Source organism: Aotus nancymaae, unplaced genomic scaffold (assembly GCF_030222135.1).
Source record: "Aotus nancymaae isolate 86718 unplaced genomic scaffold, 86718_ANA_hifiasm-v0.15.2.pri h1tg000018l, whole genome shotgun sequence".
Classification (NCBI taxonomy): domain Eukaryota; kingdom Metazoa; phylum Chordata; class Mammalia; order Primates; family Aotidae; genus Aotus; species Aotus nancymaae.
Window position 1 is genome coordinate 15,805,812 of NW_026988430.1, and position 69,564 is coordinate 15,875,375.

Sequence of the window (69,564 nt, forward strand, 5' to 3'; positions counted from 1 at the left end):
TTAGAGTTTGACAGCATAACCTATGATCCCTACAGGAGGCAAGCGCAATGCCAAGTATAAAGTCAGACACAAACAAATTTTATTTGTGAGATATAGCTCAAATTTTTCCTTAAGATTTTCAAGAAGGTATTATTTGTAAGTTTCAGATATATTCAGTATTTTATATTTTCCTTAATGCTATACATATCATATTTATTATATTTATATTACATAAAGGAATGTTAAAAAAAATTAAAAATGTTCTCCCCAAGCCCTTTACAGACACAGACAAATCCCTTCCACATTACTCTACGACACTAATACTGTCATTTTTTTCTCAGCATACTGTGACACAAAAAAATGTTGAAAAGTACTCTCTGATAATGCCTTTGCTACTAAAAAATATTCAGCCTTTTTTTACTGCAGGCAAGTGAAATGGGCAGGGGGACAGGCAATGGTGTGCTGGGTAAAGGGAACAACTTTGGCAAAAGCAAATAGGTGGGAGAGCAAGGAAATTCCTAAAACTACAGGAATGTTGGCACGAAAGAGAGGACTTCCTATCGCTTTAAGTTGTTGAAAGCACATTGCTTAATTTTGCAGGGCTGCAGAGAAAGAATCAACAGGTAAAAACTCTCACAAAATGAAAATACATATTTGTATTTTATTTATATGATTTAACATGTGAAATATGCGAAAGTGATGCAAGGCAAGCCTGAATGGTATGCCCAGCAAAGCCAAAAAGAAGTTCCGAGGGAAGCCAGGTATCCTGGCTGCCCAGACACGGCCTTTATCCACCAGCTTGAATCTTTCTTTCAGATCATCTTCTCAAATTATCCATAGGAGATTTATCCACATACTCAATAAGAAAAATATTTCTAATTATATCCAACCATTCTTAATATGAATGGGAATTATGTGGGGACGCTAGATTGCCAAGAGGTATTTTGCCAAACAATTCCTTTTGACTTAAGAAAGAAGAGGCAGCTGCATTGTTTCCATAGCTATCCATATAAAAGAGCCCTTGGAATGAGGCTGACTCGTCCTGCTTTAAAAAGCTCCAAGGTAAGTGGGAGCAGGACGGTCTTTCAAGAGGGACACTAGTTACACCGCCCAGTGTAAGCAGCAGCTGCTAGTTCTGGTACTGCTCTTTCTGGAACTCCACATTTTACCTCTCTAAATTTTGTTACTTTCTGTTTACAATAGCAAGTAATGCCATAAATGGATTTTTTTTCCCCTCTTTTTGGTCAACTAATCAAGTGCTTTTCCCTTTTCTTTTATAGAACTGTCTCACTCCCAGGCTACGTCTTCTCATTTGCTAACAAGGTAAGCAGTTCCTAGAGGACAATGCAAGAGGCTCTGGGATGGATTTATGCCACTTAGCAACCTTTCAGAGAGTGCTTGTCTCAGTAAATACCTTCTAACAACCGTAGTTCAGGAAAGGGGCTAGAAAGGGAGGGCTGTCCTTTCAGAACAATGCACACATCCTCATTTATGGCTCAAGCATCGGTGGGATGACATTTGAGCAAGGGAATCGCTTTTAATAAATATATTGTCTGTACAGGAAAAATAGAGTCTACCCTCAGGTTCCCTTGCTAAAAATCTCAAATTTGATAAAAATGTATCCTGCTGTTAGAATTCACTTAGTAAACATCACATCCAACAAATTAAAAAGGAAGTAAGTAGGACAATGCTTCTTTTAAACTTTTAATAGCCTTTGCAAAAAGTTGCCTTACACAATGCTGAGTGCTACAGCATTTTTGTTATATATAATAGAGGTATTAATCTACCCTACCACTATGTACTGCATTTCTAAAGGGAGAGACTGGGAGAGATGATACAAATGAATTTCAAGTAATTTGATCACGTAATGACTGCAGTAGCATTCTTTGCCAAACCTTTCATTCTACTGATACCACTGGCAACCTGCAGATAACACAGAATGGAGCAAACAGGGCCTGCATGCTTCAAAGGAAAATTTGGAATAGCAAAGGGAGCCCTTCAGTGTAGAAGAATAAGGTTAATGTTTGCTACTGTTTTTATCCTTAATTAGTTTAAATAGGTTAAACTGATTATCTGTATTTAATATGCAAAAAAAACTATGTTAGAGAAGCTATACTAAGCACCCAACCAAAAGAAAAAAGGTAAACAAAATTGTAATCTCCCATAAACCACTGAACTTGAACAAATCTGGCTGAACAGGTAAAGGAGGAAATAAAGTTCTCTTACATTACATTCAAGACATGGAATTTTGTGACATGATAATTCATGACATCTTATATATATAAATGGTAGCCTCAACAATTTCAAATTACTTTCTCAGTCATCATTTAAATCTTTTTTTCAAAATATCTTCATCATATATTGTAAGTTGTGAATTAAGAAAGGCAGAACTTATAATCCCTATTCTAAAGATGGAGTCACTTAGGCTCAAAAAAAATTAAGTGACGTACCCAAGGTCACAAGCTACTTGACAAGCATTGATTTGTCAAGTCCCGACTTGAATCAGGACTGTAACTCAGTTCCTGATGAGAATGTGAGTCTTGGAGGATGAAAGAAGATAACGGATGCAAAGCCCTGAGTACGGTATTGGGTACACAGAGACCACCTGATGCATTTTCATTCTTGTGATTATGTTTATCTCAGTAACTACAGCCTGGTGAACACAGGAGACCTGCCTAGTGAAATTTCCAACTGGGCCCATGAAATACAACAAATATTAAGATTTACTGGTATACATGGCAATCCAGACTCTCTAATGTGAAAAGTTTTATCTCCTTTAGGACCTTTGAGTTCAGCAGCCATGAGTTCAGACTCAGAAATGGCTGTTTTTGGGGAGGCTGCTCCTTACCTCCGAAAGTCTGAAAAGGAGCGCATTGAGGCCCAGAATAGGCCCTTTGATGCCAAAACATCTGTCTTTGTGGCGGAGCCCAAAGAATCCTTTGTCAAAGGGACCATCCAGAGCAGAGAAGCAGGAAAAGTGACGGTGAAGACTGAAGCAGGAGCAGTGAGTAGAATCCCAGGAGCGTGCCACATTTTATTGATTTTTTTGTTTGTTTGATCACTCAATTAATGTAAATGGTTATCTTTCCTGTTTACCAGACTCTGACAGTGAAGGATGATCAGGTTTATCCCATGAACCCCCCCAAATACGACAAGATCGAGGACATGGCCATGATGACTCACCTGCATGAGCCTGCTGTGCTGTACAACCTCAAAGAGCGCTACGCAGCCTGGATGATCTATGTGAGTGGCCCCTACCAGTGCTCTTTATAATCATCCTCATGTACTCTACCATCCCGCTTCTTCCACTGAGCATAAATAGGTCACAAGTAGTGACCCATTTCACTTTCATCATAGCATAAGTAGTTAAAAGGCTTCATTATTGCTATTGTAAAGCACAGCTCAACAGCCAGCTCTACCTTGTTTTCCCATTCAAAGCTGGGGAAGGACACTCTCCATGTTGACTGGGTTGGCCATGAAACTCTTCAACAGGCATTTGAGCAGCTACTGCTTATTTTTCAATCACATGCCGTCTTCCCCATTCCTCCTCCCCATTCCAGCTGCAGAATCATCCAGAGTGAAAAAATAAACATGTCTTAACACTTTAAATTTTTTAAATTTTTAATTTTTTTTTTTTTTTTGAGACAGAGTCTTGCTCTATTTCCCAGGCTGGAGTGCAGTGGTACGATCTCAGCTCACTACAACCTCTGCCTCCTGCGATTCTTACGCCTCAGCCTCCAGAGTAGCTGGGATCACAGGCAGGTGCTATCATGCCTGGCTAATTTTTTTTTTTTTTTTTTTGTATTTTTTTTTTTTAGTAGAGACAGGGTTTCATCATGCTGCCCAGGCTGGTCTCGAACTCCAGCGCTCAAACAATCTACCTGCCTTGGCCTCCAAAAGTGCTGGGATTACAGGTGTGTGCCATCACACCTGGCCTAGAATGCTTTAAAAAAAAAATTTTTTTTTTCACTCATTTTCACTCCCCTAAAATAACAGCAATTTCTATCTGTGTGTTCTGGTCCCTTCTATCTGCAATGCCACTTCCTCGATGAAACCCTTCCCACTTCCCCAAGCAGTCAGATATTCCATCCTTTTGTTTCAGTTCCTGCAGTAACACTGACCACGTTTCTCCTTGATCATTCATTTACATGACTGTCTCCTACATAGACTGGGGATTCCTCCAGGGACATCATCTCATTTATCTGATTTCATTTTTACTGTCTGGCAAAGGCCTGCAGATAATACACATGCAGTAAATATTTTTAAATTGAATTTATTATGTTACATTCATATTTTTGCATAGTTTAGCCAGTGCTGATAGTTAGGCAACATCTATGCAAATGTACCTAGTATTGATGGTCAGCATCCAGTCTAACTGGTTGGTGCCTGTCTTGAACCAAATAAAATCCCCTGTTGTAATCATCATGTATATGTATCATTTTGTGTTCTGTTTCCTCATAACTTAAAAATATTTTGTAAATATTTTCCAAGTGTTGCTGTATACATTCATGTTTACTTTTTAAAATGCCTGCATCATATTCTCTTAAAAGATTTACCATAGTTCACCTAACCATTCCCTTACTGTTAGGCACTTAGCTTATGTCCACATTTATGTTCTCATATATTTGAATTGTCTTCATGCTGCAAAGAAAATATATACTCATTTCCATAAAGGTTTCATATCCTAATTTTTGTTTTTTTGAGGTGGAGTCTTGTACTGTCACTGGGGCTGGAGTGCAGTGGCACAATCTCTGCTCACTGCAATCTCCGCCTCCCCAGTTCAAGCAATTCTCCTGCCTCAGCCTCCTGAGTAGTTGGGATTACAGGTGCCAACCACCACGCCTGGCTAATTTTTTAGCTTTTTTTTTTTTTTTTTTGAGACGGAGTCTTGCTCTGTTGCCAGGCTGGAGTGCAGTGGCGCAATCTCGGCTCACTGCAACCTCCGCCTCCTGGGTTCAAGTGATTCTTCCGCCTCAGCCTCCTGAGTAGCTAGAACCACAGGCGCGTGCCATCATGCCCAGCTAATTTTTGTATTTTTAGTAGAGACGGGGTTTCACCATGTTGGCCAGGCTGGTCTTGAACTCCTGATCTCGTGATTCTCCTGCCTCGGCCTTCCAAAGTGCTGGGATTACAGGCGTAAGCCACTGTGTGTGGCCATTTTTAAAAACATGTATTTCTTCTTCTGCTATGTAAAAATCATTGTAAAAAGCCCTGAGGGCAGCAAGCAATAAGAAATCTGAATTGTAGTCACTTCCCTAGGATTCTGCTATCACATTGTTGAAGCTGCCAACTAGTTTTCATGCTGATACATTGAAGAAATAAAACTACTCATTTAAAGTGCTCCTTTTTGTTAAAATTCAATTAATTTCCAGATAAGCCTGGGCAACAAAGTGAGTCTTTATTTCTACAAAAAGTATCTACAAAATTAGCTGGGCATGGTGATGCATGCCTGTAGTCCCAGCTTCTTGGGAAGATGAGGTGGGAGGATTGCTTGAGCCCAGGAGGTCGAGGCTGCAGTGAGCTGAGGTAACACCACTGCACTCCAGCCTGGGTGACAGAGCAAGACTCTGTCTCAAAAATGACATTCAATTAATAAGTTAATTGCACAAATAACAGGAAAGGTCTTTGGGTGCTTATTCTATTTTTTCCTTTTCATAGACCTACTCGGGCCTCTTCTGTGTCACTGTCAACCCCTACAAGTGGCTGCCGGTGTATAACCCCGAGGTGGTGGGTGCCTACAGAGGCAAAAAGCGCCAGGAGGCCCCACCCCACATCTTCTCCATCTCTGACAACGCCTATCAGTTCATGCTGACTGGTGAGTGAGCCAAATGCTTTGCAAGTGCATAAACCTTTTAGAACAGAACCATAGGAGAAAGAGACTCTAGGCAATCTCAACACATTCTTTGAGCTCATCCCTTTTAGTCGAGGCTGGTGTACTTATGAAGGAGAAGGTCCAGGAAAGGGAGAAAGGCTGATTTGTAATCCTTAATATTACATAATTGCTAATGATCTCTTAAATTTTAAAAAGAGGCTGGCCATAGTTAGTTAATATACTTTTGAATGACTCAGAAACTCAAATAAATATAAGTAAAAATACAACCATTTCTGTGTGTATGTGTATATACACGTACACTCATGCACACATAATCACACATAGAAACTGTGTCTCCATTACTATGAACCAAAAAACAGAAGATTAAAACTTGTCTCTGTGGTTTCAGCCTCAGCATACTAAATTGTGACAGATAAAGGTCTCTCTATATTAAGGATGGCACAATGCTATTGTCCTTTGCCCAGAACCAACCTGAACAGGCTCCAGATTTAAGGTATATTTGGTATTAAGACAGTTACATGTTGAATCTGCTTCCTACAATATCGTCTTGGCTAGATCAATCTAAAGTACTTGTGGCACCTTGGAAGGGGCTTGGAGAATTCCTGTTCAGAGAGTAAAACATCAAAACAAAATTTTACCTCTTCCTAAAAATATGATTAAAGATATATTTCTAAAGCTATCACCTTTACTATACTTACTCCTCGCACGCTAAAAATATCTCTAATGCTCATTCTTCATTACTTCTTGCACCCACAATTTATATATGTCCCTAACTTAAATCATCATTTAAACCTAACCAAAGAGCCAAGTCTACTTTTGGTGTTTATTTAGTGATAGAGCATTAAAAAGAAAAAGTGTGGTGCTTCAGGAATACACAGCCATGTGGTCATCACTTATAAACATCACTTTCAAACATTTTCCTTCATCATATAATTTTTTTTCTTCAAATGAAATATTTGTTGGAAGATTTGAACATAAACTGATAAAAGTGGTGGTGTTCTGTTGAAATGGGTGCATGTGTGCTAAAGCTGGGGAGGGAGAAAGTGGTAGGCTTAGAGCCTGCCAAGCCCTAAAGATTGCAAAGGTCAGACTGAATAATACTGAGTTCATTCCACTTTACTTTACTTATCATTTACAAATATGTAGGAAAACAGTATTAAATATCTATAATTTATTTTGCAGACCGAGAGAATCAGTCAATCCTGATCACGTAAGTAGATATTATGCTTTCTTTACATGGCTGTGATAGCTGCTAGCTTTCAGACCACACCTGATTTGAGTTTTGATTTGACAGCGGAGAATCTGGTGCAGGGAAGACTGTGAACACCAAGCGTGTCATCCAGTACTTTGCAACAATTGCAGTTACTGGAGAGAAGAAGAAGGAAGAATCTGCTTCTGGCAAAATGCAGGTGAGTCTGATTGTCACAGTCAAAATCTGTCGGGACTCTCAGGTAGGAAATTCCCAAGCCCCGGATGCAAGGACTGCTCTTGCCTTTGCAGGGGACTCTGGAAGATCAAATCATCAGTGCCAACCCCCTACTGGAGGCCTTTGGCAATGCCAAGACCGTGAGGAATGACAACTCCTCTCGCTTTGTAAGTCTCTTGGACACGCTAATAGATACTGTTCACTGGTCAGAATTTTTGAGATGTTTGTAAATATATTCTCTGAATCTTTTTCATTCCCATTATACTACCTCATTGGTTTTTCCTTTTCCTCTGAGCATGTAATAACACGGATCAAAGCTTCATCTTGAAGGATATGTGACCTTTTTCCTGAGTTCTTTCTTATCTTTCATGATCTACAATTATTCACTATTTTAAAATTTTTATTTTTAATTTATAAATAATTGTATTTATAAAATAAAATGTGATGTTTTGATATATGTTATGTGTACATTACAGAATGATTAACATGCTAATTAACATATCCATTACTTCACATACTTAATAAATATTTACAATTTTTAAATCAAAGATAAAACTCTTCTACTTATAAAATAGGAGATACACCTTTTTCTACCTGATACAAATAGTCTCTTAATTGATTTAATATTAAAGTACGAGCATCAAATGTTTTGAATTTCTCAAAGATTTGATATTATATAAAAACAAGGTAGCAATATTAGTTTTTATTTCAAGGGTAAATTCATCAGAATCCACTTTGGCACTACAGGAAAACTAGCATCTGCTGATATTGAAACATGTAAGTGTTCAGATCTGTTTAAAATCATTTCTGATTCTTATGATCTAAAAAACTGACCAAAAATCAAATTCACATGTCAAATGAATTGTTACACTTTTCTTATTTGTTACTTGTTTCCTTCCAGATCTGTTAGAGAAGTCTAGAGTTACTTTCCAGCTTAAGGCTGAGAGAAGTTATCATATTTTTTATCAGATTACATCGAACAAGAAACCAGAACTAATTGGTAAGAAATGTCATAATTCGTTTTCAGAATTACTGCATCTGTACCTATTAATACATAGTCCAACCTAGTATTCTATGACTGAATTTTGGAAAGTTTATATGTCATTTTGTTTTTTAAAATAGCTTTGTGAGTTTGGTAAAAATTTACATGTGCTCATTAGAAAAATTCAAAGGAAAGTGGGCAAGCGCGGTGGCTCATGCCTGTAATCCCACCCAGCACTTTGGGAGGCTGAGGCGGGCAGATCATGAGGTCAAGAGGTTGAGACCAGTCTGGCCAACATAGTGAAACACTGTCTCTACTAAAAATACAAAAATTAGCTGAGTGTGGTGGTGCACACCTATAATCCCAGCAAGGCAGAAGGCTGACGCAGGAAAATCATTTGAACCTGGGAGGCAGAGGTTGCAGTGAGCTGAGATTGCACCACTGTACTCCAGCCTGGCGACAGAGCAAAACTCTGTCTTAAAAAAAAAAAATTCAAAGGAAAGCAAAAGGAAAACTGAAAAGAACATCTCTAACTGCTACCACTGTGAAATAGCCACCATGAACTCACTTGGATAAATATCACTCTAATCATTTTCTATATACATATCTCTACCTAAAGATATGTACATACAATTTTCATAAATGAAATCAGTTACATGCTCTCCTGTAATCTACATTTTTGCTGAGCAATTACATATCATAGCTATTTCCATGTCACTAAATATATCTCCACATTATTATTTCTAATAGTTGCATAGTGTTCTATTCTAAATAAGCATAATTTACTTAACCATACCCTCTTTACAGATAGTGATTATTTCCAGTTCTGGATTGCATATAGTGAACACTATAGTGACCCAACTTTTCCCATTATGTGATTTTTCTCTTTGGATTACAGTAGTTTTCTTTGTTTGTTTGTTTTAGTGTGTTGAGATGGAGTCTTGCTCTGTTGCCCAGGCCAGAGTGCAATGGCGTGATCTTGGCTCACTGCAACCTCTGCCTCCTGGGTTCAAGTGATTCTCCCTGCCTCAGCCTCCTGAGTAGCTGGGATTACAGGCATGCACCACCACATCTGGCTAATTTTTGTATTTTTAGTAGAGATGGGGTTTCACCATGATGTCCAGGCTGGTTTTGAACTCCTGACCTCAGGTGATCCGAACGCCTCAACCTCCCAAAGTGCTGGGATTACAGGCATGAGCCACTGCACTTGACCAGTTTTGTTTTGTTTTTTTTTTCAAATAAGGATTTATAAGAGCACCATGACATCAACTTCAAGTATTTGCGACGGTGCCTAATACCCTTTAAATGCCTCTTCAGTGCCCATCAGTCATCAACTAAGCATCATATAGTGCCTCACAATTTGTCTAAAAATCTCTTGCCTTAATGAAGAAGATAATTATGCTTATCTTTGCTCTGTTTCTTGTACTTAGAAATGCTTCTGATTACTACGAACCCATATGATTACCCATTTGTCAGTCAAGGGGAGATCAGTGTGGCCAGCATCGATGATCAGGAAGAACTGATGGCCACAGATGTAAGTAGAACACAAGACTATTGGAATTATCATGGTGGGTCAGAGTAATGGTGATCCAGATCAATATTCAGTGTCTAGTAGAAATGGCAAAGGAAGATTCAAGGATGCACATGGACATGCCCCTTGGAGTCAAATGAAAAGAGCATGATGTGCCCCTATAGCATTTTACTTATCCTTTACATTCTTCTAAAGATCTATCACTTCTGAATTTCTAAACTAATTTTTCTTTTTTTTTGCAATTGACTTGCATTAGATCCCTACCATCTCTCAAAATAACAAGTTCCTTAGATTTACTATACTTATTCTCTGTTCTAAGTTCACTTTTTGCATCTTCAGAAGGTATGCTCCTATAATTCTAATGCTCTGTGCTGGCCTCTGGTTGACCAAGTTTCTATATACCCAATCTGAGGGGTTCCTTGTCTCCATTTGTACTGCTAGTTTCCTCAGGCCAGCAATGGGAAAATGGACTATTAACAGTGAGTGTGTGGGTCACAACCTAACAGCTATCCTATTGGTTATTTTGACAGAGTGCTATTGATATTTTGGGCTTCACCAATGAAGAAAAGGTCTCCATTTACAAGCTCACGGGGGCTGTGATGCATTATGGGAACTTGAAATTTAAGCAAAAGCAGCGTGAGGAGCAGGCAGAGCCAGATGGCACTGAAGGTACCAACTAAGTCACCCATATGACTTTGCATTTGTTTGAAAATCACACTTGTTATCCATAAATTTTCCTAGGGAAGGTAAATTCACTTTTAAGAATTACAGTATCTGTATACCTAAATACTATGCCATGGGAAGCATGAACACTAGATAGATGTTTCCTATAATTTCTGAAGTTCTTTAGGGCAAACCACCCCATAATCAAAAATTTGAACTTAGTGAAAAAATCAGTAAGGATACTCAGAAAGATATATTTAAAACACTGCATAATATAATTGTAGTTTAAAAGTATTTTTAAGGAAGTGGGTTTCTTTGAGCCATAATAACATTGTTCTATTCTTTTTTCTTTTTAGTTGCTGACAAGGCAGCCTATCTCCAGAGTCTGAACTCTGCGGATCTGCTCAAAGCCCTCTGCTACCCTAGGGTCAAGGTTGGCAATGAGTATGTCACCAAAGGCCAGACTGTAGAGCAGGTAAGTGCAGAATTCAAATTAACTGCTGGGGATGAAAGCATTTTCACAGGCCTCTAACAACTCTGAGAGTTATATCTTTGTCTTTTAAGGTGACCAACGCGGTGGGCGCTCTGGCCAAAGCCGTCTACGAGAAGATGTTCCTGTGGATGGTCACCCGCATCAACCAGCAGCTGGACACCAAGCAGCCCAGGCAGTACTTCATCGGGGTCTTGGACATTGCTGGTTTTGAGATTTTTGATGTGAGTTGATAGCTGGCTGATGAGAGGATTTTACAGTAAGGCAATGGAAATATCTATATGAAGGAATTAGTGAAGACTATGAACTTTTCTTACCACTGTCAAAATTATTTTAAGCCTTAGAAGAGAGTAACTGGGCAGTTATTGTAGTACCAATTCCACTTCTATAAGAAACAACAATATACTTAATAAGGACTCCTCAACTTGCTATATGATCCAAAAGGAGTTCTGAATTAGCTTAGTGAAATGGGATTGGAGGTCTATAATCCCAGCACTTTGGGAGGCCAAGGCGGGTGGATCACAAGGTCAAGAGATCAAGACCATCCTGGTCAACAAGGTGAAATCCCGTCTCTACTAAAAATACAAAAATTAGCTGGGCATGGTGGTGCATGCCTGTAATCCCAGCTACTCAGGAGGCTGAGACAGGAGAATTGCTTGAACCCAGGAGGTGGAGGTTGCGGTGAGCCGAGGTCGCGCCATTGCACTCCAGTCTGGGTAACAACAGCGAAACTCCGCCTCAAAAAAAAAGAAATACTTAGAGACAATAAGAGCTGAGAAACGTTAATAATTTAGAGTCAGCATTAACAAATGCAATTAGCTTTTAAGACTCATTAGTATGATATCAAATAAAAATTCATATTTGATTATGAAATATATTTTTCTTGATTATAGTTTTCAAGAAGTTTAAACTTTTTTCTAATTATACAAGCAAAACTTGGCCATTGCAGAGGATATAGAAGGTCCCAAGGAAAAAGATTCCACATAATTCTACTCTTTATATATAATATTAACATTTTGATGAATTTAAAAATATACAAATGTATATTATCATACTGTATATAATACTTGGCATCTTGATTTTTTTTCATTTCACCTTAAAGAATAACGGGGGGGGAGGCAATTATAGTTCACTTGCATGCTGACCATGTGACTATCATGCAAGATAGACTCCTCCCAGCCAGCTTCTCATGGGTTGCAAGTTGGCCCCTAAGTGAGTCAACAGAAAACTGTAAACCTTCTAGAAAGTGTCGAAGATAATGGGAATAAACACAGGATGATTAAGTAGGTACTCAGGAAAATACCTGAATAAACTTAAGCAAACGCAGAAAAAGAATTAAATTGCAGCACAAAAATAGTAGATTCCACATGCCCTCAAACTTCCATATTTTTCATCTTTTATTTCAAAGTCTCTTCAATCCAGTGATTTTAACATCTATAATATAAAGGCTCTCGACACATATTTTTTATATGGAAAACTTCTGTAAAATGCTCAATTTGCTTAAGAGAGAAGTAAACACATCTATTTATTTAGTTCAACAGCCTGGAGCAGCTGTGCATCAACTTCACCAACGAGAAACTGCAACAGTTTTTCAACCACCACATGTTCGTGCTGGAGCAGGAGGAGTACAAGAAGGAAGGCATCGAGTGGACGTTTATTGACTTCGGGATGGACCTGGCTGCCTGCATCGAGCTCATCGAGAAGGTTGGTTTTGCATTTCAGAAACCATATTTGGTGGCAACTGTATTATTCACTGCTTCTCATTTTAATTCCATAGCAGAGAAAAGAATAAATAGAAGTACGATTTTGTGTTGTGGTCTGCTTTTTAGCCCATGGGCATCTTCTCCATCCTGGAAGAGGAGTGCATGTTCCCCAAGGCAACAGACACCTCCTTCAAGAACAAGCTGTATGAACAGCATCTGGGCAAGTCTGCCAACTTCCAGAAGCCCAAGGTAGTCAAAGGCAAGGCCGAGGCCCACTTCTCTCTGATTCACTATGCTGGCACTGTGGACTACAACATTACTGGCTGGCTGGATAAAAACAAGGACCCCCTGAATGAGACCGTGGTTGGGCTGTACCAGAAGTCTGCAATGAAAACTCTAGCTAACCTCTTCTCTGGCGCTCAAACTGCTGAAGCAGGTGATGCTCAAATGTTAATAATACCCTCTATGTATTACAACATGCGATGTTAGATTGAAGCTAGTCATCTCTTAGGCCTGGCAGAAGGGTTGCAGACCAAACCCCTGGTTCCTCCAAGTATTGAATAGGCAGGCTGCCTTGTAAGTACACATTTGCGACTCACTCCACTATTGACAGGAGCCCAATTGCAGAGTCAGAGAGGAATTATCAGGCTCTCAACCAATGAAGAGCCTCAGCTTCTACGATTCTCTCCTACTTCTTCCACATCTGCAGGATACACAGTATCTGAGAATATAAATCTGAGACAGCAGAGTGGCAAACTTCTGCCTCACAATATTAACTTCTATTGATGATTTTTAAAGTTAGTGCTCCTGACGTCCTAATATTAGGGTATCCCTCTCTGTACAATCAGGTGAATATCCCTGGCCTCATTTCCCACTGGAGAAAAAATCACAGATAAGTGGATGCAAACTTAGTTGAAAACTAAGGTTCATTCGGGCTCAAACAGAGAGGCCAGTTGAGTAGGAAAAAAGCTCCACTTGATGAACACAGAAATCAGCAAATAGACAAGAGGTAGCCCCGCCAATTCAAAACTATATTTCTTTTCTTCCTCTTTCTTCAGAGGCAAGTGGAGGGGCCAAGAAAGGTGGTAAGAAGAAGGGCTCTTCTTTCCAGACCGTGTCTGCCCTTTTCAGAGTAAGGAAGAAATAGTTTTTGACATTCTCCAGTTGCTTTGGGAATCTGTTGTTGTTGCTGTTGTTGTTTTTAACCTGAGTCTGTTTTTCTGAATTTCTATTTTTGTTCTAAGGATATATTTATCTATTCATCTGCATATCACATTATATTCATTAAAATTAATTTATAATATGCTTTGAAATCTTGCTGGGCAAAATTTCCCTCATTGTCTTTTCTTTTTTTAAATTTATTTTTTATTTCAATAGGTTTTGGGGGAACAGGTGGTGTCTGGTTACACACACAAGTTCTTTAGCGGTGATTTCTGTGACATTGGGGCACCCATCACCAGAGCATGTACACTGTATCCAATGTGTAAAACGTGCTTTTAAAAGTACAAGATCATTCCCTGAGTAAATGATTGATAGTAGCTAGTGACTCTGTTGATCTAACTTTGGAAAGAAGGGATTTAAATTACTCAGAAATTATTAGTTCACTTTTCATTGCTAAGTCAAATAATGAGAAATATTTTACAGAGATTTTATAGACCATAATACTCTGCCATTCATAATCTAGCTGAGCTATAAGAAAGAGGAATGACATGAACTCAGAGAGACTAAAAGATATCAGTATGGCTAATAAACTCATAATATGGTATCCTTGCTCTTAATTGAGTCAATTTCAATTATAATTGATAGGATTGCTCCCCTATGATAATCTCTTTCCCCTAAAAATTGATAGAGCTAGAAAAGGGAAGCTATATGGTAAGGAAAAAGTCCACATGTGGTGCAGGCTTCCATTTCCTTATTGGCAAACTATGGAATTTAGAAGAAAGAGCAATCATCTAGCATGGGAAGGCAATGGTCTTGTAAATATAGGTGTGTGGCCAGGGACCAGGGTAGGAAGAAGGATGGTGTTGGTATAAACTGAAAAGAGGAACATGCCAGATGCTTTCTATGTGTAACTCCTAGAAACCCAAGTGCAGAAAGATCTACTGAGGAGGAAAATATATCTCAGGAGAAGCATTCAAGGTGTTGCCTTATAAGAACGCAGTCCATACTGGTATTCAACTCAGCTATGTTGATTTTATAGACACCAATAACTGCTCATATCCATGTCTAGAGTATAAGATGACACGATTTCTCCTGATTTTACAGGAGAATTTGAACAAGCTGATGACCAACCTCAGGAGTACCCATCCTCACTTTGTGAGGTGCATCATCCCCAATGAGACTAAAACTCCTGGTAAGAAGTTCTATAATAAAAGTGCAATGACTGCTACACCTCCTTTTTAACAGCTCTACAGTGAAATAAATATGTATTTTTAGGTGCCATGGAGCATGAACTTGTCCTGCACCAGCTGAGGTGTAATGGTGTGTTGGAAGGCATCCGCATCTGTAGGAAAGGATTTCCAAGCAGAATCCTTTACGCAGACTTCAAACAAAGGTCAGTTTCTACTGAATATAGTGTATCCTAAAGCTTAATATGAACAAATTTAATGCAAGCAAAACAATTTAGTGAAACATATGCCTCTACTTGTTAGTTTTGTCAAAAAAAGAAGTTAAAAAAAATCACGAGTCTCAAGTCTCAGTTTGTTTGTTTTTTGAGACAAAGTCTTGCTCTGTTGCCTAGGCTAGAGTGCAGTGGTGCGATCTCAGCTCACTGTAACCTCTGCCTCCCAGGTTCAAGCGATTTTCCTGCCTCAGCCTCCCCAGTAGCTGGGATTACAGGCATGTGCCACCATGCCCGGCTAATTTTTGTATTTTTAGGAGAGATGGGGTTTCACCATTTTGGCCAGCCTGGTCTCGAACTCCTGACCTCAGGTGATCCACCCGCCTCAGCCTCCCAAAGTGCTGGGATTACAGGCCTGAGCCACCATACCCAGATTCAAACAGTTTTACAATATAAAAATACATCATTTTAAGCACTTTGTAGAATTTTCATTGAATTTACCAGGCTCTTGGCTTAGCTTAGAGATGTACACGTTAACTCCAATCATGATAAGAATGACCTTTTTGAGCACTTAATATATTTAGATTACCTTGTTTAATCCTTATAAAAACACAGTAGAAGTAGGTACTAGTAAGACATCATTTTATAGATGAATAAGCTGAGGCTCAGGGAGATGAAGGTACTTGCCCAAAGTCATACTTAAAAAGTGGTTGAGTTAGAAACTCTTTCATACAAACATAGCTACTCATTTTCTGTCAATCCCTTTGGTATTATTTACGTTTGTTTTTTCCTCTCACATATTAGATTCCCAGTGTTTCCCAGAGGCAGAGGGAACAGGTCACAATGACTGCTCCTCAGGTCCTTTTCCTCCTCTCTAGATAAGCTTATCTTGAGAATCAAAGAAAAGGCAGAGGTGGGGAAGGACTTGGGTAGCAGCTGCCAGAAGCTGATCTCTCCTAGTGAGTGCCACCTGGGTCAGGTGGCACTGACAGAGAATTCCAGGGCTCAAGATCCAAAGCACGTCTAAGTTTGACTTGAGGTGATTAGGATAGTTCCCAATACGTAAAGTGTACTCTCTACCAAATTCTTCAATGAAAGTAGCTCTCTTGGATTCAGGGCCTTAAAAAGCAAATGCATCTAGTAAAGGTAACACATTACATTTTATTGGTTAGCCACACCACAATGTGAATGAGATTACAGAAACTTTTCCTAAGGACAGGATCTGATGAGATGAAAGGAAAGTTGCAACTGTGAGGAAAAGGAAAAGGGAGTAAAAATTGGTCGCCAATTTTCGTATTCATATAAACAATGTTCTCCATGTGAACAAAGAATAATAATTTTTTTAAGTTCTTGTTTAAAAAAAATGAATCATTTAACATTTAGCTACTATTTGTGTCATCAGTAAACTAGTTCTTAAAAGCTGTATATACTTTAACAGATACAAGGTATTAAATGCAAGTGCTATCCCTGAAGGACAATTCATTGATAGCAAGAAGGCTTCTGAGAAGCTCCTTGGGTCCATTGACATTGATCACACCCAGTATAAATTTGGGCACACCAAGGTAATATTCTGTAAATCCTACCTGATGCTGTTCCTGTCCCTTTGAACTTTATATAAATTTTCTGATCTGAAATTCTTCCCACACATAGGTCTTTTTCAAAGCTGGTCTTCTGGGGCTCCTAGAGGAGATGCGAGATGACAAGCTGGCCCAGCTGATGACTCGAACCCAGGCCAGGTGCAGAGGGTTCTTGGCAAGAGTGGAGTACCAGAAGATGGTGGAAAGAAGGTATAAAAATACACATTTATTCACATATTCTGTCTTCAAAAACATATCTGAAATGGCTTACAGTTAAGACTCAGCTTATGATGAGGACACTAAAGAAGGAATGAATAGGAGCCCTATAATGAAGTGGGAATATCCATGTACCAGAAAACTTAAGGAAGGAACCACCATCTGATCATATGGGTAAAAACTTGAGAAGCATAAAATGTGTGTCATTCTTATCTAACAAGATAAATTACACCAGTGAGTAAGCAGAAGCAAACTTTTGCTCTAGCGCTTGTTTCTAATATGAAGTTACTGGAAAGATCATTAGATAAGGGACTTGAACTGTAGAACAAACAGTACACTCAAGAGTGGTTTTACACAGGATGCAGAGACAACTTTTTCCCTCTGATCACTTATTTATCAAACTATCATGATTTAAAATAATAGGGGCCATTTATCTGTGAAAGACTTTTTGCAGTAAGTTAACACAATGTCATCAGGGAATGTAGCTTTCGGGTGATCTAATTAGATGCAAAGACAGCATTCAAAGACTATGGAGCCAGGTGTCTCAAAGTACAAGATGTATGTGACCAGGACCATTTCTCCATGGTGAGAAAGGCATTTTACATTGCCACCTATAAATCTACACATATACATATGCGTATGTAGATATATAAATAATTTACATGAAGCAAATTTTATTTTTACCACTTGTAATTATACTAATATTTTAGACTATACTCTATTTCATTAAAAATAATAAATTTTGGTCATAATCCATGATATATATATTTGGGCAATTGTCTATTTATAGGGTAATGAGTTGTAAAAATCGTTCAGATGAAAACAAAAGTGGTATTAGAGAATAGAATGCAAAATTCACACAACGTTAACATATAAAGCCAGAGATTTTCAAAGAAATACTGAGTTAAAATCTCATGCCCCACATATTCCTAAAGAGCCGTGTTCCCCCTTCACTACCCTTAGTGGTGTTTTCCTAGCAACATCTGAGAAGCACTGATGTACAGCAAGGCTTCCCAAAGGGTGCTCCTTGGACTTGCAACATCAGCGTTTCTTGCAAACTTGTTAAAAATGCCAATTTTCAGTCCCACCCTAGATCCTCTGAGTCTGAATCTGTGGAGGTGAGGTTCAGGAGTCAGTATTTTAATAAGCCCTTCAGGCGATTTTTTCTTGTTTCTTTCTTTTTCTTTTTTTTTTTTTTGAGATGGCATTTCACTCTTGTTGCCCAGGCTGGAGTACAATGGCGCAATCTCGGCTCATTGCAACATCCACCTCCTGGGTTTAAGCGATTCTCCTGCCTCAGCCTCCTGAGCAGCTGGGATTACCAAGCCACCATGCCTGGCTAATTTTGTATTTTTAGTAGAGACAGGGTTTCTCCATGTAGTTCAGGCTGATCTCAAACTTCCAACCTCAGGTGATCCACCCGCCTTGGCCTCCCACAGTGCTGGGATTACAGGCATGGGCCACCATGCCCAGTCCCTTCAGGTGATTCTTATGCATACCAAAGTTTGAGAAGCAGCGATGCAGAGAAATGAGTGATCTTAGCAAGACCTTGACCATCATCCCAAAATAGAATTTCTTTTATCTGCGTGTTAGAAAGTAGAATAGGAACAAGATGGAGCAGAACATCCAACTCTCACTGCCAAGGTTTCATATCATTTCATCAACTACACAATACTAAATTGCATCAATTAAATTTCAGGGAGGCCATTTTCTGTATCCAGTACAATATCAGAGCCTTCATGAACGTCAAGCACTGGCCCTGGATGAAACTCTTCTTTAAGATCAAGCCTCTGCTGAAGAGTGCAGAAACTGAGAAGGAGATGGCCACCATGAAGGAAGAATTTCAGAAAACTAAAGACGAACTTGCCAAGTCAGAGGCAAAAAGGAAGGAACTTGAAGAAAAGATGGTGACGCTGTTGAAAGAAAAAAATGACTTGCAGCTCCAAGTTCAGGCTGTGAGTTGGAATATCATCCTTAGTATCACTAACAGGATGCAGGTGCTAGAACTTTGGCCACTGTGGGCCATGAGTTGGGTAATCACATGGGAGACACTCATTGGAGGGAAAGCTTAAAGCACTCCAATGGTAAGAAAAGGTCCAAACATTCTTCCATTGCCCAATAACCCCCAAGAAACCAGCACCAGGGCAGTGAGGCAGAAGTGTCCCTCATCTTCCATTGCACACAATTTCATCAAACCACAAGATTTTTGACTTTTTTCCTTTAAATACAGTCCTTAAAATGATTTTAATATGACACAATCCCAAATAAAATATTAAGGGGAGGATATTATGGAGAGAGTAATATTTTTCTGAAACTTCCTTGAACTTCTGGGTGTCCATGGTTCTTAAATTATAATAGGAACAGCTGACACATGACAGTACTCTACATCAAATTTTACTGAATTACTGTGTGATATTGATCTCAAAAACTCAGACTCCCTCTTTCCAATCTGTCTCCACCATCAGCATCTCGTCACATCACAACCGCCTTGCAACTAAGTTGTTCAGCCTACTTCGCAATTCTCTCTTCTTCCATCCAGCCTGCTCACTGCCCTCTCCTGAACCAATCATTTTAGAACTGCTTCCATCAACTAGAGACTATAATTTATAAGACTATGTTTTATTTGGGATTAACTGAATTGGTCTGCTTTACTTATCACAAAGTCATACTTCTTTTTCCTGTTAAGACTGGTCTCTCTGTCAATTTTGAGCAGTAATAACTCTTTCTTCTAGATTACAGAAGGAAAGAGAGCCCTTCAAATCTATCCTATATTCTCTTCTGTTGATCCCAGAGATTTATGCAGAATCTGTACTACATCACTGTATTTACTCTATGGCTATACACAGCACCCTGGATTCTTTGATGCATTCAAAGGCTGATATAGAGGATTACTGATGAGTATATATTCCAATGTCTCTTTCATTTCCTGCCTGCCCTGATCCCCTTAATTGGAAACAGCAGGTTGCCAGGAATTTCTTGATTACTTTATATTTCAACTTGAATTTAATACATCATAATCAGAAGCATCCACCAGTACTACAAAAAAAAAAAAAAAAATTCAGTAGCAGCTGTATCTTGAATTTGTCCTGCTAGAATGCTTCCCCACACCCCTCCTGCTCCTCTCCACAATAAGTTGATTTCTGCAAAATCAAATCCTACCCTTCTCTCAAGGCCCAAATCAAACACCAATTCTTTCATGAAACCATCTCTGATCCAATTTCTCTGATCTGTTATGTCACTAATTGCTTTACACATTAACGGTAGCTTTTGGGAAACAGGTTTCCTAATCTACTGTAGAATACATTATTTTAGGGGAACAGGACAACTGATACATTTTGGCTTACCCACATGTGGAAAATGTATTGCACACAGTAGGGTGGTTTATGAAACAAAAATTTGTGAAGGCGTAAATAAATGAATAGAGGAAATTCAAAAGATCAGATAGAGAAACATACACTCTTATCATTGTAAAGTATTTCATTCTTTGTTTCCAATTTGATCTTGTTTCCAACTCAAGGAAGCTGAAGGCTTGGCTGATGCAGAGGAAAGGTGTGACCAGCTGATCAAAACCAAAATCCAGCTGGAGGCCAAAATCAAAGAGGTGACTGAGAGAGCTGAGGATGAGGAAGAGATCAATGCTGAGCTGACAGCCAAGAAGAGGAAACTGGAGGATGAATGTTCAGAGCTCAAGAAAGACATTGATGACCTTGAGCTGACACTGGCCAAGGTTGAGAAGGAGAAACATGCCACAGAGAACAAGGTATCAATCACATTCTATAATCCTATATTGAGGTTCTGCCACCCAGCTAAGCTGCTTTATAGTAACTAAGCTGCTTTCTTCACCTTTATAGGTGAAAAACCTCACAGAAGAGATGGCCGGTCTGGATGAAACCATCGCTAAGCTGACCAAGGAGAAGAAGGCTCTCCAGGAGGCTCACCAGCAGACCCTGGATGACCTGCAGGCAGAGGAGGACAAAGTCAACACCCTGACCAAAGCTAAAATCAAGCTTGAACAGCAAGTGGATGATGTAAGTCTAGTATCATCAAGGAAATTATTTTCTTCTAAAGGAAGATGAGCATTCCTTCTGATTCAACATTATTTGTATTAGCTCGAAGGGTCCTTGGAGCAAGAAAAGAAACTTCGCATGGACCTAGAAAGGGCTAAGAGGAAACTTGAGGGTGACTTGAAGTTGGCCCAAGAGTCCATAATGGACATTGAAAATGAGAAACAACAACTTGATGAAAAGCTCAAAAAGTAAGTAAGAAAGAATTGCTTACGGATTTGCTTCCAACATTAGATATGGACTAAACTGTTGTCCTTTGCTACTTTTCTAAAAGGAAAGAGTTTGAAATCAGCAATCTGCAAAGCAAGATTGAAGATGAACAGGCACTTGGTATTCAATTGCAGAAGAAAATTAAAGAATTGCAAGTAAGTACATGATTTTCATCAGTCTGGCTCAGAGGCATAGTTATGACACAAAGAAGCTGAGTTTGTATTTTCACTATTCCCAGGCCCGCATTGAGGAGCTGGAGGAGGAAATTGAGGCGGAGCGGGCCTCCCGGGCCAAAGCAGAAAAGCAGCGCTCTGACCTCTCTCGGGAACTGGAGGAGATCAGTGAGAGGCTGGAAGAAGCCGGTGGGGCCACTTCAGCCCAGATTGAGATGAACAAGAAGCGGGAGGCTGAGTTCCAGAAAATGCGCAGGGACCTGGAGGAGGCCACCCTACAGCATGAAGCCACGGCGGCCACCCTGAGGAAGAAGCACGCAGACAGTGTGGCCGAGCTTGGGGAGCAGATTGACAACCTGCAGCGGGTGAAGCAGAAGCTGGAGAAGGAGAAGAGTGAGATGAAGATGGAGATTGATGACCTTGCTAGTAATGTAGAAACGATCTCCAAAGCCAAGGTAGTACAAATTCTGGGACACTGTTATTGACAATAATGCATTATGGACACATCACAGTTTGCACGGGGCACTTTTTACACATTAAGTCATTTGTTAATTGCAGTAATTCAGGGAAGTAAGCACAAAAAACTTAGTATTTTTATTATTTCCATTTAACAAATAAAGGAGCAGAAATGCAAAGAGACTAACACTTTGACCCATCACCCCATTAACAAATGACAACACTAGCAATTGAACACAGACCATCTGTGTTCTCCAAGTCTCCAGTTAGAGAACAAAGGTCTCCAATAATTCCAAGTACCCAATAAGGAAAGATTCATCATACATAAAGGCAGTGAAGTATTTTGGAACATGCTTTTAGAAAATGTACAATATACAATTCTAACAAAATCTTAAAATTAGAACATAACCTTAAAATGTTTATATTAATATTGAACAGAGCTTCATGATTAGCTTTCATAAAATATAAGAAAAATTCTTATGCATTACATTACATATAATTTTGTTTATTTTATAAATTAAGATATTGTATTTAATATATAAATATATATACATTTATATATTATGATACTGTATTTTGTATTTCAGGGAGGAGTTATAGCAACTGCAAAGGTGATTATTATTAGCTTAAAAGGTCTCTGTTTCCTTCTTTTACTTTTTCTTATACAGGGAAACCTAGAGAAAATGTGCCGGACTCTAGAGGACCAAGTGAGTGAACTGAAATCAAAGGAAGAGGAGCAGCAGCGGCTGATCAATGACCTCACGACGCAGAGGGGACGCCTGCAGACTGAATCTGGTAATTCTCTCCAGTTCTGTGGTGCTTCAGGGTGAAGATGATGTGGTTAAGAGCAAATGATTTGGTGATGTGGGAGCCTAATAAAAGCAGCTGAGAACATGTATGATTACTGAAGGGCTCAGATAGCTCACCTGACCTATGTGCAAGGTCATCTGGGGGCAATGCTGGAGATAAAGGTTTCAGTAGGACAGGATCAAGCTCTGTTCCAGAAAGGCCTTGAGTATTTGCCCACTGTGAGGACATTGGGATTAGGGGTTACTCCAGTATGAGTCCAGGGCTTCTGTTTCAGGCCAAGTTTCTTTTCATTTATATTAAGGTCAACTAACTTCTGGAATGGGGCAATGAATAGCCCAGTCTCTCAAAAGTCCTATGGAATGGGGAGTCTGTAGAATTAGACATTTTCGCTTACTAGTTTGACAGACATCACCAGGTTTTGTACAATATCATATAATCCTGAAACAGTTATGGAAAAGACAAAAAGAATTTAAGCTGTATTTATTCATTCCGATTGATCTGAAAGTTTCACTGTAAAAACTGAACACTTGGCATTGAGCATGAAGATGTCAATATAGAATTCAATCATCTGAGCACTCGATTTGGGAAAGTAGGATTTAAAATTTCTTTCTAACATGGGCTTGCAGCATCTTTTTTTTTTTTCCACTTAAAAAATGGTACCATTTCTTTTGTCCATCAGGTGAATTTTCACGCCAGCTTGATGAAAAGGAAGCTCTGGTGTCTCAGTTATCAAGGGGCAAACAAGCCTTTACTCAACAGATTGAAGAACTAAAGAGACAACTTGAAGAGGAGATGAAAGTAATTATGATTCTAAGACTGACTTTTCGCCCATGAGCTGATTTTACCTGGAGACTGTTATACCAGTTTTCAAGAGGTTTTGAAAGTTAAGAATTAAATATTTAAATATCCAGTAAAATGAAGGCGTAACTGTCTCCATAGGCCAAGAACGCCCTGGCACACGCCCTGCAGTCCTCCCGCCATGACTGCGACCTGCTGCGGGAACAGTATGAGGAAGAGCAGGAATCCAAGGCTGAGCTACAGAGGGCGCTGTCCAAGGCCAACACTGAGGTTGCCCAGTGGAGGACCAAATATGAGACGGACGCCATCCAGCGCACAGAGGAGCTAGAAGAGGCCAAGTATGTGCACAGATATGAGAGAATGAGCAGAAAACTTTGCATATTGAATCAGAAAGATATCACCTTTGAAGATTCATTGAATTAGTTCTCAAATGCTCATTCATTGGCTTCTATGTGCCAGTCACAATCAGGCCCTAAGAATAAGACATGAATAAATCAAATATGGTCCCTGCCTTACTATCCTGAAATCTAGTTAAGAAAACAAAGAAAAGCAAATAACTACACTGATAATTAGGGGATTTATTGCTGTTCGTCAGTCACACTGAGCTCATTGCTGCTTCAGGGGCTTCTACCTGCTGTTCCCGCTGAAATACTCTCTCCACAGATTTCCCTTTGGCTCACTCTCTGGCTTCTCTTAGCTCTTGACTCAAATATTATCTCTTCATGGAGGTCTTCACTGAATACCTAGAGTAGTTACCCACTATTTAGCCTATTTTATTTTGCTTCATTGCCCTTATATCTGTAAGGTGTTATTGTGGATGTTCTGACTGGTTTATTGTTTATCTGCCTCACTTGTTTATGATCTTCATGTAGCAGAGACCTTTTTTGTCTTGATCACTGCTGTGTAGCCAGTGTCTGGTTCATAAAAGGGGCTCATCAACATATGTTGAAAGAATGAAATGTGGATGAGCAACATCAATATAAAGTTGCCAATACTCTCCAGTGTGTATGGCAATAGCCCATAATTCATATTACGGTTCACTTCTCTCTGAAAACATGTATCATCTTCAAGGAAGAAGCTGGCCCAGCGGCTGCAGGCTGCCGAGGAACATGTAGAAGCTGTGAACGCCAAATGTGCTTCCCTTGAAAAGACAAAGCAGCGGCTGCAGAATGAGGTCGAGGACCTCATGCTTGACGTGGAGAGAACAAATGCTGCCTGTGCAGCCCTTGACAAAAAGCAAAGGAACTTCGATAAGGTAATTCCTCCAGCATCCTCTGCTCTGTACTATATTCCTTTGTCTTTACAGCAGGTAACAGGTCTTGGTTTTTCAGGTCCTGGCAGAATGGAAACAGAAATATGAGGAAACACATGCTGAGCTTGAGGCCTCTCAGAAGGAGGCCCGTTCCCTTGGCACTGAGCTGTTCAAGATGAAGAATGCCTATGAGGAATCTTTGGATCAGCTAGAAACCCTGAAGCGAGAGAACAAAAACTTACAGCGTGAGTCCCTATCACATTCAATAATATTCATAACTTGGAAGAATCTTTCTCTTACATCACATGTTTAACCTAATCCCTACCTGTCTTTTACTCAAATAACAGAGGAGATTTCTGACCTCACGGAGCAGATTGCAGAAGGAGGGAAACGTATCCATGAACTGGAGAAAATAAAGAAACAAGTGGAACAAGAGAAGTGTGAACTTCAGGCTGCTTTAGAAGAAGCAGAGGTACATGCCAAATTGTGCATAATAAACAAATTTGGAAAAGAATTAAGTACATTTGCATAGAGTGAATAAAAAGACACATAGCACAAAATTATTGGTGTGCAGAAAAACTTCAGAAAGCTTTTGGTTTCTTGTTCATGTCACCTCTTGCTGTCATTAAGGCATCTCTTGAACATGAAGAGGGAAAGATCCTGCGCATCCAGCTTGAGTTGAACCAAGTCAAGTCTGAGGTCGATAGGAAAATTGCTGAAAAAGATGAGGAAATTGACCAGCTGAAGAGAAACCACATTAGAGTCGTGGAGTCGATGCAGAGCACACTGGATGCTGAGATCAGGAGCAGGAATGATGCCATCAGGCTCAAGAAGAAGATGGAGGGAGACCTCAACGAAATGGAAATCCAGTTGAACCATGCCAACCGCATGGCTGCTGAGGCCCTGAGGAACTACAGGAACACCCAAGGCATCCTCAAGGTAAATGGGTCCAAGAGATGGTCCCAGGACAACTGGGGTGCCTGCGACCCGAAGAACATGGAATCTCAATGACAATTTGTTCCACAGGATACCCAGATCCACCTGGATGATGCTCTCCGGAGCCAGGAAGACCTGAAGGAGCAGCTGGCCATGGTGGAGCGCAGAGCCAACCTGTTACAGGCTGAGATTGAGGAGCTGCGGGCTACTCTGGAACAGACAGAGAGGAGCAGGAAAATCGCAGAACAGGAGCTCCTGGATGCCAGTGAGCGTGTCCAGCTCCTCCACACCCAGGTGGGATTCAGCACAAAGAACTCTCCTAGAGTAAATTTTATACATCCCAGAATAGATAAGCCTGAATTTTTATAAGACAGCCAGGCCTTATATGTCTACCAAATTTTCTTTTCAAATAATACTGAATAGGAATTCTGTATTATCGAGAAATCTTTCACTGTTTTACTTTGAAAAATTATTGCTGATTCACTTCGTATAATATTTTAAGGTTGCCCCATATTCTATTGTGTTAATATCTTTATTGGCCCTCATTATCAATATTCACATTTTATTGTGGAGAAATGGAATGTTATGAACATGTTTATTATACTTTTATCCCTGTGAATAGTCTATTGGTAAAGAGTTATTTGGTCTACTTGTAACCTCTGCACTTGAAATGCTGAATATTCTATAACATTTCTATTTTATAGAGTTGTACTATATAACACGATCCTTTAATTCTTTAATATTAAAGGACATTTTTTGACTTGCAAATTTTAATCTCAATTTTCTTCAAGTAGTTACCAATAAATGTACAAATTCTTTTTAAACAGAACACCAGCCTGATCAACACCAAGAAGAAGCTGGAGACAGATATTTCCCAAATCCAGGGAGAGATGGAGGACATTCTCCAGGAAGCCCGCAATGCAGAAGAGAAGGCCAAGAAGGCCATCACTGATGTGAGTGGCAGGCATACTTCTCCACCGATTTAGCCGTAAGATTTCCTGACATCTATAACTTTCTTGGTTTTCTTAATTTATTTTGCTAATTAGGCCGCCATGATGGCTGAGGAGCTGAAGAAGGAGCAGGACACCAGTGCCCACCTTGAGCGGATGAAGAAGAACATGGAGCAGACGGTGAAGGACCTGCAGCTCCGTCTAGATGAGGCTGAGCAGCTGGCCCTGAAGGGTGGGAAGAAGCAGATCCAGAAACTGGAGGCCAGGGTGGGTCTCCCAATATCCATTGATTTCCATGTGCTTTCAGTGCCTTATTAGATCAAAGTTCTTAAGAGTCTACTTATTCGTAGGTACGTGAGCTGGAAGGAGAGGTTGAGAGCGAGCAAAAGCGTAATGTTGAGGCTGTCAAAGGTCTGCGAAAACATGAGAGGCGAGTGAAGGAACTCACTTACCAGGTACGGCAGTAGTTTTTAGCAGCTAAGCACTGGTCAAAGTCTATGTGAAAGACTCATATGCAATGAAGCAATAGTCATGTGCTTCAGTAATTAAGTCCCCGAACTTTTTATAATCTTTCAGACAGAGGAAGATAGAAAAAATATTCTCAGGCTTCAAGATTTGGTAGATAAACTTCAGGCAAAAGTGAAATCTTACAAGAGACAAGCTGAGGAGGCTGTAAGTATCTTTAAGATGGAAGTCCTCAAATTAAGCTAATAATTACTACCTTGTGTAGTAAATAAACCGTTTGCTTCATAGAATACTGTGTGCATACTTAATGTTTGTTTCTGTACAATAATTGTTATGTACCATTTGTAATATTAATAGCTTCATTTTAAAAGTAAACTTTCAATCCACCAAGAAACCTGAAAAAAATTAAAAGCAGAAATAATACAGGCCACGTTCTCTGGCCACAGTATGATGGAATTGTAAAGTGATGGCAAAATACAAAGAAAAATCCCTAGGTACTTAAATATTTAAAAAACTAACTTTCTTAAATAACTCCTGGGTTAAAGTGAAAATAAAAACATAATTACTAAATAATTATTAATTTTAAGTAAAATCACAAGGAAGATGCTACTTTTACAAACCTACAGAATGTAGTCAAAGCTGTGCTTGGAGACTAATTCACTGCTTTAAATGCTTTCATTTTGAACCAAAAGCAAAAATAAATAGACAGTCTAATAAAAAATTATGAATAATAAAACAGTAGAAGAAGTACTGTTAAAAATATAAGTAAAAATTGGTGAATTAGAGTATACTATTTTCTACTTGATAATTTCAATAGTATTAGTAACTTCTGGGGAATTAATAAATGTACTTACAACTAGTTTAATCAAGGAAAATGAAGGAGAAAACACAGACAACCCTAGAAATAAGAAAGGGAATAAGCTATACACATAGAGGATTATTTTTTAATATAAAACATAAATCTATCAATAAAAAATTAATGATTTTTTATTGAAAAAAATTAATGATTTTTCTAGGAGAATATAAATCATGAAGTTGGCTGAATTACTTCTGGAAATGGACCCAAGTCCAGAAAGGTCTTTCAAAATTTCAAGGAACAGATAATCCCCCAGCTATGTAAGCTGTTCGAGAGCATAGGAAAAGATGGAAAGCTGTCCAGTTCATTTTAAGAAGCTGATATAACCCTCATACCAAAACCTGTCCAAGAGAGAACAGAGGGAGAAAAACTAAAGGCAGTTTTACTCATGAAGACAGTTACGCAAAGATAAATTACTAAGTAGTAAAAGTCTTGCTTTATTAGAGGAATTGTCTTCCAGTGATTAAGCTTAATTCTTACGATGTAAAGATTACCTAATATTAGGCAATCTGTCAGTAGAATCATTACATCCAATGCAGGAGGAAAAAAGTAACCATTCTGAAATGTGCCAAAATGACATATGACAAAGTCCAATGTTAACTTCAATTTTTAAAAACTTAATAAATTCATCCTTAATATGATAAAAAAACTAACTCAAGTGAAAGTTATACAGCAAGCATTAACAACCATGACTTTAATATTCTTGCCTTCCTCTCTAAGCTTATATATTTTTTCCTATTCTAGTTGTGGTACATATATATGTTTTGGTTGCCAAAATAGGGATGTGAGATATATATATATGACACCAAGGCCCCAAATAAATCTTAAAATTAATTTCAATGATAAGCCCTAGGTGTTGCTTCTCCACAGATGCCAAGCCCTTTCTTCTCTTAGGTCTGAAGAGTCTAGAAAGATGCAAGTATGAATTCCTTACAATTTCATTTTTATTCTCAGGAGGAACAATCCAACACCAATCTAGCTAAATTCCGCAAGCTCCAGCACGAGCTGGAGGAGGCCGAGGAACGGGCTGACATTGCTGAGTCCCAGGTCAACAAGTTGCGGGTGAAGAGCCGGGAGGTTCACACGAAAGTCATAAGTGAAGAGTGATCATGTACTGATGCCATGGAATGACTGAAGACAGGCACAAAATGTGACATCTTTGGTCATTTCTTGCTGTAATTATTATGTATTCTACCCTGCTGCAAAGGAAATAAAGCATAGGGTAGTTTGCAAACAATATCCTTAGACTGGTCTTGTCTTTTCTGTCTTTCCTGAAGCCATGTCAAAGTTTGAATAGTCACAGAGCTGTCAAGCAATCATGTTCAATCGGTGACTAAGAAGTATTTATGTATTCACTTTTATTTTGTGTCTACAGCAACATTTAAGCCATCACTTATCAAGAAAGACTGTTCTAATGAACAGGTATCTGGAGGCCAGTTTTATTTCTTTCTAACCTTTCCTGATATCTGAGTGCAGTAAAATCTTAGAAAGCTCCTGCAGGCCGGGCACAGTGGCTCACACCTGTAATCCCAGCACTTTGGGAGGCCAAGGCGGGAGGATCACGAGGTCAAGTGATCCAGACCATCCTGGACAACATGGTGAAACCCCATCTCTACTAAAAATACAAAAATTAGCTGGGTGTGGCGGTGGGCACCTGTAGTCGCAGCTACTCAGGAGGCTGAGGCAGGAGAAACGCTTGAACCAAGGAGGCAGAAGTGGCAGTAAGCCGAGATCGCGCCACTGCACTCCAGCTTGGCGACAGAGTGAGACACCGACTCAAAAAAAATAGAAAAAGAGAAAAAGCTCCTGCTTCCCCTACCATGAACCTTTTCAGGATGGTACTTGTGATATTCTCACCTAGGGGATTCAAATGGAATTGTATTATTAATTCTCCTTGCTGAATAACTGTTAACAAGAATATAAATCCAAAATATTCTTAATTAGCCCATGGATATTTACATTATTCATTCCAATATATCATATGCCCACAGTATGTGCACTGGGTAATGGGTTTGACATGACCTTGCTCTTCATAAAACAAGTTTCAAAATTAAATTAAATGTTATTAAATATGACTGTTCTCCCTATGAAAACTACAGGGTGTCTATCAAATCTGGAGACATAGAGAATATTATTTTGTGTTATAATGTAGCATCCATGAGCTATTAGCCTACGTTTCCAGTCCAAAGTAGATTATTCAAATGTATATTCAACATGCATGATGGTTATGAGTTTGGTACAAAAAGTAGATATCGTAGCAATCTGGATTACTCAGAGACGTTTTCCTAGAGGATCAAGATTTTTAGACTGGATGTAGCTGAGATGCATAGCCAAAAACATAACCTTCCTGGACAGAATAAAGGAAAAGCTAAATGGTAACTCCCCATCAAATAGAAAGCAAGAGTATCTTGATCTAAACGGCACTGTGTGAAAATGATGTAAATTAGACATGGTAGTTTAAGAGGTAAGTTGGGTCCACACTGTCGCACTGGCCCTAGAAAGGGTGTGAAATTGCTCTTCTCACTGCATAGGCCTCTTTTTCACTCTGTCCCTGTATCACCTGGAACTGCTTAAGTGCCTTATAACATAGCAGTAATAAACAAAAACAATATCTTACTTTCTACTTATTGAAAAGTTTATCCAGAGCAAGACAAAAGGTTGTCTGAAAATTCCCATCAAATCTTATTGAGAGCATTATTGAAATGTTCTGTCTTCCTGAAAATCATTACCCACATTTTGCAGGTGCCTAGTAAAAAAACAGACATGTAAGAAAGTAAAATTATGTACCTGTGGTAACAACGCAGGCTAACAGAAGGCTAGGAAAGGCCCCCTCAGACGCATATCCTTGCAATACCCTTCCTGATGGCTTTAATCTACCCCAGGTAGAAGAGTGTCAAAAGCAAGTACATTGGACTGCAAGTCAGGTGACCAGAGTCTCAACTGCTGTGTATGTGGAGATTCTCTTCTATTATTTGGATCTCAGTTGCTTTCTTAGCAAAATGAGGAATATGAATTAGATGATCCCTTATGGTAATAAAACCATGTGACCTTCACAACTAGTATCTCCAGATATCTGGTTTCATAAGGCAAGCTATAGCCATTAAATCAATTGAAATATAAGTACAATAATACAGAGCTGGGTGCAAAACCAGGTATATTAAGCAAATGTTGTCCCAGTCCTGGTCAGACAATGCCGACAGAGAAAGATGTAAAGATACAAAGACAGTAAAATAAACTTTTTTAAAAAAACAATGTTCAGGTATTGTTTGTAAGTAAAATACTAAATATACAGCATGGACAGCTAATAGAGGAAAAATCATCGATGCTGCATATTTAGATAGAACAAAGGCCCTGTTTCCAATATTTTCTTACGTTGAGTTTCATAGAGTAAACAAGATTTCACAAGCAACTTGCACATCGAAAGACATGAGAGAAGCAGGACATCTCTGCTTGGCAAGACAATGCAATTTCGGAGCAAGTTTGAAGTGTGAGTGAAATGATCTGACAATGAATCAGAGGCAAATGACTGAAGGAAACAAAAGAAGCTATCTTTGGCTTCTCTTCATGAAGCAGTTTCAAAATTAAATTTCTAAGCATCCTCGAAGAAGCACAATAAATTGCAAAAAAAAAAAAAATCTTTTTTAGAGAAAGCAACAACCTTTTTTTGTAACACTCTGATGAACAGCAGAAGCTTTCCTCCCTAGTACACTATCTGTAACTCTGCAGGCAGTTAAAAAGACTTCACACAGAAGACTGTGAAACAGAAGAGCAGCAGGCAACAAAGTCCAGGGATTCCAGAACTTAGCTGTCTTTGAAACAACACCTTATATTATTCCAAAGGCCAACAGCTTTAAGATTGCCAACAACTCAAATTATTTATAGGAGATTGATTCATATACTTAACCCAATGTGAGAGGAAATATTTCTAATTATATCCAAACATCTTTAATATGAGGGGAATTAGGCTTGGAGACCTTCAATGCCAAAAGCATGTTTTGCCAAATATGTTTTAAGAAAGAGGAGGAGGTTACGTGTTTTCCATATTTGATCCTATAAAAGTACCCTTGGAATGAGTATGACTTGTCTCTCCTCATAAAGCTTCAAGGTAAGTGTGTGTGAGGACAGGGCTCTGTCTGGGGAACCTAAGGGATGTCTGGCTGCCCACATGCATGCCACACATCCTGGCTCCCACAGTCCCTGGCAGCCCTGCCAGTGAAGCACCAGCTTACTCTGTAGCAATTTTAATTACATGTTGTAGTCTTCCCAGTCATTTCCTGGTTCTCAGTTAAGAATTATTCTATAATTGGGAATTGTTATCATTTAATCAGAAGACATTTGCTTTTTTTGTTGTTGTTTTACAGTTCTGACCCACTTTAAGGTCGCATCTCTAAGGTAAGATTCTGCCTTTTTTCTCATTCCTCACAGAGTGCAAGGAATCTTTTGCAGTGGCTTGGACAGTGGGGCTAGGGGGTTAGGGGAGTGATAAAAAATAATTTCCATTTCATGGTCAATTGTGCTTCTTAGAAAACAGAGAATGACTTTAGAAACTGGTTCTCATTAACTCATATACTTTGCAATATATGAAAATGCTTTCTCAGAGTCTTTGGGAATTTTATTCACAATTTTGTCTATTTCCAGCATTGTAGTTTATCTTTTAAATGACTGCATTACAACATGCAATGCAACATTTCAAAGTGTTACCCAATTATAAAGAAAATTTAAATTTTCTATACTATGCCTTTTCCTCAGCACTATAAATATAAAAAACTATGAGAGATGATGTCTAAATGGATAAATAGAATGGTCTGAATCTTTGCCTCGGAAAAGTTGCTTAAATCTGCATGTTGTTTCACAATCTGTAAAATAAAAATTAATGAATATATATATACACACACACACACACACAAAATATGAAACATGATTGTGAGTATTTTCAGCAAGATGAAGCATTTTAATTATGTTATCTGAGTCAATATAGTTTCAATGGGAAAAATGTGAAAAAAAATGTATACAAATAAGCTTTCCTAGAAAAGGCATCTTTATTATTACAAAGTAGAATAGACATGAAAAGTATTGACAGCATTAGTGAATACTAGTTAATGTGGGAAGAGGTGGATCCAGAAAAGAACAAGTTTTGTGAAATTGTTATCAAAATATTAATAATAAAGCAAGAAAACATAGGTAATACTATTTTATAATAAATATTTGAGAAATGCTAAAGACCAGTGAAGAAGCTGAGTTTATCAAAATTATACAGAGACAACAGAAATTGATGCATAATAGAATATTTTTTAACAATGCAAAACAAAGATCCACGCATTTCTGCTTTCCTTTATATTAGTCTTTGTAACTCCCAAGTTTATAATGAAAATATCTCCATCATGTACACAATAGTTCCTAAATTATAGCAACATATTCCTATCGTTCTTTTAATTCACCAAGCCAGCTTTGAGTCCTTCTCTGTGTCCAGCATGTGTTCTAAGAGGTCTGAAGGATACCATAAAAAGAAGAGTGCTCCCTGCCTGCAAGGTGCTTACAATCCAATTGGGAAGATAAAACTATGAGTGAAAGAACTAGAGATTATCCTGCCACCATCATAGCTTTATGTTCTCTATAAGCCAATGATAGGCAGCTTATAAAGATTAATATACATATGAAACAGAGAAAGCAGCTAAGAGACTGCAATAGGTGAACCAGAAGCAAGTCTCTTCCCAAATGCATAATTAAGTATCTGTCAGCACTGGCACAGAACAAAGAGACTGACATTTTATCCTCAACCAAGCCAGGGAGGTGGTCATACCCAATGCAACACTAAGCACTCAACTGGTCAGTAAATTTTTTAAAAAAGTTTAAAATGTAAACCTAATAATCCAGTTTCTGAAATTCTATAATTTCTTTTCTTCCTCTGCCAGACAGGGTTCTTAACTGGGCTGCCATCAATAACCTGCAGCCATGAGTTCCGACTCAGAGATGGCCATTTTTGGGGAGGCTGCTCCTTTCCTCCGAAAGTCTGAAAAGGAGCGAATTGAAGCTCAGAACAAGCCTTTTGATGCCAAGACATCAGTCTTTGTGGCGGACCCTAAGGAGTCCTTTGTGAAAGCAACAGTGCAGAGCAGGGAAGGGGGGAAGGTGACAGCCAAGACTGAAGGTGGAACTGTGAGTAGAACATCTGGAGCTTATTAGACTCTGCCTCATTTTGGGTTAGGTTAGCAGACACTTTTTTTTTGACCTGGCCTCTCTTGTTTGACTGGACAGACCGTAACAGTGAAAGAGGACCAAGTCTATCCTATGAACCCTCCCAAATATGACAAGATCGAGGACATGGCCATGATGACTCACCTACATGAGCCTGCTGTGCTGTACAACCTCAAAGAACGCTATGCAGCCTGGATGATCTATGTGAGTTCTTTCTCATGGTCTTCTACTCATGAGAGTAGCTAATAGTTTTTGAAAAGTAGTAGATGATTAAGGTCCCCATCAAATAATTCTGTTCCCCTTTTTTCTTGGATGCAGACATACTCAGGCCTGTTCTGTGTCACCGTCAACCCCTACAAGTGGTTGCCGGTGTATAACGCAGAGGTGGTGACAGCCTACCGAGGCAAAAAGCGCCAGGAGGCCCCGCCCCACATCTTCTCCATCTCTGACAACGCCTATCAGTTCATGCTGACTGGTGAGTGGCTCAGAGGGTTTTCATGTGAATTATTTTACCACTCACAATCATAAAACGTTAGAACTAAAAAAGACATTTAGAAAAAAAGACATTTAGAAAAAAATCCAATCCATCACCCAGTTGTTCAGCAGAGGTGACTAAAGCATAGAGAAATATATATTGTCAAAGTTGGTATTAAAACTCAGCTCTCCTGATTGCACCTCCCTGTCTCTACTAGGCCACGCTGTTGCTCCATCCTATTAAATTTGTTTATGGTCTCCTTGCTTGGAAACACACAATTTATTTCATATATTTTAGTAATAAGAGCCAAGATTCAGTAACAACTGAATCATATATTAGCTGAATAGAAGTTAAAAATAGGAGTTCAATCCTTTCAGTGCCTCAGTTTCTTGTTAATTATGAATTAGATACTTTTACAAGTACTGTCATCTCTTTAAGGTCGTCAGAGTACATCTCAGAGATGATATCCTCTGTTTGAATGAAGATGGTGTTTTGGGGCTACATACGTATCAACAGAAATTGTTTCCCCTCTCAGAGAGATTTTATTTTGATTGTGGCATCCTCTCTTACCCTTAATCTTTCTTTAACACAATGGTACACTTTTGGGAAGGCTGATTAAAGTTAGGGCCATAAGACAGTGAATTTTTTCTCTTTGTGAGGTCAATTGACACATTTAGAAATGAAATCTCAATCATGGCTTGATTAACACTATTTCAATCTATTAAATGACAGTCTAAGCCTTTAGCATATTATGCATTTTTCAGCTATATGCATTAATCAGCAGACAGCATACCACTGAAATCTATAGATGACAACTAGGGAATGTATCTAGCTCTGGGGAATACTGCTCTTTATGTTAAACCAATAGCAGGACACACTTACTTTGTGTATTAACGTAAGGAATTTAAGATATGACATCTTATATGTCTCTTTCCCAATTTAAGAGGCTTAAGTATAATAGCATAACTTTACCACAATATATGGAAAAACACCATTGAATACATGACACTTATACTCAAATGCCCTGTTTCCCTATAGAAAGTTTAGTTTGTGAAACCGATACATATGCTGATTGTCTACTGTTTTTCTTCTAGATCGGGAGAATCAGTCTATCTTGATCACGTATGTATTCCTATTCTGAGATCTAGTGGCAGTTTATTCTTACTGGAAAAAATGACAAACCAAAAGAAGAAATTAGTTAATGCTCCCTACTAAATGAACAACTTGAAACTAGATATTGATTTAGCATTATTATAAGGTTTAGTTTGCATTAGAATGTAAAATAATAATGTTCCAAATCACCTTATGTGCTAGTTCAGTCTCAAAAGTTCCACAGAACTTTTCGGTGAGTAGAAAGTATAAAAGGAGCTTGGCTGGAACGCAGTACAGTGCAGTGAGCAGCATACAGCCTTCTAAAGGAACAGCAGTTTGGAACTATTACTAGTGGTTCATTTTTAAGGTCCACTTAGAGAATGTCTATTTCTTCAAAGACCAAACTTGAGCCATGTTTGTAGTCTAAGGAAATAGAACACATGCATGTTTCGTAGAGTTTCCTACTAATTGTTCCATTCGCTACAGAGGTGTTAAGTAGCTGCTTTTTTAGACCCCACAAACCCAGGCCTCGGTACCCAGAAAAAAAGCTGACATATTATAAACACTCAAGAAATATGTGTTAAATTAATAATGACTGACTTTTTTCTACTTCTTGTCAGTGCAAAGCAATATAAATAATATGAGCTATATGTAGGCTGAAAAGAAAGATGTAAAAGGCTCTCTGATAGAGATATAAAGACAAAGGCATGAGGTAGTTGTAGTTTCATTTGTCACAGTGCTTAATTTCTCACGTCTGGTCTTTGACAGTGGAGAATCTGGTGCAGGGAAGACTGTGAACACCAAGCGTGTCATCCAGTACTTTGCAACAATTGCAGTTACTGGGGAGAAGAAGAAGGAAGAAACTACTTCTGGCAAAATGCAGGTGAGTCTGATTGTCACAGTCAGAATGTAGGCTCTGTCGGGACTCTCAGGTAGGAAATTCCCAAGCCCCAGATGCAAGGACTGCTCTTGCCTTTGCAGGGGACTCTGGAAGATCAAATCATCAGTGCCAACCCCCTACTGGAGGCCTTTGGCAATGCCAAGACCGTGAGGAATGACAACTCCTCTCGCTTTGTAAGTGTCCTGATTGCCAAAGGGTCTTCTCTGGCCTTAGATGCCAGAGAAAGCATGTCATAATTATTTCAATGGCATCCCTACCACATGCTTCAAGCTTTGGATATAACATCATCTTTTTTACTTACAAGGGTAAATTCATCAGGATCCACTTCGGTGCCACAGGGAAACTGGCTTCTGCTGATATTGAAACATGTGAGTAACAGGACCCCTAAATAGAATCCAAGAATGACAAATGATGGTTTGGAGGAACACTCTGCAGCTCCTGCTGAACATGGAGCTTGTAAAAGCACCAGTCTGCTGCCAAACATGCTTGTGGTTAATGTCAGTCTTATCTGCAGACTACAGTGTGCTTTACCCTCTCCAGTCATGAGCTAATGCTTCTGTGGGAACTGCCAGAAACTGCTGGGTATGTCCAAAGTATTCCAGCCTCAGAATGATTTCAAATTTTTCTAAGAAAAAATAACACTAGGAGTAAACAAGTTGTCCGGGGATTGAGGATATGTGATTTCTTCCTAGTTTGAGATTTAATACAGTTGCTCTTAATAGTCCCCCTATTATACAGTGACAGGACCCTGCAGAGGGAGTCTCAGGACTCAATTATATTCCTTATGTCAAGGATCTTCTGTTTGAGAAGTGAATGTGTCTTGAGCCAAGCATATTTCACATTTTTCCCAGGAGGTAGGAGGAACTGCAATAGTGTTTGTAGAGATATCATATGTGGTACCTCACAGGAACATTCAGCTGAAATCTCAAGAGGCTAATGAGATTTAGTTAATGATCCCAAGTCCCAAAATCACTCCAGGACACTTTGTAATTTTTCCCTGTAATCTGATGTCTACTATCTGTTGCAGATCTTCTGGAGAAGTCTAGAGTTACTTTCCAGCTAAAGGCTGAAAGAAGCTACCATATTTTTTATCAGATCATGTCTAACAAGAAGCCAGATCTAATTGGTAAGAAATAACTTAAATTCATAGGTTAAAAGTTTGTCACTTTACTATCCTCTAATGTAAAACATATGCCCTGAATTCTGTGACGCAGAAATGCTCCTGATCACCACCAACCCATACGACTATGCCTACGTCAGTCAGGGGGAGATCACAGTGCCCAGCATTGATGACCAAGAAGAGCTGATGGCTACAGATGTAAGTTATACAGGAATTTTAATTTAAAATCCATTATGCATGAGAAAGGCAATAACAGCCGGCTACACGTGTGTAAAGGATACAGTATAAATCCTTTTGTGCCCTAATCTTTGTCTTTTCATTTCTCCTGGTAGAGTGCCATTGACATCCTGGGCTTCACTTCAGATGAAAGAGTGTCCATCTATAAGCTCACAGGGGCTGTGATGCATTATGGGAACATGAAATTCAAACAAAAGCAGCGTGAGGAGCAAGCTGAGCCAGATGGCACCGAAGGTACCAAATGAATCTCCATCTGGGTTTAATGAGAGAATACAGGCAAAAACATCCATTCCAAAACTCAAGTCTCCTTTATAGCTGAGCTCCTGATGGACAAACTCAAATGTACCCACACACAGACTTTCTACAAAGTAATTCACTCAACACTCTGCCCCTGTGAACTGTGGGTCCCAGAGTAGGTAAAGTTGGGTATCTGAATTTTTTCTGCAGTTGCTGACAAGGCAGCCTATCTCCAAAATCTGAACTCTGCAGATCTGCTCAAAGCCCTCTGTTACCCCAGGGTCAAGGTCGGCAATGAGTTTGTCACCAAAGGTCAAACTGTGCAGCAGGTAAGTGCATGACCTCAATGAATCACACACATCCAAGGCCTTCATGACATGTCTTTAATAACAACAACAAACTTTATCTGTGAAGGTGTACAATGCGGTGGGTGCTCTGGCCAAAGCTGTCTATGATAAGATGTTCCTGTGGATGGTCACCCGCATCAACCAGCAGCTGGACACCAAGCAGCCCAGGCAGTACTTCATCGGGGTCTTGGACATTGCTGGCTTTGAGATCTTTGATGTGAGTTAGCAGAAAAATTGTACCAAAAAAAGTTTCCAAAAAGCAGTCTTGTTGCTGCAGTCATACAGCGTGACTGTAGTCACTGATGGAAAGGGTCTATGAAAAATAGCTGCACTATAAACTTAACTGACACATGAAAGAGCACCAAAAGACCATAAAAGGAAATGAACTTTGGAATGACACAGACCTGGATTCAAACTCCTGCTCTGCCCATTACTAGCTGTGTAATAATGGGAATGGTACCTGATTGATCATTGGGCAAATTCAATTAGGCCCTGTAGGTAAAGCACATAGCATTCCAGATCACAGACTCACTTCTGAGATCTTTCTGTTGGTTCAAGATTTCTGAATTTTCAGCCCTTAACACAGTCCCCAGTACTCAGTAAGTGATAAGATAGTGAGGGCAACAATAAGATCAAAGATGGTGGTAGAGAAGACAATGACAAATTAAAAGAGACTTTAAGATTCCTGTTTGCCTAATTAAGAGAAATGAAATGTGTTTAATTATTAAGATAACCTCTGTAATACTCAGTTATTGAGTATATAAATGGCATTGTAAATAAACTCAAATTTGTCTGCCTAAGAAAGAATACCTGCTACACAGCTTAGGAAATAAGGCTACTGAAATCCTCTACCTGACAGCAGTATCACGGATGTGTCTCATCTAGAGGTCGCACTTCTAAACTTTTATCTATGCATGAACTGATTGAAAGTGGATGAAATTTTTTAAACAGAGGCACTTCCAGACATTTCCAAGCCAACGTGGGAAGAAAGGAATAATCTGTCATCAAGCAGGAACAGAAAAAGCAATCCACACTTTTTAATAAGAAAACTAATGACAGGGTACTTGCAAGTTTTTTGAGTTTTTTTTTTTGAAGCAACAGTTTTATTGAGATATAATTAATATACCATATGATTCACCTATTTAAGGTATACAATTCAATGGTTTTTAGTATATTCACAGGTATATGCTATAATAATTTTAGAACATTTCACCCAATAGGAAGTTCCATTTTGTTCTCATTCTGTCCTCCCCCAGGCCATAGAAACACCTAATCTACGTTCCGTCTTTGGATTTGGCTGTTCTGGACATGACATATAATGGAATCGGATAATAGGTGGCCTTTGTGACTGGCTTCTTGCACTTAGCAAATGCTTGCCAGATTCATCCCCCTCACAGAACTCACTGAATAATAAAGCAGGGGAGATGTACTCAAGTTTTGGGAGCAGTTACAAACATTGGCTCTGGCATCAAAATGTTGTGGTTCCTACCATGACTGTTACTACCATAGTTACTTAGCCTCTCTAATAGTGTTTCGTCACCCATGAAATGAGCAAATGATACCATTTACAAAGGCAGCTGTGAGGATTAAATGTAGTAATTTATACAAAGCACTTAGCATAGTGTCTATTGTAGAGTAAATGTTTACCAAATATTAGCTGTTGAATTTTTACTATTAAGGACAACATATAGACCATAATGGCTCAGATCTAGCAAATTTAGCTAGTTTACAACATAATCATAAATCATTAAGAAACCTCTAACCAACGAAAACAAATACTGTAAAAACCAAGCAACTTTTTTTTTTTTTTAACTTTTAAGTTCGGGGTACATGTGCAGGTTTGTTACATAGGTAAACTTGTGCCACTCAGGTATTAAGCCTAGTACCCACTAGTTATTTGTTCTGATCCCCTCCCTGCTCCCACTTTCCACCCTCCAAGAGGCCCCAGTGTGTGTTGTTTCTCTCTATGTGTCCATGTGTTCTCATCATTTAGCTCCCACTTATACGTGAGAACATGCAGTATTTGGTTTTCTGTTCCTGTGTTAGTTTGCTAGGAATAATGGCTTCCAGCTCCAAACAACTTTCTTTATTACATAGGAAAGCATCATTCAGAGCTTGTTTATGAGTGCTGAAGAGATAATTTTAACAAGTATGCTAACAGCAGCAAAAGCTTTATTGCATAGGTATAGGTAGGACAAAAACGATACCATCCTAGGAGGGCAATTTGGCTAACTAAAAAAACTCCTTCAAAGAGAAGATTTCATCATAAATTGAATGCTAATTTGCATTTCCCACTCATTTAGTACAACAGCCTGGAGCAGCTGTGCATCAACTTCACCAACGAGAAACTGCAACAGTTTTTCAACCACCACATGTTCGTGCTGGAGCAGGAGGAGTACAAGAAGGAAGGCATCGAGTGGGAGTTCATTGACTTCGGGATGGACCTGGCTGCCTGCATCGAGCTCATCGAGAAGGTTGGCTTGCTTTTTGCAGACCACAGATCATACTGCTGTACAGTATTTAAGAGAAAATTGTAAAATCTTGATATAGGCAATGGTTAAATAAGGAGAATTCCTTATTTTACTTGTTTTTCACAAGTAGAAGACTTGTGAAAAACATGAGGAGAATTCCTAATTTTGCCAACTCTGAGGTAGATATTCTGGTAAAAGGAGATTAAATTTTTCTATAGAGTCCAGAACTCAACACTTACCACAGTTTGCAATACAAAGTCTTACATTTAAAGTCATCTTTCCTTACAAAAAGTGTACTGACTAGAATATTTTTTACTTATTATTTCTTGGTCATCCTAAAGTCATTATTATTACACACTACCACTGTACTTCAAAGCAGAAGCTTTTAAAATCCAGTGTGCAAAAGACTCACCAACAATGCTTGGTACAATTGCAGGCTTCCCTCATCTCACCCCTAGAAATACTTTCTGGTAAGTGTAGGATGAAACATTGGAATCCTCATTTTGAACAAGTGATTCTGATGCAGCTAATTTGCAACTCAGACGTGGAGAAATATCACTCTAAGGTCTTTGGGGTAAAGACAGAAACTCCACAGGTACATAGCCCTCATCTGTCTTACTCTGTCATATCCCAGAGCTTGAAACAGCATGTGACTCCTGATCAGCACCCAATAAATATTTAAGTTAATGACTTCTGACAAAGGAATAAGTTTTCATTACCTCTGTAGAATTAAAGGGTGAATTTACTCAGATGGGATCATTATTAATGTGACATGTTATTTCTATAAGCAGACAGAAATCAAGTGGCATTTTTTTTTTCATTCTTCCAGCCCATGGGCATCTTCTCCATCCTGGAAGAGGAGTGCATGTTCCCCAAGGCAACAGACACCTCCTTCAAGAACAAGCTGTATGAACAACATCTTGGAAAGTCCAATAACTTCCAGAAGCCCAAGCCTGCCAAAGGCAAGGTTGAGGCCCACTTCTCGCTGGTGCACTATGCCGGCACTGTGGACTACAACATTGCCGGCTGGCTCGACAAGAACAAGGACCCTCTGAATGAGACAGTGGTTGGGCTGTACCAGAAGTCTGCAATGAAGACTCTGGCTTACCTCTTTTCTGGGGCAGCAGCAGCAGAAGCTGGTAATTTTCAGTCAACTTAATCTTTTACCTAAGGTATAAAACATAACCAGAGGTCGGGCACAGTGATTCATGCCTATAATCCCAGCATTTTGGGAGGCCGAGGCAGGTGGATCACCTGAGGTCAGGAGTTCAAGACCAGCCTGGTCAACATGGTGAAACCCCGTCTCTACTAAAAATACAAAAACTAGCTGGGTGTGGTGGCGTGTGCCTACAATCCCAGATACTTGGGAGGCTGAGGGAGGAGAATCAATTGAACCTGGGAGGTGGAGGCTGCAGTGAGCCAAGATCATGACACTGCACTTCAGCCTAGGTAATCAAGAGTGAAACTCTGTCTCAAAAACAAACGAACCAACGAAACCATAACCAGATTTGTCCTATGATTGCTTTCCTTTTCCCCTCAGAGGCTGGTGGCGGTGGAAAGAAAGGTGGTAAGAAGAAGGGTTCTTCTTTCCAGACCGTGTCTGCTCTCTTCAGGGTACAAACTTCATTTTCTTTGTCTAATTAGATTTAAGATATTAAATGTACTTTACTATATGGGGAAAAAGTCTTCCAAAGATTCTAGAACTGGATGTGACTCAAAGAGATAGTTAAGCTGGTAGCGGTAAAACTGAGTTTTAGGGAGCTTGAAGATAGTTTGGAAGAGATACCTCACTATTCAGAAGACATACGAGTCAGGCAAGATGAAAGTGATTTGCAGAAGTCAGTATCAGATGGTGAAATTCAATATGGGGCCTGAAAATGAGGTCATTTAACACTTAAAAGACTCTACTGGGATAGGATTAAGTATACTAAGACTTGCTTGAGGCTTTGGGAGCCTCCAGGTGATTCAGGTACTTAAGGCTATGTTAGTATAGAACCGAAATGAGTATATTTTGAAAGTTGAAGATAGAACAGTGGTGGGAATTGGAGCCTGAGTCAAAAGAAGGAAATAAGAAACTAGATGTGATAATACATAGCACTTAAAAAAAAAATTTACGGCTGAGCATAGTGACTCATGCCTGTAATCCCAGCACTTTGGGAGGCTGAGGTGGGCAGATCACTTAAGGCCAGGAGTTCGAGACTACCCTGGCCAATGTAGTGAAATCCTGTCTCTACCAAAAATACAACACTTAGCTGGGTATGGTGATTTGTGCCTGTAATCCCAGCTACTTGGGAGGTTGAGGCAGGAGAACTGCTTGAACCTGGGAGGCAGAGGTTGCAATGAGCCAATGCATGGCTGCACTCCAGCCTGGGCAACAGAGCAAGACTCTGTCTCAGAAAAAGAAAAAGAAAAAAGTGGGAGATTTAGAGGAAGGCATTCATTAGTAGTAAAATCAGACCATGTATCTAGGCAAAAAGAGAATGGGTAGAGTATTTGCATATATTTAGAATGTCATAGTGAATTTAAAACATATGCTAGGAAATTCAACAGCAGTGAACAGCCACTTCAACAGCTAGAAGAAAACTATGTTTCTAATTCACGAAAACAGAAAACAGGAGGACATACTGGGAATGTAGAAATTCCAGAGCTAACTCTGAAAATTTATATCTGGATACTTTTCATTAGAATTAAACCAATGTCATAGATCACAATAATTATATCTATAAATATGAATGTACAAAACAGTACATTTTTTAAACTATAAACTCACATGGTTCCACAGGAGAATTTGAATAAGTTGATGACCAACTTGAGGAGCACTCATCCCCACTTTGTGCGGTGCATCATCCCCAATGAAACTAAAACTCCTGGTAAGACATTTCTGATACCCAGACAAGCTCCAGAGTGTCTGTGATAGACCATGAAGTATGCCATGTGGATTCATTCTTTTAGGTGCCATGGAGCATGAACTTGTCCTGCACCAGCTGAGGTGTAACGGTGTGCTGGAAGGCATCCGCATCTGTAGGAAAGGATTCCCAAGCAGAATCCTTTATGCAGACTTCAAACAGAGGTCAGACATTTCTGCTGTAAATTAGTTTAAGAAGTTTTTATTACTTTTTAAACATTTTTTCAATGAAAGAATCCTTTGTACCTCCTACTTATATTGAAAAGAATCTCACTTAACAAACTCCATATTGACATAAGAAAAGTCTGAATTCCTTTGGATATTCAGAGGATAAAGGGGTAGATATGATTTCTTGTTTTTATCAGATTACCTAGTGGCTATGTTGTTTCTATAACCAGGCAGGAAGATTTGTTTGTGACAATAGCCATATCATTTTTTTTTTTTGGTCTGGCTTAAACAGATACAAGGTATTAAATGCAAGTGCTATCCCTGAAGGACAATTCATTGATAGCAAGAAGGCTTCTGAGAAGCTCCTTGGGTCCATCGACATTGACCACACCCAGTATAAATTTGGTCACACCAAGGTAATATTCTGTAAATCCTACCTGATGCTGTTCCTGTCCCTTTGAACTTTATGTAAATTTTCTGATCTGAAATTCTTCCCACACACAGGTCTTTTTCAAAGCTGGTCTTCTGGGGCTCCTAGAGGAGATGCGAGATGAAAAGCTGGCCCAGCTGATTACTCGAACCCAGGCCAGGTGCAGAGGGTTCTTGGCAAGAGTGGAGTACCAGAAAATGGTGGAAAGAAGGTATTAATAAGAATTCTTTACTTAACTTCATCATCCCAGGCCTTTTAATTCTGCTTCTTGTTATAATCTGATTTGGACATTTCTGTTCCTATCACAGAGAGTCCATCTTCTGCATCCAGTACAATATCCGTGCCTTCATGAATGTGAAGCACTGGCCCTGGATGAAGTTGTATTTCAAGATCAAGCCCCTCCTTAAGAGTGCAGAGACAGAGAAGGAGATGGCCAACATGAAGGAAGAATTTGAGAAAACCAAAGAAAGCCTTGCAAAGGCTGAGGCCAAGAGAAAAGAGCTGGAAGAAAAAATGGTTGCTCTGATGCAAGAAAAAAATGACCTGCAACTCCAGGTTCAAGCTGTGAGTATCCAGAAGTCATTTCTTGCAATCAGATGCTAAAACTTCAGCTCAGTGGTCACTACGGAAAGGTCTAGATTCCAAATAAATAAGGGACAAGTTATGAATCTTTCATAATCCACAATTCCTTAGAATGTTCTATAAAATTTCACATACAATATTATTAAAAATCACTGTGGTAGGATTCTTTGCTTTCAAGAAGGGAAAAATAAAAGTATTTTTCCTTCTCCTCTGTTGTTTTCCATAGCAGAATGTGAACAGGAAATAAAGTGAGCTTTGCTCCCTAGAGTCTCCCTACTGAAAAATGCAACTAAGAGCTGTGAAAATGAAAAATACTGTCAGTGAAGAGGAAGGAGACTGTGATGAAATTGCATTAACTTGAAATCAATATTCTGAATTTTGCATCTACAATCCCCGAACAACTTTCTGCTCAACTTTATTTTTAGAAACTTTTTAGTACCTGAAAGAGTAAGATTATGGCAAGAATAATGGCAATGCTTTCTGGTAAAGATAATGGCAATGACTTCTATAAATAATGTCTATTTTTATGCAAAGCATGAGAGATAGGGTTGATACTCTCATTCTGATGTCCCAGTAACTATCCAGAGGCTTGGGGAGAAATGTTTGATCAAGAGCCACTGTCTAACCAATTTCTGTGACCTAAATAACAAGACAGTTCAACTGCTGCCACCAAAACTAACAGCAGAAACATTAAAAGTTACCCTCCCAGTTCTCTGAATTCATAAAGGGAACTGACTGGTCCATTGGGCCTTCAGGTGTAGGACACATATTTAGAAAACCTGAAGAATGATTAATTGCAAATAGCTAGGTTGGCACTATGACTTTCTTGTACTTTGTATAGATGAGGGTTTTCCACATTGAGGAGTGGTTCATCATGCCTTCAAGAAACAGGAGAGAATCTCTCCAAGAATACTTCTCTCCTTTGAGGATAGTCTTATCTAACCTCTGTTCAACAGTATTCTATCAACTATCCACTAATAAATATTGGATGAAATTCCAGACAGGGATATAAGTTTAGACAAGAGACACGGTCCTTCCCTCACAGAGTTTATCCCAACTCCTATTTCTTCTCATGAGAAATATGCTTGCTACTTCTCTAAGCATCACCTTTAACATGTTCCATTCCCTTTGGTTCTTCCAGGTGTTCCCTTTAGTTCCAAGCTACTTTGTACTTGATGACATTTCTTCCTTTTAAGGCACTTTTCTGATAGTGCCCCTCTCCCCTAGCAACCTGCTAGAAACCCAAACCTTTTGTCTTTGGTTTTTCATATATTGAATGATCCTGAAAATAACTATTAAATAAGGAAAATTGGCTGATATGAAATGATATACCAACCTATTATATATGTTACAGCAAATATAATTATATCATCATTTCACCAGGAACTGTGACTTAAATTTCTTTTATCTATCACCAGACTCAGAAGTGCCAGTAAATATTTACTGAATGGTAGAAAGCTAATAAAAATTAACCTGAAGCCTTAAAACATAATCTGCTGTTTGGTTTCAAAATATTAATAAAATCTGAAAATGTCTAGGAAATTAAAATCTAAAAGTATCTACTGTCTCTTCTCAGGAAGCTGAGAGCTTGGCTGATGCAGAGGAAAGGTGTGACCAGCTGATCAAAACCAAAATCCAGCTGGAGGCCAAAATCAAAGAGGTGACTGAGAGAGCTGAGGATGAGGAAGAGATCAATGCTGAGCTGACAGCCAAGAAGAGGAAACTGGAGGATGAATGTTCAGAGCTCAAGAAAGACATTGATGACCTTGAGCTGACACTGGCCAAGGTTGAGAAGGAGAAACATGCCACAGAGAACAAGGTATCAATCACATTCTATAATCCTATATTGAGGTTCTGCCACCCAGCTAAGCTGCTTTATAGTAACTAAGCTGCTTTCTTCACCTTTATAGGTGAAAAACCTCACAGAAGAGATGGCCGGTCTGGATGAAACCATCGCTAAGCTGACCAAGGAGAAGAAGGCTCTCCAGGAGGCTCACCAGCAGACCCTGGATGACCTGCAGGCAGAGGAGGACAAAGTCAACACCCTGACCAAAGCTAAAATCAAGCTTGAACAACAAGTGGATGATGTAAGCCTAACACTCTATAAAAACAATTTATTTTGTAACAAATTAAGTAAGCATGAGTTTGTGTTGTTATGATGTAATGAGTACTTATCAAGTGCCTCCTATGAGTAAGGAATATGGAACATCACCCTTCTTATAAGGACTGAGATGTACACACAAGAAATTTTTTAAAATCAATAAAGAAAGTTAACTGTGAATAACAGATATGGTAAAAATAATTGAGAAAAAGGAAAGTTACTGTGTTCACAAAGAAAAGCTATACAAGAAACACCAGTCTTCAGCTGGGCTTGAGAGGCAAGTGGCTATGTGCAGTTACAGAAGAAGGAGAGTGTTCTAAGCAGACAGCATAGCAACAGCAGAGAAGTCATAATGATCGATAAGGTTTCTCTCACAGAAAAAAAGGACACTCAGAATTAGAAATGTGGAAGATAAATTTGGCTTTAAACATGATCTGATATCTAATAGGAAATGCACTGAAAATGTCTTGAGTAAGGGAGGCATTAACAAAGGTTATGGTTTGGAAGTATTAGGCTGGTGTCCATCCCAGCTGGAAAAGTATTGGATTCCAGTGGGGGGGCTGCAGAAGGCATGATGTCTCACTAGTAACTTACTGCAACAATGTGACAAAGAGGTATATTTCACCTTTTAAAGGATGACTATTTCCACTAGGTAAATACCAAAAAGAATAGAATCAGTGAGATAAATCTGCCTAATTCATAGAAAAATAGTTTGCTGATTAGATATAATGTTTAAAAACTATCTGGTGGTCCCATTCTAAGAACTATATTCATGGATTATTAACTTTCAGCTTGAAGGATCTTTGGAACAAGAAAAGAAAATCCGAATGGATCTAGAAAGAGCAAAGAGAAAACTAGAGGGAGACCTAAAATTGGCTCAAGAATCCACAATGGATATAGAAAATGACAAACAACAACTGGATGAAAAGCTTAAAAAGTAAGCAGTTTTAGGACAACAATTTTCTGGGGAAATTACTCTTAATATTTCTGTGACTGACATAAAGTGCTTTCTAATAGAAAAGAGTTTGAAATGAGCAATCTGCAAAGCAAGATTGAAGATGAACAGGCACTCGGTATGCAGCTGCAAAAGAAAATCAAGGAGTTACAAGTACGTTAAATGATTTTCACCAGTCTAATTCAATATTAAAAAGTTACTGACACCAAGAAGTTGAGTTCGTATTAATATTTTTCACCATTTCCAGGCCCGTATCGAGGAGCTGGAGGAGGAAATTGAGGCAGAGCGGGCTTCCCGGGCCAAAGCAGAGAAGCAGCGCTCTGACCTCTCCCGGGAGCTGGAGGAGATCAGCGAGAGGCTAGAAGAAGCCGGTGGGGCCACTTCAGCCCAGATTGAGATGAACAAGAAGCGGGAGGCTGAGTTCCAGAAAATGCGCAGGGACCTGGAGGAGGCCACCCTACAGCATGAAGCCACGGCGGCCACCCTGAGGAAGAAGCACGCAGACAGTGTGGCCGAGCTTGGGGAGCAGATTGACAACCTGCAGCGGGTGAAGCAGAAGCTAGAGAAGGAGAAGAGTGAGATGAAGATGGAGATCGATGACCTTGCTAGTAACATGGAGACTGTCTCCAAATCCAAGGTACGATCAGCACTTCATATTGATTATTTGGCTTTCTGTTTTTCCCTTAAGCACAAATATGATTTGTATCTCAAAAATATCTCATGAACTAAATCAGGTGCCCTTTTCCTCATATCATGGACAGTACAATTTAGTAAAGTAGTTAGATTAACAGGCAATTCAGTGGCAGTATGTTTAGACTATGTATCTTACTAGTATTTCCATCACAATCTAAGACCTTTGCTGGTTTTGTTTGTAAAGATAGTTTTCTCAAAATAAATGAGTACTGCAGCTCCTATGGAATGTTTAGATTACTGAAACTTTCTTTGGTCCAACTTCTTACTAGAGATGCCTTCTACCACTTTTTGAATGCAGGGAAATCTTGAAAAGATGTGCCGCACCCTAGAAGATCAACTGAGTGAACTTAAGAGCAAGGAAGAAGAGCAGCAGCGGCTGATCAATGACCTCACAGCACAGAGAGCACGCCTGCAGACAGAATCAGGTGGGCCATTTACCAGTACTGACCTTGAATGACGAATTCACCCTGCATGGGCAATTTGCTGAAAAATTCTGCATTTAGTTACCTGAGGTCATGTACTACCTCCCTGGTAGATCCCCACTAATATGAACACATTATTGACCACTGGCATGAAACTGCTTTCTTTCATATATAGAGAGAGAAAGACAGAGAAATAGAATCAGGCCTTTTTATTTTTGAACACTTTAAGGAATATTTGGCTTTAATCAAAAAGTTATCAAAAACAAAGTGTATCCTCACAGTATCTCTTTTCACTTTTCAAAATACTTTCCCAAGCTATGAGTTACTTTATTTTCCTCATTAGTCTGTGAAATACTATCCCCATTTTAAAGACAGTGGATTATGGTAGTGATGAAGTGACTTGTCCAAGAATGTTTACTCCAGTCTTTTTCCTGAAGTCTTGCCAATTACTGGTAACTAATACAGATAAGTAGGGAAATATTCAAGACCACAATCCAGCTGAGAAGGATTCAAGATTCATAGATTTTTGATTAGAGAAACTGGAAAGAAAGTCTCTGCATTTACTCCCCCTCCTACTGACTTGTCCAACTGTCTACCAAAGTTCTATCTCCCCAAGTAGAGGTAACAAGATGGAAATTGTTTTATGAATAATTTAGACTATTAAAGTAATAAGCAAGTTAAAGTGGTGGAAAATCACTCTACGTTTTTGGTATTCAAATATTGTTTTCTCTATAACAAAGTTCAAAATAAGTTTTTCATTATTGTTAAAAAGGTGGTCAGTACACTTCATGAAAAAGAAAAATTATATTCTCAAGGAGTCAAAATGTTCCTTGTAGTTTCTCTTCCTCAGTACATGTTTATTCCTCCTAACTCAGTGGTATAAAAAAAAGAGATAATTCTTATTAAATGCCAAAGAGATAAAGTTCAAGATAACTAGTTTAAAAATGGTGTGGAAAAGTTTTCCTACTTTGCTAACATAATGTAGTGTATTTTCTGCATTATGGTGCTTAAAAAATTGAAGACGTGTAAATGCCATTTAGCTTGGAAAGTAATTACTTATCCAGAAACCAATTCATTCTGGGGATGGAAGGCTACTTAATCATTTCTTAATATAAAAATCCTTCCAGAATTTCTTTTGAATGTCACTTCTACTTACAGAAGAAACTGCCCAAAGTCTCTTATTTTCCACAGGATAAATCCTTGGTTTCAACCAACTTTCATTGGAAAGTAAACTAGACAACACTACAGCCTTACATAAAATAAAAAGTAGTGGAATATTTTGTTGGTTTGATTTACGTTTTTTTCACGTTTCTTCATCAATTTTGACTGTGATAAAATAATCTTAAATATCTCTTGAAATCTTATGTGGTGTTCACAAGCATGTAATCTGCCTCAAATTTCTCCATGCTTCTAATTTTTACGTGGATTTGCTTATCAGGGTTAAAGCGGATGTTGGTGGTTTGTTGTCACCCATGCCCTCCATCAAGGAGCGCTCCGCTTCAGCTCCCTTTCCCTGCTCAAGCTTTTATTTTAGAGTTTAATTTCCAAAATAAAGTTGAGTTTTCTGGACCTCGGTCTTTCACAGGTGAATATTCACGGCAGCTAGATGAAAAGGATTCATTAGTTTCACAGCTCTCAAGGGGCAAACAAGCTTTCACGCAACAGATAGAGGAACTGAAAAGGCAACTTGAAGAGGAGATAAAGGTAAACCCCATTTGTTGTTGTCTTCTTGTTATTATTGTTCTTGTAGTTATTTGCTTTTTGCTTAATTTACAGACTTTCTTCTGGTGGCCTATAGGAGATCAGGAATCAAACATCACTTTAAATGTATAAAATTAAGTCCCCAATCTCTATGTTCTCAGGCCAAGAGTGCCCTGGCACATGCCCTGCAGTCCTCCCGCCACGACTGTGACCTGCTGCGGGAACAGTATGAGGAGGAGCAGGAAGCCAAGGCTGAGCTGCAGAGAGCAATGTCCAAGGCCAACAGTGAGGTTGCCCAGTGGAGGACCAAATACGAGACGGATGCCATCCAGCGCACAGAGGAGCTGGAGGAGGCCAAGTATGTTCCAGACTTAGTTAAAATGGAACTATACGGGCAAACAGGTTCCTTGCTATCAAAACATATGAAAAACTAGGGAAAAACATTCTGGGACCATATACAGCCATATTGTTGGAATTAATGTTTTGGTAAATGACTTAGAAGAGATTCTGAGAGGAGTTCTCGATGCAAAATTTATATTGATGTGGGAAAATGTCTTTATGATTAATGGATTAATTAAAAGCCAGCACAAATAAGGGATACAGTTAGACAGAAAAAATCAAGTATATTTCATTTGAATTCAATTTCTCCAACATTTGAGCCCTTAATATATTTGACAGCCTACAAGAATACAAAGATTAGTGCAGTACAGACTCTCCTCTGGGGATTAAAATTATGTGGAGATACAGACATAAAAAATAGTAATTCAAGGTAGATATTAATAATCTATAGAAGAGGAATAAACCAGATAACTGGAAGGGTAAAATGTTAACCTATGCTTGTCATGGATGGCCTTAAAGCCAGACTATGAAGTATGGCAATAACAAAATTGCTTTCAGTATTTGGTGGTAGGATAATGGGAATGAGTTAATATAGAACTGGACCTACAAAACAAGCTTGAGATGCAAAAACTGTGAAATTCACTCTCTTGTACCCACTTTGAAACACCCAATTCAGCTGACAGCCATTCACTTTTATTGTCCATATCTCACTTTTCAGGAAGAAGCTGGCTCAGCGTCTGCAGGATGCTGAGGAACATGTAGAAGCTGTGAACGCCAAATGTGCTTCCCTTGAGAAGACGAAGCAGAGGCTCCAGAATGAAGTTGAGGACCTTATGATTGATGTTGAGAGGACAAACGCTGCCTGTGCTGCCCTGGACAAGAAGCAAAGGAACTTTGATAAGGTATTCTCTCCAGGTTTTGCTTTAGCTTTCAACATGGAATTAACAATAGCCTGCTACCCTCAGTGTGCCCGATCCAAACCATCTGAGGGCTGCTCTCAATAGTTCTTGACCCATCAGCAGCTGTCTGTGGAGAGAGGAAGTGCTCCTGTGGTTTCTATTCTTCTCATTCGTCATTATTTTTTCAGTCCCAGAACACCTCAACTCTGAGAGTTGCCAGAATAGATGGTTTTACTGTCATCAAACTGTCTCCACTAAATTTCTTGTCCATCCCTTGACCTTCAGATCCTGGCAGAATGGAAACAGAAGTATGAAGAAACTCATGCTGAACTGGAAGCTTCTCAAAAGGAGTCCCGCTCCCTCAGCACAGAACTATTCAAGATTAAGAATGCTTATGAGGAATCCTTAGACCAACTTGAAACCTTGAAGCGGGAAAATAAGAATCTGCAACGTGAGTACATTTTACCTTTTCTTTAACATTAAAAGATTTGAAAGAATCTTTCCTCTCTATGAACAAATTTCCATATTTTTTGTTCACCACCAGAGGAGATTTCTGACCTCACTGAACAGATTGCAGAAGGAGGAAAGCGTATCCATGAACTGGAAAAAATAAAGAAGCAAGTTGAGCAAGAAAAGTCTGAAATTCAGGCTGCTTTAGAGGAGGCAGAGGTAAACATTTTATTGCACACTCTAAAATAATTACAAGAGGAATTAGGCTGTATTAAATGCAAAAAATGATGAATCAAGAGAAATGAAAAATAATTTTTACTCCATGTCCTAAGGAAGAGGATGAAGAACTGACCATGAACCATATGTCAGGAACTGGGCTAGACACTGAAAACACAAAGATGAGTAAGTTCAAGGTCCTGCTTTCAAGGATATGATCTACCTAGGGAGACAGAAGCATACAAAACCCACAATAACATTCAATAATTTGTAGAAATTTCTATACCAACAAAATAAAAATGTATGATGGCAGCACAAAAGTAGACACAGTGTGCTAGAGAATAGTAAAAAATGCAAAGGCATGAAAATGACACTCTTGCTTAAATCTTAGTACTGTTTAGAAATCTATTTATAAATAAGGTTTCATGAAGGATAAATAATTCTTATCTCTAGAGTACTACACACTTCCATTACCCTGCTAATGTCACCTCTTGCTGTCATTAAGGCATCTCTTGAACATGAAGAGGGAAAGATCCTGCGCATCCAGCTTGAGTTGAACCAAGTCAAGTCTGAGGTCGATAGGAAAATTGCTGAAAAAGATGAGGAAATTGACCAGCTGAAGAGAAACCACATTAGAGTCGTGGAGTCGATGCAGAGCACACTGGATGCTGAGATCAGGAGCAGGAATGATGCCATCAGGCTCAAGAAGAAGATGGAGGGAGACCTCAATGAAATGGAAATCCAGCTCAACCATGCCAACCGCATGGCTGCTGAGGCCCTGAGGAACTACAGGAACACCCAAGGCATCCTCAAGGTAAATGGGTCCAAGAGATGGTCCCAGGACAATTGGGGTGCCTGTGACCCTGAGGACACGGTGTCTCCATGACAATTTGTTCCACAGGATACCCAGATCCACCTAGATGATGCTCTCCGGGGCCAAGAGGACTTGAAGGAGCAGCTGGCCATGGTGGAGCGCAGAGCCAACCTGTTACAGGCTGAGATTGAGGAGCTGCGGGCCACTCTGGAACAGACAGAGAGGAGCAGGAAAATCGCAGAACAGGAGCTCCTGGATGCCAGTGAGCGTGTCCAGCTCCTCCACACCCAGGTACATGTAATAATAGAATAGTAAATAAATGCAACTGCATGAAAATGATATTCTTGCTGAAATCTTGGCACTATTAAGAAATCTATTTATATGATTTCATGGAGGGTAAAGTTTAAAATATTTTATTTTTTGGTTATCTATAATTTTGTTTATCTGAACTATAACATTCAGAGTTAATTGTCTTTTAAACATATGTCAACTCAGCTAATATGTGAAACAAAGAGGAATATTAATGAATTTATTTAGTTAATTCGTTTATGGGTTAATTAGAACATCAGGCTTCCTAATTTTTCTCCCATATGCCTAATATTTAAATTTCACATTTTAAACAGAATACCAGTCTGATCAACACCAAGAAGAAGCTGGAGACAGACATTTCCCAGATCCAGGGAGAGATGGAGGACATTGTCCAGGAAGCCCGCAATGCAGAAGAGAAGGCCAAGAAGGCCATCACTGATGTGAGTGAAGGGCAACACAGTGATGGTCAAACTTGAATCTTAATGCGTTGTCTTAGCTGTCTTAAACCATTTTGTTTTACTGCTAATTAGGCTGCCATGATGGCTGAGGAGCTGAAGAAGGAACAAGACACCAGCGCCCACCTGGAACGGATGAAGAAGAACCTGGAACAGACAGTGAAGGACCTGCAGCACCGTCTGGATGAGGCTGAGCAGCTGGCGCTGAAGGGCGGGAAGAAGCAGATCCAGAAACTGGAGGCCAGGGTGGGTCTCCTAATCAGCCTGTATTCCTATCTCATTCCAATCCAACACATGATTCTGAACACCTAGCACTGCTAGATGATATGGGGGCATACTGAAATGAGGGAGAGCTATTCCCTCATGCCCAAAAGCTCATAATAAGGAAAACTGGACTAGGGCATTTAAAACTACATATAAAGCAGACTAAAAGAAGTATGTGGGTCATGTAAAGAAGTAGAAATTCATCAAGTGAATGTCCTTAAAATGTCCATCTCCTTGTAGGTTCGTGAACTTGAAGGTGAAGTTGAAAATGAACAGAAGCGCAATGTTGAAGCTGTCAAGGGTCTACGCAAACATGAGAGAAGAGTGAAGGAACTCACTTACCAAGTAAGGAAAATGGCCTGTCTCGGTTTTTAGTCTACATGGGATTAAAAGCCATATGTATAACAAAATGTGGTATTTGTACTTTCTCACTCTTGAAAATATTATTGTAGACTGAGGAAGACCGCAAGAATATTCTCAGGCTCCAGGACCTGGTGGACAAACTGCAAGCAAAGGTGAAAGCCTACAAGAGACAAGCTGAGGAAGCGGTGAGTTCACAACCCCTTGGGGTGACTTTTCTCAGACTAGGCCAGTTTAGTTAAAGCAACAAAAGAAAAGATGAGCAAAATAAGGAAGGATCAAAGGAAAATAAATGACTACATGGAGGTCTGAGACTGAGGTAAAAGCAACCGCCTGACAAGCCAGTGGAAGATGTTCTAGAGATGAGAAAGAACAAATGCAAAGCTTTTGAGTGGAAAAGAGCCTGGCTCAAGAAGCAGACAAATAAGGAGAAAAGCAGCACAGCTGGGGCTAGAGAGCCAGGCAGGAGGCAGCTCGCAGGGTCTTCCAGGCCATGGTAAGAAGTCTAGATTTTATTCTCAGTTCAATAAGGTACTGGGAAGCCAAGAAGGGTTTTAATGTGGGTCAGTCATTATCTATATATAATATATATATAAATTTTCTTTTTCTTGAATCCTACAACAAAAACCTGATCTATGTTTTTTAAAAAGAGTATTCTGGTTACTATGTAAAGAATGGGTTATTGGGAAACACAAGTGGGTGTACAGACACATGTTAGGAAGCTTTTCAGATTGGTTCTGTGGCTTGGATAAGAGCAGTAGTGGAGCAGAGAGAAAGAAGTGAAGTGATTCAGGACGTATTTTGGAGGTAGAAACTCTAAGACTGCTAATAGGTTGCACTTGGGAGATGAAAGAAAGGCAATTAAGAGTAATTTATCAAGTTTATGGTTTGAGTAATCAGGTGGATGATGTAACACTGAGGTGGGGAACAAAGAAGGGAAGAACAGATTTTCAGGGCAAGAAAGGAATAGGAATTCTGTTTTAGATACATAATACCATATATACACAAGTGAACATGTCAAGTAAATAGTTAAATAGAAGATTCTGAAACTCAGAAGTTCTCAGTTACGTTCAAATCAGTAGATTTTTAACACTCTACCTTATTTCATTTCTCTATTCCATGATGCATCTGGAATAATAATCAAATAGTATCAATTTCCTACATATAAACATGCATAGTTACATATCACTAATGAGTTCCTTTGTTCATTGACAGTTTTTATTTTGCCCCTGACATCAAAGGTGAGAGAGAGAAAAAGATGGGGATGGAGAGAAATGAGGGAGGGAGAGAAAACACGTACCTGTGTGCATGCACACACACACACACACACACACACACACACACACACACACACACACACACAACTACTGTCCATACCTCGGACAAATTGCATAATCTTTTTCCAGTTCCTACTTTTCTCATCTGTAAGAGAAAAAGCTGAGTTTTTTTTTTTCAAGCTATACTATTTAGTGATTCTAAGCTTTATGTCTGTTCTAAATTTGAATGCTACATTTTGGAGGTTCTTACTGAGACTTTTAAATAAGAATGATTACCAGAGACTAAACTAGAACTGACCTGCTCAAATTCTCTGCCGTATATTTAAATATAATCAGAGACAGCTCAGACTTTTTTAGGAAACAAACTTCTTGCTTAATTTCTAAGCTTAAGTGGCAATAATTTATACTCACATGGCAATAACTTATATTCAAGCCTAATAGTTTGGTTTAGTATAAATTGCATACTTGCATTCTTAAAAGGTTTGGTTCCATTCTCAGGATTTTGAAAAAATATAAAAAGCTGGACACCTGGCATATTTAGTAGTAGTAGCTCTAGGATGTTCCACCATTCTAAAAGTTCAGATACAAATGTCACTTGTCCTTCCTTTTTAATCTATGAGTTTAAGAAGCTAATGCAAAAAAAAAAAAAAAATTTCAAGAGCATTTCTCTAGGTTTCTTAAAAGATCTGCTAGAATGAACCATTTTTAAGTAATAAGGAAATTCAGGATCCCTTGACCTAAGAATCGAAAAATTCTGAACTTTTTTTCCTCATAAATGCATTTCCATTCACAGGAGGAACAATCCAACGTCAACCTCTCCAAATTCCGCAAGATCCAACACGAGCTGGAGGAGGCCGAGGAACGGGCTGACATTGCTGAGTCCCAGGTCAACAAGTTGCGGGTGAAGAGCCGGGAGGTTCACACAAAAATCATAAGCGAAGAGTAATTTATCCAACTGCTGAAAAGTGACCAAAGACATACACAAAATGTGAACATCTTTGTCACTCCATTTTGTACTTATGACTTTTGGAGATAAAAAATTTATCTGCCAAGAATTCGTGAGTCTCTTTTTTCCCTCTATGTCAATTTATCTTTAGAAGCACCGAGAAAAGAAAAAAATCTCAACATTTTGCTTACATTTTATAGAAAAGTGCTTGATCACCAATATTAAGACATGACAGAGAGTAGTTGGGCCAACCCTGATAACTGCCATTACATGTGTCCCTATGGGAAGGAGATGAACCTAGAGGTATACCACAGGCACACAGAACATAAAATATTTGGTAAACCTCACTTGACAAAACATCAGCTAGTTTCTGTCAATGAAATTATTGATTTTATTCATAAAATGATAGGAAATCCTTCATCCTAAGGCTGAGTAAAATCTCTTTGGAAACTTCTATATTTACAAGGATTTCTTCTAGTATATTGATAGCAATAGGTCAGTTCATATTTTTTAATGTCAGTCCCTTATTCTCATTAATTTATATTTAGGTTTCTGTATTGTGCCTTTCTATAGTGCTATGGCAATTATTATCATCATTGTTTTAACTGGTATTACTACCACAGGTTTACCTGAACTGAGGGTAGCATGGGCCTTCCACCTATGTCAATTTTTCATACAACATGAGCAAGTAAAATAGCAAGTGTCTTGTCTATTAAAGATATAACAAAGGTCTTGTGAGAATAGTACACAGTGTACTTAAAAAAAAAGATACACAATTAAATGTTTCTCTAATCTTATCATCCAATAGGTTAAAATATCCAGTCATTCATCTCTGGACCTCAGTTCCTGGGGAATATTCTCTCTGGGTCGTTATGTACCTCCACTTATTTTTTATTGGTTATTGGAAACCATATTGTAATGGTTATTATTGTAAATTCATTATTGTGATGCTGTATCTTGGGATGGACTTTAAAATAATTTTAATAGACTTTAATATCCAGTTTTCTGCCAAAGTTTATATCCTAATATTCCAATTACACATTGTCATTTCCTTTGGTTATTGACAATGAGAAAAATTGATAAATGGGCATATGTTAAGCAAGGAGGCAGGAAAGAACAGAAGGTCCTGATGTAGTAAATCTTAGCTGTACCCTCACTTCATATTGACTCTCCTGGAAAACATGAGATCTCTTAGTCTCTTTGGAATATTCCCCCGCTACCCACCACTTCTTGGTTTAAATTGAAATCTGTCTCCCCCTGATAAAAATCCTTCCCTATAGGTCTTCTTAAGAGGTGACCATTATTCTCTCATGCTTCAACAACTCCTTAGTCCTAAGCTAGAAATAATACCCCTCTCAATTCCCCTTGTTGCTTGTCCTGCTTAAAAGAAAAAAAAATAGGTCCACAAGTTGGTGGAACAGAAAGTCCCTCACTCTTATCTTTCCACAGCAACAATAATTTTGCAGCTATCTGTCCACATACAAAAGTGCCTTTGTGGGAGGTTTAGGATTCAGACAAGAGGCGACAAAACCCCAGGGAAGCACAAGACCTAGAAGGGTCATTTTTGAGAGGGCACACCAGTGGCTAGGTGGCAGGCATGAGGCCATGGTCACAGATTCAGAGTCAGAAATATTTCTGTCTTCCAGTGGACTAGGCTACAGTCCTGTTTATCCTTGGTCCTTTTACTAGAACCATCTGGGACACAGGAAAAGTCATATCCATTCATACCTTGAGGAACAGGCCTGCTGACCTCAGTCTTGGCTATGGTCAGCCCTCTAACTTAGCTCTAGCCCCTCTCAGCTGTGGTCTAAGAGCAGTCTTGCCCATCCAGGTACCCAGAGGGAAACATGTCCATCTGTGCCTCTGGAGGCAGGCCTTCAGACCTTGGTATCCACTATGAATCTATGATTCAGTTCTGGCCCCTCTCAGCCACTACCCAGAGCCAGTTCTTCCTGCCTAGGGACCCACCCTGTGACCCAGCAGAAGCCCTATACAGACCCAGAGGAAGTCATACCTGTGTGTGTAGCTGGTAACAGGTCCACCACCTATAGACCCTGAAGCAGACTCTCATCCCAGCACCAGCCCTACTGACCAAGGATCCCAGAATCAATCTAGTCTATCCAAGGACCAGAAAGGATCCATTCCTGCTTAAACTCTTAGCAATAGGTTTACTAACCATAGAGCCCATGCAGACCCAGCAGAATCCATGTGACCCAGATCCAATTCCACTCAACTGCAAACCAAGAAGCATTCCCATAAGTCCAAAAACACAACAGAAGGTCTTTTATCTCCTGAAACCAATCTGTAAAGACTAGAAGATGTGTTTTCTCCTTCAAATTCACAGACGCCTATGCAGGACTACACAGATAACAAAGGATCATGTAAACATGACACCACCAGATGAAACTAATAAAGCTCCAATAACCAACCTCAAAGAAATGGAGATCTATAAACTTCAGGAAAAAGAATTCAAAATAATCATCTTAAAGAAGCTCAATGAAAACCAAGAAAACCAAAATAGACAACTAAACAAAATTAGGAAAATAATGCATGAACAAAGTGAAAAGTTTAACAAAGGAACAGGAACCATAATAAAGAAGAAAAAAAAACACAGAAATCCTGGAGCTGTATAATACAATAAAAGAATAGAAAAAATTCAATAAACAGTTTCAACAGCAGACTCAATCATGCAAAAGAAAGAATTAGTGAATTCAAAGACATGTCATCAGAAATCAGCCATTTAGAAGAGTATAAAGGGAAAAAGAGAAAAAGTATAAAGGACTATGAATACCATCAAGCATACAAATATATAAATTATGCATGTCAGAAGGAGAAGAGAGAAAAAGGGACAAAAAACTTATTTAAAGAAATACTAGCTAAAAATTCCCAAATACTGAAAAAGATACATATCCAGATCCATGAAACTAAAGAATCACAAGACAAATTAACCCAAAAAAAGAATATCCAAGAATATTCCAAACCACTAAAATAACCCCTATAGTTGATGCACAAAAAACAAATAGAAAAAAAAATCAATATGTACCACTAAAAGAAACCCAAAAAATCACCAAGATAGCAAGAGAGAAGAAACAAAAGATCTACAAAACAATCAGAAAATAATTAACAATTAAATGACAATAGTAAGATATTGTAATCAAATAGTGAAAAGTCAAAGATGAAAAATTTTGAAGAAGCAAGAGAAAATCAGCTCATCACATACAAGGGAACCTACGTAAGGCTAACAATGGACTTCTCAACAGAAACCCTGCAAGTGAGGAGGGAGCTGGATGACACATTCAAAGTGCTGAAATAAAAACTACCAAGCAAAATATTGTACTTGGCAAAGCTATCTTTCAGAAATGAAAAAGTAATAAAGACATTCCCAGACAACAGCTCAGAGGGTTCATCACCACAAGACTTGCCTAACAAAAAATGCTAAAGGGAGTTCTTCGGATTGAAATAAAAGAATGCTAAGTAACAACATGAAAACATATGAGGCTGGGCATGGTGGTTCACGACTGTAACCTCAGCATTTTGGGAGGCCAAGGCAGGTGGATCAATTGAGGCCAGGAGTTTGAGACAGCCTGGTCAACATGATGAAAACCCATCTCTACTAAAAATACAAAAATTAGTCAGGTATGGTGGCATGTGCCTATAGTCTCAGCTACTCAGGAGAATTGCCTGATTCTCCCTGAAGCAAAAGAATCACTTGAACCTAGGAGGCATACATTGCAGTGAGCTGAGATCATGCCTCTGCTCTCCAGCCTGGGCAACAGACAAAGATTCTTTCTCAAAAAAAAAAAAAAAAAGGAAAGAAAAGAGAGAAAAAAAACCATACAAAAGTATAAAACTCATAGGTAAAGTTAAATACACAGTCAAAATCAGAATACACTAATATTGTAATAGTGTGTATTTCACTTTTTATCCTAGTATAAAAGTTAAAATACAAAAATATTTTTAAACTATAGCTATAATAATTTAATATAAACTAATATATATATATTTACATACACAACATAAAAATACGTAAACTGTGGCATAAAATATGGAGAAAAATAAAAGTGTAGAGTTTTTGTGTATGATTAAAGTTGTTATCCACTAAAAAGAGAAGGTTATGTAAGCCCCATGTTAACCACTAAAATAACCCCTATAGTAGATGCACAAAAGATAGACGGAAAAAAAAAAAAATTAAAAACATGTACCACTAAAGAAACCTTAAAAAAATCACAAAGACAACAAGAGAGAAGAAAGAAACAAAAGATCTACAAAACAATCAGAAAATAATTAACAATTAAATGGTAACAGTAAGTCCTTATCTTTCAATAATTACTTTAAATGTAAATGGACTAAATTATTCAATAAAAAGAAACAGAGTGGCTAAATGAATTTAAAACAAAATCCAAAAATATGCTGTCTACAAGAGACTCACTTTAGTCTGAAGGACACACATAGGCTTAAAGTAGAGAAATAGACAAAGTTATTCCATGCAAATGGTAACCAAAAAATAACATGAGTGGCTATACTTATATTAATTTCGGTCAAATTCTGTCACAAGACAAATGAGGTCACTATGTAATGATAAAAGAAATCAATCCATTAAGAGGATATAACAATTGTAATTATATATACACCCAACATTAAAGCACCTAAATATATAAAGTAAAAATTAAAAAAATTAAAGGAAGAAACAGACATCGATATGATAGAAGACTTCAATATCCCACTATTAAAAATGGATAGGCCATCCAGACAGAAAGTCAGAAGGCAAACTGCAGATTTAAATAACAATATAGACCAAAGGGGTCTAACAGACATATACGGATCATTCCATCCCAAAACAGCAGAATACATATTCTTTTTAAATGTACCTGAACATTTTCCAGGACAGGTCATCTATTAGGCCACAAAACAAGCCTTAACAAGTTTTAAAATATTAAGATCATTTAAAGGATTATTTCTAACCACAATGGTATGAAACTAAAAATAAATAATAAGAAAATTTGAGAAATTCACAAATACGTAAAAGTTAACACACTCCTGAACAACCAATGGATCAAAAAAGAAATCAAGGAGGGAAATCAAAAAGTATCTTGAGAAAAATAAAAATGAAAATACAACATACTCAAATTTATGGCATGCAGGAAAAGCAGTTCTGAGAAAGAAGTTTATAGTAATAAATACCAACATTAAGAAAAAACTATTTCAAATAAACCACCTAACTTCATACCCCAAGAAATCTGAAAAAGAATAAACTAAGGTCAAAGTCAGAAGAAGGAAGGAGAAGGAAATAAAGATTAGAGCAGAAATAAATGAAACAGAGACTACAAAGACAGTAAAAAAGGTCAACAAAACTATATGACTTGGTTTCTTGATTTAGTGAAAATATAAAAAATAATGGCAATTATTTGGCTAAACTAACCAAGAAAAAGAGGACTCGGATGCATAAAATTATAAATGAAAAAGAAACATTACAACTCATATTATAGAAATATAAAGGATCATAGGGACTACTATGAACAACCATAGCCAATAAATTGAACAACCTAGAAGAAATAGATAAATTCCCAGAAATAAACAATCTACCAAGACTGAAACATAAATAAAACTCTGAACAGACCAATAATAAGAAAATTGAATCAGTACTCAAAAAGCCCCAACAAAGAATAGCCCACGAATAGATGGCTTCACAAGTGAATTCTACCAAGCAAGGAAAGAATTAATGACAATCATTCTCTATTCCAAAAGAATGAAGAGAAGAGAACATTTCCAATCTCAGTTGTTTGAAACCAGTGTTACTCTCATAACAAAGCCAGATAAGGACACTATAGGAAAACAGAAACATAGGTCAATATCCCTGATGAACACAGATATAAAAATACTCAAGCAAATACTAGCAAACTGAATTCAACAACACATTAAAAGGATCATACACCATGATCAAATGAGATTTATTCCTATAATTCAAGGATGTTTCAATATATACATATCAATAAATATAGCATACTACATTAACAGATAAGGGACGGATTAAAATCATATTATCATCTCAATCACACAGAAAAAGCATTTGATTTAGTTAAAATTCTTTCATAATGAAAACTCACAACAAATTACGTACAGATAGAAGGAATGTTCTTCATATATGACAAGCCCACAGCTAACATCATACTCAGTGGTAAAATGAAGGTTTTTGCTCTAAGATCAAGAGCAAGATAAGGTTACCCACTCTCACTACTTCTGTTCAACATAATGCTTCAGGTCCTAGCCAGAACAATTATACAAGTAAAAAAATAAAAAGCCATCTAAATAGAAAAGAAAAAGTGAGATTGTCTCTGTTTGCTGATGACATAATCTTATATATAAAAAACCCTAAGGATACCACCAAAAAATTGTTAAAACTAGCAAAGAAATTCTGTAAATATGCAAGATACAAATCAACATACAAAACTTAGCAGCATATTCTATTGATTCTGTACACAAACAACTATGTTTTAAAAATTAAAAAGTCTGCTGGGCACAGTGGCTCACACCTGTAATCCCAGCATTTTGGGAGGCCAAGGCAGGTGAATCACCTGATGTCAGGAGTTTGAGGCCAGCCTAGGCAACATAGTAAAACCCCGTTTCAACTAAAAATACAAAAATTAGCTGGGCATGGCAGTGTGTGCCTGTAAACCCAGTTACTCGGGAGGCTGAGGCAGGAGAATCACTTGCGCCTGGGAGGTTGATGTTGCAGTAAGCCAAGATTGTACTCCAGCCTGGGTGACACAGTGAGACTCTGTCTCAAAAACAAAACAAAAAAAATTAAGAAATTAATCCCATTTACAATAGCATCTAAAAATAAATATACATAGAAGCTGATATGGTTTCAATCTGTATCCCCACCCAGATCTCATGTTCAATTGTAATACCCCAGTGTTGGAGATGGGGCCTGCTAGGGGTGAGGGTGAATGGATCACAGGAGTGGATTCTTCATAAATGGTTTAGTCCTATCACCTTGGAGTTGTGTTGTAATAGAGTTCTTATGAGATCTGATTGTTTAAAAACGTGTAGCACCTCCCTGCCTCTCTCTTCCTCCTGTTCCAGCCATGTAAGATGCTCCTGCTTCCCCACCACCTTCTGCCATGATTGTAAATTTCTGGAGGCCTCCCCAGAAGAAGCCAGTATACTCCCTGTACAGCCTGCAAAACTATGAGCCAATTAAACCTCTTTTCTTTATAAATTACCCAGTCTCAGGTATTTCTTTAAAGCAGTGTGAGAACAGACTGATACAGGAGTAAATTTAACCAACAAAGTGAAATATGTGTATACCAGAAACCGTAAACCATTGAAAGAAATTGAAGATGACACAAATAGATGGAAAGGTATCCCATGTTCACAGATTGAAAGAATATATTTTGTTAAAATGTCCACACTACCCAAAGTGATCTACAGATTCAATGTAATTCCTATAAAAATTCTAATGTCATTCTTTATAAGGACACATGCACATGAATGTTCACTGCAGCACAGTTTACAATAGCAAAGACCTGGAACCAACCCAAATGCCCATCGATGATAGACTGGACAGGGAAAATGTGGCACATATACACCATGGAATATTATGCAGCCATCAAAAACGATGAGTTCGTGTCCTTTGGAGGGACATGGATGAACCTGGAAACCATCATTCTCAGCAAACTGACACAAGAATAGAAAATCAAACACTGCATGTTCTCACTCATAGGCGGGTGATGAACAATGAGAACACATGAACACAGGGAGGGGAGCACTACACACTGGGGTCTGTTGGGGGGAAATAGGGGAGGGACAGCGGGGGGTGGGGAGCTGGGGAGAGATAGCACGGGGAGAAATGCCAGATATAGGTGAAGGGGAGGAAGGCAGCAAATCACACTGCCACATGTGTACCTATGCAACAATCTTGCACGTTCTTCACATGTACCCCAAAACCTAAAATACAATTTAAAAAAAAAGAAATAGAAAAAAATGATCCTAAAATTTGTATGAAACCACAAAATGCCCCAAATAGTCACAGTAATCTTGAACAAAATGAACAAAGTTGAAGGCATCACACTAACAGATTTCAAAATACAGTACAAAGTTATATGATATATGTGTCCCTGCCCAAATCTCATGTCAAATTGGAAGAGGTGCCTGGTGGGAGGTGATTGGATCATCTGGGTGGATTTTCCTTTTGCTGTTCTCACGATAGTGAGTGAGTTCTCATGATATCTGATAGCTTCAAAATGTGTTGGATCATGGGTGTGGATTTCCTCTTTGCTGTTCTTGTGATAATAAATGAGTTCTCATGAGATCTGATGGTTTAAAAGTGTGTTGAATCAGAGAGGTGGATTTCCCCTTTGCTGTTCTCATGATAGTAAGTTCTGATGAGATCTGATGGTTTAAAAGTGTGTGGGCTTCCCTCCTCTGTCTGTCTCCCTCTCTCAATCTCTCTTTTCTCTTTCTCTCTCCTGCCATTGTGTGAAAAAGGTCCTTCCTTCCCATTTGCCTTCTGCCATGATTGTAAGTTTCCTGAGGCTTTCCAGCCATGCTTCCTGTTAAGCCTATGGAACTCAGTCAATGAAACCTCTTTTCTTCATAAATTGCCCAGTTTCAGGTAGTTCTTTATAGCAGTGTGAAAATGAACTAATATACTATAGGAATCAAAATAGCATAAAAACAAACACATTGACCAATGGAATAAGAATAGGAAAGCCCAGAAATAAACTTGCAGGTCTACAGTCAATTGATTTTTGACAAAGATGCCAAGAATACACAATAGAGAAAAGACAGTCAGTCTCTTCAATAGGGAAGGGAAAATTGAATAACCAGGTGTATGACAGTGGATATCCTTATCTCACCATTTATACAAGAATTAACTCAAAACGGAAGAAAGACTTAAACATAGTATCTGAAACCGTTAAACTACTAGAAGAAAACATGGGGGAAAAATCTCTATGACAATGGTGTAGGCAGTGACTTCTTTGGTATGACCCCAAGAGCACAAAAAACAAAAGCAAAAATAAATGAGATTGCATCAAGTTAAAAGGCTTCTGTACAGCAAAGGAAAGTTAATGGTATGAAAAGTCAACCCACAAATTGACAGTGCTATGGTTTGACTGTGTCCCCACTCAAATTTCATCTTGAATTACAGTTCTCATAATCCCCACATGTCATGAGAGGGACCCAGTGGGAGGTGACTGAATCATAAGGGCAGTTACCCCAATGCTGTTCTCACGATAGTGAGTTCTCTTGAGATCTGATGGTTCTGTAAGGGAATTTTCCACCTTTTGCTTAGCACTTCTTGTTCTAGCATGTGATGAAGAATGTGTTTGCTTCCCCTTCTGCCATGATTGTAAGTTTCCCATGGTCTCCTCAGCCATGCTGAATTGTGAGTCAATTAAACTTCTTTCCTTTATAAATTACTCAGTCTCAGGTATGTCTTTATTAGCAGTGTGAGAATATACCAACATAGCAAACTGGTACCACAGAGAGTGTGGTGCTGCTGTAAAGATATCCGAAAATGTGGAAGTGACTTTGGAATTGGGTAACAGGTAGAGGTTTGAACAGTTTAGAGGACTCAGAAAAAGACAGGAAAATGTGGGAAAGTCTGGAATTTCCTAGAGACTTGGAGGGCTCAGAAGACAGGAAGATGTGAGAAAGTTTGGAACTTCCTAGAGACCTATTGAATGGCTTTGACTAAAATGGTGACAATGATACGGACAATGAAGTCCAGGCTGAAGTGGTCTCAGATGGAGATGAGAAACTTGTTGGGAACTGGAATAAAGGTGACTTGCTACGCAAAGAGACTGGTGGCATTTTTCTCCTGCCCTAAGATCTGTGGAACTTTGAACTTCAGAGAGATGACTTAGGGTATCTGGTGGAAGAAATTTCTAAGCAGCAAAGCATTCAAGAGGAAGCAGAGGATAAGAGTTTGGAAAACTTGCAGCCTGATGATGCAATAGTAAGAAAACTCCATTTTCTGGGGAGAAATTCAAGCTGGCTGTGGAAATTTGCATAATTAATGAGGAGCCAAATGTTAATCACCAAGACAACAGGAAGAATGTCTCCATGGAATGTCAGAGACCTGCACAGCAGCCCCTCCCATCACAGGCCTGGAGGCCTAGGAGGGAAAAAATGGTTTTGTGGGCTGGGCCCAGGCCCCTCCTGCTCTATGCAGCCTTAGGACATGGTGTTCTGCATCCCAGCTGCTTCAGCTCCAGTCATGGCTAAACAGGACCAAGGTAAAGCTCAGGCCATTGCTTCAGAGTATGCAAGCCCAAGTGTTGGTGGCTGACTCATGCTGTTAAGTTTGCGGGTGCACAGAAGTCAAGAATTGAAGTTGGGGAATCTCTGCCTATATTTCAGAGGATATATGGAAATGCCTGGATGTCCAGGCAGAAGTTTGCTGCAAGGGCAGAGCCCTCATAGAGAACCTCACTAGGGCAGCATGGAAGGGAAATTGGGGTGTGGAGCTCCCACACGAAGTCCCCACTGGGGCACTGCCTAGTGGCGCTGTAAGAAGAGGACCACTATCCTCCAGACCCCAGAATGGTAGATCCACCAATGGGTTGCACCATGCACCTGGAAAAGCCGCAGTCACTTAGCACCAGCCCATGAAGGCAGCCGATGGGAGGCTGTACCCTACAAAGCCACAGGGGACCATGGGAGCCCACCACTTGTAGCAGCATGACCTGGATGTGAGATGTGGAGTCAAAGGAGATTATTTCAAAGCTTTAAGGTTTAATTCCTGCCCTACTGGATTTTGGACTTGCATGGGACCAGTAGCCCCTTTGCTTTGGCTAATTTCTCCCATTTGGAACAGATATATTTACCCAATGTATATACCTCCATTGTATCTAGGAAGTAACTAATTTGCTTTTAATTTTACACGCTCATTGGCAGAAGGGAGTTGCCTTGTCTCAGGTGAGACTTTGGACTTGGACTTTTGAGTTAATGATGGAATGAGTTAAGACTTTGGGGGATTGTTGGAAGGGCATGATTGCATTTTGAAATGTGAGGACATGAAATTTGGGAGGGGCTAGGTACAGAACAACATGGTTTTTCTGAGTCCCCACACAAATCTCATCTTGAATTGTTATTCCCAAAATCCCCTCATGTCATGGGAGAGACCTGGTGGGAAGTAATTTAATTATAAGGGTGGTTACCTGCATGCTGTTCTTGTGATAGTGAGTGAGTTTTCATGAGATCTGATGATTTTATAAGGGGCTTTTTCCCCTTTTGCTCAACACTTCTCCTTGCTGCCACCATATAAAGAAGAATGTGTTTGCTTCCCCTTCTGCCATGATTGTAAGTTTCCTGAGACCTCCATAGCCATGCTGAAATGGGTCAATTAAACCTCTTTCCTTTATAAATTCCCAGTATCTCCCACTCTACTGGATCCTTTCTTTTTTCTTTTTTTTTTTCTTTTTTTTTTTTTCCACCTAACCAGCGTGCTATGGATCCTTTCTTAAACTCTTGGTCCTATTTCTTTCTCCAGATTTTGTCTCACTTCTCAACTTCAAAACAAAGTGTCTGAAAGCAATTATATATACAAACTGTTTCCATTTTCTCACCTCCCACCTACTCTTGAATTCATTTCAAAATACTTTTTGCTCCCTCCACCTCATTGAAATGTATCTCACTATGATTCAATGATTTATTTGTTGCTAAATCAAATGGACACTTATCAAGCCTTAACTAACATAACCTTCCAATTATATTTTATAAATCTGACCATTCTTTCCTCCTGAAATTGATCTCTCCTCCTGATTTCCAAGACTTGTTCCTGCCCTGGTTTTCTTGAGCTTTGGCTCTCTAGTCTCTCCTTCTCTCTCTAGCAGTTCAACTTCCTCTCTGTAACCTTCAAATGTTTATATGAACTCAATGTGATATGACTCAAGGTCCCATCTTAGACCCTTTCTCTTCTCACTTTACATTTTTTCCTAAATGATTTCATCCACTCCTTTAGCTTCTATTACCACCCATAACCTATGAATTCTGACTTTATATCCCAAGCCTAATTCTCTCCCCTGATAGTCAGACTCCATCTCTCTACTAATAGGTACTTCAAACACAAACAGCCAAAATGAATTCACGACCTTCCCCTCGTCTCCTTAAAACTTGCTTTTGGGAGGCCGAGGCAGGTGGATCATGAGGTCAAGAGATCGAGACCATCCTGGTCAACATGGTGAAACCCCGTCTCTACTAAAAATACAAAAAATTAGCTGGGCACGGTGGCGCGTGCCTGTAATCCCAGCTACTCAGGAGGCTGAG

General features: G+C 38.9%; 2 protein-coding genes across 3 annotated transcripts; both read left to right on the plus strand.

The window, feature by feature from the left end:
- Positions 1-985: 985 nt before the first annotated feature.
- Positions 986-29,169, plus strand: LOC105717719 (myosin-2). The gene is made up of 40 exons (XM_012453071.2): positions 986-1,041; positions 1,260-1,302; positions 2,760-2,983; positions 3,079-3,222; positions 5,638-5,794; positions 6,995-7,022; positions 7,107-7,221; positions 7,313-7,405; positions 7,952-8,015; positions 8,140-8,238; positions 9,651-9,754; positions 10,282-10,420; positions 10,771-10,889; positions 10,979-11,128; positions 12,438-12,608; positions 12,734-13,043; positions 13,666-13,739; positions 14,873-14,960; positions 15,044-15,161; positions 16,606-16,729; positions 16,818-16,954; positions 18,660-18,915; positions 20,478-20,720; positions 20,812-20,988; positions 21,070-21,215; positions 21,299-21,389; positions 21,473-21,862; positions 22,532-22,658; positions 23,353-23,471; positions 23,613-23,809; positions 24,543-24,726; positions 24,803-24,968; positions 25,071-25,195; positions 25,354-25,662; positions 25,750-25,953; positions 26,487-26,612; positions 26,706-26,876; positions 26,960-27,064; positions 27,186-27,281; positions 28,885-29,169. Exons 3-40 carry the CDS (start codon positions 2,780-2,782, stop codon positions 29,035-29,037), a joined length of 5,823 nt encoding a protein of 1,940 aa, XP_012308494.2. The 5' UTR covers positions 986-1,041; positions 1,260-1,302; positions 2,760-2,779; the 3' UTR covers positions 29,038-29,169.
- Positions 29,170-31,974: 2,805 nt separating this feature from the next.
- LOC105717718 (myosin-1) lies at positions 31,975-57,400 on the plus strand. 2 transcript variants are annotated; one of them, XM_012453068.2, is made up of 40 exons: positions 31,975-32,035; positions 32,292-32,322; positions 33,843-34,086; positions 34,186-34,329; positions 34,444-34,600; positions 35,695-35,722; positions 36,461-36,575; positions 36,674-36,766; positions 36,898-36,961; positions 37,621-37,719; positions 37,808-37,911; positions 38,046-38,184; positions 38,398-38,516; positions 38,602-38,751; positions 40,838-41,008; positions 41,835-42,144; positions 42,546-42,619; positions 43,788-43,875; positions 43,958-44,075; positions 44,371-44,494; positions 44,583-44,719; positions 44,817-45,072; positions 46,667-46,909; positions 47,001-47,177; positions 47,983-48,128; positions 48,209-48,299; positions 48,394-48,783; positions 49,138-49,264; positions 50,847-50,965; positions 51,124-51,320; positions 52,020-52,203; positions 52,486-52,651; positions 52,745-52,869; positions 53,372-53,680; positions 53,768-53,971; positions 54,304-54,429; positions 54,520-54,690; positions 54,949-55,053; positions 55,161-55,256; positions 57,139-57,400. In XM_012453068.2, the coding sequence occupies exons 3-40, from the start codon at positions 33,883-33,885 to the stop codon at positions 57,289-57,291; spliced, it is 5,823 nt and encodes a 1,940-aa protein (XP_012308491.2). In that variant the 5' UTR covers positions 31,975-32,035; positions 32,292-32,322; positions 33,843-33,882; the 3' UTR covers positions 57,292-57,400. The 2 variants fall into 2 exon arrangements, with proteins under 2 accessions (XP_012308491.2, XP_012308492.2); XM_012453069.2 differs by lacking the exon at positions 31,975-32,035 and having other exon boundaries at positions 33,847-34,086.
- Positions 57,401-69,564: the final 12,164 nt, after the last annotated feature.

Excerpts from the sequence above, each read along its gene's own strand:
- LOC105717719 (XM_012453071.2), top strand. The coding sequence starts at position 2,780 with ATGAGTTCAGACTCAGAAATGGCTGTTTTTGGGGAGGCTGCTCCTTAC. Across the intron at positions 13,740-14,872 it reads CCGTGTCTGCCCTTTTCAGA|GAGAATTTGAACAAGCTGAT; the intron begins GTAAGGAAGAAA and ends CTGATTTTACAG. Across the intron at positions 25,954-26,486 it reads TCCAGCTCCTCCACACCCAG|AACACCAGCCTGATCAACAC; the intron begins GTGGGATTCAGC and ends CTTTTTAAACAG.
- LOC105717718 (XM_012453068.2), top strand. The coding sequence starts at position 33,883 with ATGAGTTCCGACTCAGAGATGGCCATTTTTGGGGAGGCTGCTCCTTTC. Across the intron at positions 36,767-36,897 it reads ATGACAACTCCTCTCGCTTT|GGTAAATTCATCAGGATCCA; the intron begins GTAAGTGTCCTG and ends TTTACTTACAAG. Across the intron at positions 54,691-54,948 it reads TCCAGAAACTGGAGGCCAGG|GTTCGTGAACTTGAAGGTGA; the intron begins GTGGGTCTCCTA and ends ATCTCCTTGTAG.